At 39.4% G+C, this 55,681-nt stretch overlaps 3 protein-coding genes across 3 annotated transcripts in view; 2 read left to right on the top strand and 1 right to left on the bottom strand.

The window, feature by feature from the left end:
- LOC123983540 (major histocompatibility complex class I-related gene protein-like) overlaps positions 1 to 1,961 on the top strand; it is a 16,202-nt gene extending 14,241 nt beyond the window's left edge. The window contains exons 8-10 of the mRNA XM_046069796.1: positions 584 to 713; positions 861 to 965; positions 1,918 to 1,961. Of these exons, the coding sequence (XP_045925752.1) occupies positions 584 to 713; positions 861 to 965; positions 1,918 to 1,961 (279 nt within the window). The remainder of the gene's footprint in view (positions 1 to 583; positions 714 to 860; positions 966 to 1,917) is intronic.
- Positions 1,962 to 5,469: 3,508 nt separating this feature from the next.
- LOC123982446 (testis-expressed protein 47) lies at positions 5,470 to 11,280 on the top strand. The gene is made up of 9 exons (XM_046067964.1): positions 5,470 to 5,655; positions 6,926 to 6,998; positions 7,532 to 7,635; positions 7,730 to 7,794; positions 9,036 to 9,114; positions 9,357 to 9,491; positions 9,635 to 9,782; positions 9,992 to 10,051; positions 10,788 to 11,280. The coding sequence occupies exons 1-8, from the start codon at positions 5,542 to 5,544 to the stop codon at positions 10,027 to 10,029; spliced, it is 756 nt and encodes a 251-aa protein (XP_045923920.1). The 5' UTR covers positions 5,470 to 5,541; the 3' UTR covers positions 10,030 to 10,051; positions 10,788 to 11,280.
- Positions 11,281 to 13,557: 2,277 nt separating this feature from the next.
- LOC123983569 (rho GTPase-activating protein 44-like) lies at positions 13,558 to 51,905 on the bottom strand. The gene is made up of 23 exons (XM_046069826.1): positions 51,844 to 51,905; positions 47,987 to 48,026; positions 47,048 to 47,167; positions 46,561 to 46,637; positions 43,802 to 43,913; positions 42,776 to 42,852; positions 40,301 to 40,418; positions 38,921 to 38,989; positions 38,743 to 38,824; positions 37,275 to 37,402; positions 36,524 to 36,635; positions 33,418 to 33,499; positions 33,238 to 33,318; positions 30,853 to 30,966; positions 29,140 to 29,231; positions 28,803 to 28,986; positions 28,545 to 28,547; positions 25,661 to 25,678; positions 23,811 to 24,002; positions 22,391 to 22,915; positions 21,360 to 21,475; positions 19,181 to 19,564; positions 13,558 to 16,725 (listed from the first exon to the last, which is right to left on the bottom strand). The coding sequence occupies exons 1-23, from the start codon at positions 51,903 to 51,905 to the stop codon at positions 16,568 to 16,570; spliced, it is 2,946 nt and encodes a 981-aa protein (XP_045925782.1). The 3' UTR covers positions 13,558 to 16,567.
- Positions 51,906 to 55,681: the final 3,776 nt, after the last annotated feature.

Raw genomic sequence — 55,681 nt, 5'->3', positions numbered from 1 at the left:
TGCATTTCTCAATTCTAAATGATCATCAGTTGCAGCTTGGTATCCTGTCCATCAGTATCACAAACAAGAGAAGTTAAAGTGCATCATCTAACATGTTTAGGTTGCTGTCCTCATACTACGCATAACTGACTTTCAGTCAGGAATGAAAACATCTCTTGATCATTTTTAAATGGAATAAATGGCTCACAGCAATGACCTACACCTCCATTCCTGCCGCAACTCAGAAAACCCACTAATAAGAGCTATTTTAGCAAATTCACAGGATCATTTAATGACATTGAGAGTAAGAAAGCTTGTCCACTTTGTCCCGCAAAGGATGGAATCAGAAGTTCAATAGTAGGGGACGCGTCCTGTCAAGGTTCTTGAAGGAATGTGATTGACAGCTGATAGTTAGAACAAAGTTCTGTATACAGACTAGGAACAAATTAAAGGAAAAACATGAATAAAAGAGTGAAGGATCATCAAATGCCAATGCTCCCATGCAGCAGGGCTCACTGAATGGTTTAGTGTGTGTGAAAATGAAGTGACTACAGCCATGCAGTTACCAGATCTCAGATGGGTATTGACCTGAATCTTTCATCAGTTACACCTGAAGACTGGAGGAGGTTCGACTGTGTTTCAGTTGTCTGGCATGAAGGACGACATCATTACCAAACTGGACAAAGCAAAGATCAGGACCAACTGGGGTAAGAATGAGATTAGACTTGAAAAAGGTGAGAAACACGTTTAATTTAATTTTTTTTATGCTGAATGGTACTCCATTCACTACCCCTCAGAAAACCAATATCTGGATCTAGCCTACATCTTGTAATCTTCATCTGCACATGTTGTGACCACGTTTTGTTGTTTTTTTTGCTTAGTAACGAAGCTCAGTAACATTCCCATCCCGATAACTGCTGCAGTGGTTGTTCTTGCTGTCGTCCTCATTGCTGCTATTGTATTTTTTGTTTACAAAAAGAAGAAAGGTGAGACCTTTTATCCAGACTGTGCCTTACACTACTACTTTTTGTTGCTTCAGATGTGATGCAATATTAAAAGTTTCTTCATTTTTGCTGAGTATGATATAACCCTACAGAATAATACAAAGATCTAAAAAGAAAATGAAAGATGAAGCTTCTCGGTCATCCAGGTCGTACTTAACACAATTGACAATCACACCACCCTGCACACAGTGACGTCATGTGGGACAGCATTTATTACTCTTAAGTATTTAACCTCCTTTCAAAGTCGCTGCCTTAAGTGAAAATTTCTGAGATTGTTTTGCGATTAACTGTAAAATGTATGCGTCACCTTACAGCTGTAAAGAAAATATCTATAGATGTATTGCTATGCTCAACGATACATAGAGAAAAGCTGTATATGATGATAAGTGAGGTTAGGAAGAGGGAAAAAAAACAGCCTGTTTTTTTGAATATCTGAGTCATTTCCACTGCCTTTTCATTCCTTTTGTACATTTTGGTTTTCCTTCAAAGGTGCTGGCTCTTCATATAAAGTGATAGTTCACCATCTGTGTCTGTAGTTTGTAATATGAATATTGCCTGAGTATTCAATATTGACAGACTAAATGAATGTTGCTCCAAAGTGTGGAACTATAAAGGAAAGAAGAAATCAGCCATGCAAATCTGGTATAATACACAAGGAGGGAGATATTCCCTGCAAATGTAGCACAGCTGGGGCTACAGCTCCAAAGGAAAGTACTTGCCACTCATACACACAAGGTGCGATCCTGCTTCAGGTCTCTCCACAGGAACCGCAGAAGTGGTCGATCTCTTGGGCTAATCGGTGATAATAATGATGTGCTTTATGTCTTGAGCTGGGCCTTGTAGATGTCATACTGTGGGCGTGTCTGTTCTGCCTTGTTCATTTAGTTCTCTGTCAGTCCTGTTATTTGTAGTCCTTTCTGTATCTGTTATCTAGTCATGTTGGAGTCTGGGGTTTTGTTCCATGTCTTTGTCAACTGAGTGCCATCCTCCTCCGACGGTTGTCTACTACTGAGGAGATGCCTAGAAGCAGAACCAGGAGACTTGATGATCCCCATCAACATGGGATTCTGTCAAGTGTCCCTGCCCCAACTGTTTGCTAGATACAGCAAAATATAAAACAAAAAGTAATACGGCTGGTTTTGAAATGTGGTAATCACGTCAGAGAGGTGATATATTTAATCTCCACAGCAGCGATACGAAGCTAAGAGTAAAGTCTGAACTGTCAACTGTCAATAATCAGTCAACACACCTCTGGACACACCTCGTCTTTCTTCTTGTATATACTTATTTTTAATGACAAAATTATCCATTTGTGATACAGGTTGTAGTTTTAGTAGTATATAATAACAATAAACAAGTGTTATACCACATTTGGATGTCATTATTGGAGACATGAGACATACATGTAGTTGCATGATTGTTTACGCAGCAAGTGTAAAGAAAAGGCATTTATCATTTTCAATGTTTTATTTAAAAAAGAATGAAAATATTATCCAGAACAGGGAAAAATCTTTGTGTTTTCTCTGCCCTCCTGGGAATAAAACAATATACAGGTATTCATCCACACAGTGGATGGAATTATTTGTATAGCACTGTGTCAGTTAGTGACATTACATCTTACACCCTGCTAGGATTAAACCTCTGTATTGTCCTAATGGATTAGGACAACAGTTGCATATCTTCCAGAAACAGCAACTCAGTATCACAACTCTAAGTGCTCCACACTGCCACACTACAAATTGTCTGTATGCTGCCTGACTGAACTGTCTGTTACTCTTACCTGGGTCTGGAAGATCAGCCATGTGTGGTGCATGGAAATACTGTAGTCTGGATGTTAACTACAGAGCTGTAGTTAGCTGTTGTAATCAGTAAACAATAATAAAAAAGTAATAACAATAGTGTTGGATTACATTTATATAGCACTTTATTTTTGACACCCAAAGGGCTTATGGGGAAACACCAGAGAAACTTTGAGACAAGCACACTGGGAAATAATGTATTAATATAAAAAAATATATATATAAATAAGCTACCTGTTCATATGCCGTTGTTAGTGTGACGCAGGTCCTAAAATTTGTGCTCCTTGGCATGCATCTGGTCCTCCCCGTCCTGCCTCTTCTTCCTCGGACCCCGGCTGCCCTCCCTCCTCTCCTCGACCCCGGTCCTGTCCCGGTCTGTGCTTGGCTCTGGGGTGCAGTCCTCATCAGAGACAATAATGCTGTCACCATGGAAGCTCTAACATGAAAAACAACGTACATGTTATGAGTCACAAAATTCACGTTCGTATAGTGTAACTGATGGAAAAGGGAAAATGTGTATCAGCCTGTTTTTAGCTTTGCCCAATGTTACTGCAGCTGTTAGCACAGCTACCTGATGCTAACAGCTAGCCAACTCCTTACTAAATCAAACTCAGTCTTTTTAAACCTATCCAATAATAACATACTAGCTTGATAGTGAGTACTAACAGCCGGGTTAGTTGTTAATTTTCATAACGATAAAGTTAGATGTTTTCTTACCCCTGATGTGAGCCGCTGCTCTCTGCTTGTCACACTGTGCTCGTCCTCCAGCAGAGTCGGCAACGCACGTTCACGTTTTTTGGGGGCGTGGCTTTGAAAGGATCCCAGAAGGGAGGGGTCTGTTGGATACTTAGTTTAGATACTTAATAGTTTCTCAAACTTACCTACCCTGCCTTTAAGTTTACATTTTCATTTATTTAAAAATGAACTTATTCAACACGTTCTCACCTTTTTATATACGGTCTATGGTTCTCACTCCTGTCTCATCACATATTGTCGCTTGGTCAAGGCCTTTTGGCGTCGCCTTTTAATGACCTGGGAGTCCTTTTGCGTCATTTATTGACGTTTAGGGCTCTTTGGTCAAGTTTGCAATGCTTAGCAATGACAAAATATACTTCTGGTAAAGTTAGCAATAATAAATAAAACGTCTGGTTAGACTTTCAAAATAAAACGCTAGCCATTTGAGCATTTGAGAAGGCGCATAATGTTGCTTTCAGACCAAACGCGAATTTTCGCCTCGCAACGCTTTCCTCGCGTGAGTACATCATAGACTGTATATAAAAAGTGTTCACACACAACGTGAGAAGTCGATTTTAACCCGTTAATGTGAATAAACAACTTGCCATTGCTACAGCTGTATGAACCCAAAGTAAACATTTTGTTGTGATTGTTGTAAATAGAAATAAACGGATCAAACTGATGCCGAAATAACTACAATATAATGCAGTTTTGTTAAACATATGATTTCATGCTTTGCCAGGTCTGTCAGCAAGACAGCAGGACAACAACTTCTAAAATGTTTGTTTTCTGAATGGAGTTCGGATCAATCAGGGCTATGCTATGCTAACTTGGTCACAATAAAGTACAACGATAGCTGGAATACAGTTACAAACACATGTTTTCTGAACTCACCAGGTAGTTCAACCTCCTCGCTTTCTTTGCTCCCAGCAATGTCCAGTTTTGTCCGTTTTTTATATAAATATGAAGTCGTGCCAAACGACGCTAACAACACTGGAACCGAATGTGCTGAGAAGCTCGAGTGAAGATAAATCAACGTTGTAATCCTAAAAACTAAAGTAAAAAGCTAATTTAATAAAAGCAGTTTACTCCGAGCTCCTCCCTCGAGCAAACGGCGAAGTTGCCAGCAAAGTCCAGTCCGACCACGGGTGTTTATTTGTCCGAAGCCTCAGCGCTGCTCCCTGCTCCTCTAGCCCAAGTTTAGCAGCTCTCAGCCGGCCTGCAGATTTGTATGTAAACCAGTCTATGATGTAAACTCACGGCCTCGAACGCTAACTTCGCTTTTGGTCTGAAAGCACCATTAGTCTCAGATCCAACTTAAAAGCTGGCTGTCATGTGAAAAGAGAAAATTAAACATAGCAGATACCTAAAAAATATTTGTTTGCCCTGGACAAAATTATGTCTTACTATGTCTAAAGTAAAGACATAGTAAGTTCAAATAAATATATAGTAAGAGTAATTTTGAGATAAAAGTTAGAAATGTTATCATTTGGTGGATTTTTTTTAAACTTCCAGTAACCTTTAATTTATTAATTTTTTTCATGGTGGAAATGGTGACCTGCCATAGATTGGCGACCTGGCCGGGGTGTACCCCGCCTGTAGACTGTATATAAAAAGCTCTGTATGCAGGATAAACGGTTGATGATGGATGGATAGAAATTGTGATAGGTGCTCAACCTGCTGCTTGTTGATAAATTTATTGTGTGTACCCATAGTATGTAGGCTACCAGTATTTTATTTTTAGTTAAACTGTCGGTAGGCTGTAGGCCTCTATAGGAGTCTGTAAGTATCGTGATTATAACTGGGTTATCTTTTTATTTTTTTATTTTTTTATACGTAGCCTATTTCTTGCAAATGTTACTCGGTTGAATTCTTATATAAAGTGAATAAAGTTTTGTTGTTATAACCACCCGCCACCTGGTCACCCAGTCGGAAACGTCAAACGCGTCTTGACGTGCCTCGTTGCCATGGTAATCAACAGAGACCCCCCTCTAAACATCAGACGGTGACTTAAAAGCTGAACAATGGCTGCTTTGCAAAAATTCAGAGGCTTTTCGTCAAAGTTATGGGGAAACTCCGAGCAGGAAGAAAACAACACCCTGACAATGTTTGATGTGTTTCACGGGAGAATGAGAGAGGTTTGTACCGGAGCGCTTTGATGGCGGAATTATTAAGTTTTTATGTGGAATAACCAACAACTGACTCCAACAAATGAAGGGGAAAACTTAAAATAAGACGAAGGGACAACTGCAAACAATCATTTAACAAGGCACATAGTGTATATAATTCCTCTTTTATGAAATGTCGTGACAGGGTTGTAACGTTAAATGGACTGCACTATATGACCATATCTCAGATATAGTAGCCTATATTCACTGGTGGAAGAAATAATCAATAAACTGTTATTCAGAGATGTTACAGAGTAGCAGTAGCCTATTACAGTTTGCAAATAGTATATCACATTCACCTGTAGACTTCACATGTGCACATAACAGGCCTACTCATTTATTCAGGCATCCTTTGCACTCTGCTCCATTGTAGTGTCTGTGTATATATATATCTATATAGATATATATGTGTGTGTGTGTGTGTGTATTCAACGTTATATAGGCCTCTTTACACATACATTTACATATTTAGCTGACGCTCCTAATAGAAAATTCCCATTCGGAGTGCTGAAATGTTAAGATGATGATGAAAAACGCATGGAATGAATGGAGGATAACTAAACCAAAAGAAACATTTAGTTTCCATCCCTTGAGCCCAGCCTCATTAGCACACATCAATTCTCTTATCATGGGAAGTGACCAGCAGAAAGGCAGCAAACAGTTTTTGACCACATTTACTTTATCATCTGACTGCCTTGTTCCCTGCACTACTGGCCCTCTATACCTGAAATACAAGGCGGTCCTGACCTGGGATTGGCTCACGTGTTTATCGTGATTATCTGTAACTGCGTCAGAGTGCAGCAGGCTTCGTTTAACAGGATCATCTGGAGAACAATAGGTTTCTAGGATATACGCTTTTATAAACACTGAGGGCGCGCAGCTCGCTAAGGCTTCACTCACTCGGGGCTTGAATTGGACATAGAGAAAGTCAGAAGGAGAAGATGGAGGAAAAGAAAGCACAGGAAAACAAAGAGGATGAAACTGGGACTAGTTTGTTTCACCAGCTTATGGCACAGAGGAAGGATCAAAAAGAAGATGTGGTTTGTATTAAATTACAGATAAGAGGAAGTTTTAGTAATCTAAATGTTATTTATATATACATATATATGCATGTAATAATGATCTTCCCTTTGCAGGTGTGTGTGCCTACCTGTATGTGACAAAGCGCTCTGCAGGTGTTTAGGACTTTTATGTTGTCGCTCTGCAGGTTTTCTAATACCTTTCTTCATTGTCTCTGCAGAAGATCGTGCTACAGCGGCTGATAGTGATTGCTCGGCTCCCCCACCATCTTGCTGACAGGACAGAGCTGGGAGGTCAGCTAAGCAATTACCGTAGAGCTTGATAATAAGGCATTTGTATTCCACTGACAAGATCCCTTCATTCTAATCAATGACCTAATCACCGTACGCCAATTTAATCCAGTTTTCCTTGAGGGGAAATGGAGGGGGATGGTAATCTCATTGATAACTCAAATGCATACACCTACACTGTTTGTTATACAGTAGATTTATGAGCAATTATACAGAGAAACATCTGAATTTGACCAATTTTCCAACTCTTAAATCCACAAAAACATGTTGCAGTTTCTGTCAGAGCAATGAAAGTCTGTCTTGTTTCCCCTTGTTTGAGTGTTTTTATAGCTTTCACACCTCTGTATGAGAATGAGCCTGCAGGGCATCCTTGTAAGAGCTTTTTGTGGTTGCTGCTCAAGGAATTCTTTGACACAAATTTGAATAGAAAGCCCACAATAAAAGCCTCAAGAAAACCTGGAACTACAACAGAGCTGGGCCTTCACGTTGTCAAGCTGCTCTCAACTCTCTTCTCTCTTCTGCTTGCTTCCATACAGCTCATTATGAAAAGCTCAACTTCCAGTTAAGCAAACAGTATATATGGGATCATATGACGGGCCTGCTGTTAATTTATCCATCCTGTCTGCTGCATATCATTGAAGTAAGTTTTACTGCAAATAAAAATTCACATCATCCACCTATGATGAAGGTTTGTGATGTGAGATGTTAAACTTTTCTGTGTGGCTATCTTCCAGTCATCCAGGGAGGTTCTGGTTTCTGTTTTGAAAGACCTTGAAGACATGCAACAGCAGCCAGACTGGTAATGATGCTTTCTTGTTCTACATGTTGTGATATAATGCATAGTACTATTGCCCTAACAGGATAACATATGTTGTTCCCCTGAGTAAAGTATTTAAACCCGAGCCCTCATGCTTTTAAGTCTGCACCATTCCACCAAATGGAAATTAAACTTAAATTAAAAATTAAAGAATTAAACTGCTCGGCATGAGTTAGTAGGCTTTGGGAAGATAAAGTTTGCTACGTGGAAACGTATCTCAGCCAGTTTAGCAATCAAATATGCATCACACAAGTCTGTTGTATGTAAATTATGACAACAACGTATGTGTACACATTAGTGCTGGGCAGTGATTAAAAAATGTTACCGCGATTAATCGCATAGTTATGCGCAAAATATAATATAATATGAATAATGAATTCTAAAGTGGTGGATTGCCCACTTAACCACAATAACATGTGGTTTGCAAACAAATAATGTGCTTTTTACCAGCAGTATTCCCTTTGAGGACTCAGGGGATGTTGATGTCAAGGGGGAACGGAGAAATACTGGAACAGCGGGACTTTATACCGCTGGAAACCAATAGCAACCATAACAACCTTAACAAAATAAAGGGAAAAACTTGATGAAAGTTAAAACTTTGCCCCTTTCTCTTTTTTCCTTCACCTTCTGCACAGATGTAATAATAATAATAATAATAATAATAATAACTCTATTTGTATAGCATTTTTCTATTTCAAGTTGTTTTACAGGAAAAAGAAAAAAGAAAACAATAAAAGCAAAGGCATGTGAAAGACAAATTTAGCTGTTGTGATCATAACCTGCCACTTTTAAAGAAGATATATGTGGCTACTTCAAGACCATGTATTTTTTGGTTATCATTATATATTAGTTTTTCCTATTTTTGAAATTGATCGAAACAGATTAATTAAACAGTACGATGGGATTAATCCAAGCATTGTCACTCACTTAACAAAACAGCTACTGTTACATAGCTATTTAATATTCACCTGTTTGTGTGTTCATTTGTATATTTATTTTTACTTTTCTTCTTTATTGTATTATATTTTCCCCAAGTTGGATTTCAATTACTGGTCAGCAAGTATCGCTTTCAACTTACTTTGCTTCCGTTTTCTTACATGTGTAAATATGTCAGGTCATACATCTTCATGGGGTCATTGTAGTATAGAAAGTCTAAAAACCCCTTACATTCAGCTGGTTTCTGTCACACTGTTTTACACATTATTTTTTACATCCCATTTAAGGACCGTGCTGGAAGCTCCCAAGGTTGTGTTCATGGCACACAACCCTCAAAGCAGGCTGTTCCAACAGTGGAGCTACAAGGTTTGCTTTTTATCTTTACTTCTGGTCTTTGATCGTTCCATTAAAATGAGGCAAATACAGAAATATAGCGTCTCAGTAAGGTGTTGTTCCACCACGAGCTTTCAGAAAAGTTTCATCAAGATCATTTTTAATAATTTCATCAGCATCCACTCGTTTATTCATGTTTTTCTTCCAATTAGTCACTCATCTGTGCCTTTTCCTTATGAATTACATGAATCTGAGTGTTGTCTTTTTGACCGAAGGTGCTCGATGTAGAACAGGGGGAAAGGGACATCAGGGCTAAGAGACTAGAGGAAGAGGAAGAGAGCACAGAGACGCTGGTTTGCACTGTCCTATCAGAACTGCAGAACCTTGGTGAACACCTTAAAATATCTAAGGTGTGTTTGCTGTGGTGTGTTTATTTCCTTTTTCGGGATAGATTTCACCTGTTTTCTTCTGTATTAAAAATAAAATAACCATGTCACTGTCAGAGGAAGTTCATGAATAAGATGTTCTCTCACTGTGTGACTGTACTCTTAAGGCTCTTCCTGGGTCAGTGCTGGACGAGATCCCGGAGCTGATCGTCTCTCAGGAGGTTGTACACAAGCTTTTGGCTCGAGATGAGCTCCAGACTCCGCAACAACACCTAAAGATGTACAACTCACCGCTAAACATCAGCATGGACTTCGGTAAGAGGCATCCTTCAGTGTATTTGGGATTTATGATGAATATGCTTCCTCAGAAAGCACCTCAGCTGAGTTATCAGTCTTAGGAGAAAGACGAGTGACTTGATGATGATTGTGTTAATTTCTGCAATGAATCAAGTAATTGATAAGAAAGAGGTAAAGGCAAGAAGGCTGCACATTTTGCTATGTTGTATATTCTGATTACTTAACAGGACAAGTTATTCGAAGCAGCTTCCTCACCACAGTTTAACTTTTAGGACAAAAGGTCAAAGGTAAGGGCTCATCGTGCATGTTTCATCTACATCCCGTATAAGACATCAAACCGCTATTATTTAAAGGGTCAGTTTGCTCAAATTACAAAAATAAAATGTATAGCTATTTAGCCAGATAGTCTTGGTTTTGAGAAATATGTATGATAGTTATGCCCCATCACAATTTAAGGAAAGAAAATGTGTTTGTGGTGCCCACAGCACTGAAAAATGAGATTTAAAAAATGAAGTGTCCACTGGATAATCCAGAGAACATCCTCAAATACAAACTGATGGCAGCGAAGTCTCTGAGAAACAGGAACATTGTTACTGGAAAGAAACGTTGCTGTTGGACTTTTAGCCACGCTAGCAGTTGACATTTGTGGGTCTCTGTTTTCTTTATAACCATAAAACAGACGAAGCTACTAGGTCGACTGTCGACTTTCATCGCTGTAAGCTCCACAAACACATTTTTTCATTCATGTCCTCTCTCTACATGACTAGATACCTCTAGAGGTGAGAGAGAAAGTGTGTTTTTGTAATTTGGAGGACCCTAATCCTGTGTGTCATATTTTGCATAAAGTTTACATGAAGCACAGCATGTTTTGTGACCATGACCACTATGTGTCGGAGGGTGATTTACAGTAGTTTCTCTCACAGCATGGCTGTCTGTATTCCAGGGGCATTTCAGTGCTGTCACTTTAAACTTTGATTTACCTTGCAATTCAACAATATAACCAAACGTTTTCTGCCCCTGCAGAATGTGTTTGGCCTTCACTAAAGTACCTTGGATGTGACTGAAGCCTTACAAGCTGAGAGAAATCTCGGCCATCTTATTTTACAACAACAATGAACTGTTGCATTCACTGTGACACTTTTCTGGGTTTTCATTTTTTTGTTTTTTTGATTTTTCCTGTTTGGTCCCAATAAGCTTCTTTCTGTTCCAAATTATTTTATATAAAATGATATAAAAAAATTGTTTGAGTGAAATAACATTGAACATCATTTACAACAACAACAAAAAAAACACAGAAAATCCAAGTAATATAAAAACATTTTTAATAGTTTGAACATTCGGATGAAGTTAATTTTTTTTTATTTATTTATTTATTTTTACTGTACACTGTGTTCCACTCGGTGACCGGGAGATAGCATGTCCGCGAAAAAGGCATTTCCTCTTTACTCCAAACTTTAAAGAGTTCACAGCGTCACCACAGGTTGACACAAAGATCTATAAAGATTCCTTGATCACTCTTGTGTTCCCTTTTTATTTTGCCTCCATTCCTTGGAATTTAAACTTAAGCAAAAAGAAAAACAAGCACGTTTTTTCTTGCTTGCATGATTCCCATGTAAAGTCATAGGAACTTTTCAGGAGATCTAAACGCACATTATTCTGGGCACAAACAGTCTTCTCTCCCACCATGTTAGCTGAAGGTTTTTAATTTCCGGACAGTGTGGCCGGATGTGCTTTCTTTATTTGCTATAGGTAAAAAGGATGGTACGTACTGCATTAATGGAACACAGATGGTGAAAACAAACTGTAAATCATAATTGTTTCAAACTGTTGGCAAAATTGATGGAGAGTTTGACAAAAAAAGGTCGAGGGCAGCACTTATTAGTCTTTTATAAAGTTCGGTCTATTCACTTATAAAAAATAAATACAAGCACATTTATTTAGGACCAAAGATGAGACATATTTCATAGGCATGGGTAAAAAGCATGCTGCTGAGTTTCACACAGGACAATGTCAAATCAAACTTCCCCTCCCCTAGCCTCCCAAAGTTGGTCATAACACACTTTTTATCAAATACCCCACCACCCTCTTTTACTTGAAACTATCTCCACAACACACACAACCCGCCTTCATCACGATATATGAGGTGAACATCATCTATCACCAGTACATTCCACCTATTCATGTAAAAAAAAGGCCTTCGTATTGTAGTGCTCAAAGGGCATGCTTGCAAAAGCTGTAATACTGGAATCCCTCGCCCTCTGTCTCTGCTCGTAAGGGTTACTGTTAATAAAGTTGTGTGTGATGAATACTGTATGTACAAGCCTTAATCTGGAACCCTTTAGTACAAAAACGAAGAGCAGCACATTGTAACACAGAAATCAAGACAAAGACAGGACGGACCATTCACCTCAGCACAGCCACATCGCAACAATAACGTCTTTTTAGAAACTGTTTTGTGGTCAGCATTAAGCTTTTCTTTAAATATTAAAATTATAAATACTGGTGATGGCATTTCATGCTGTATTGATTTAGACTGAAGGATCTGATTGATTCATCAATCATCAATGTTGTTTTTAAAGCAAAAATGCCCAAACATTTTCTTACAGCTTCTATACTGTGAGGATTTACTGCTTTTCTTCAGTTTTCTTCGAGAGTAAACCACAACTACAAAACAAGCTCTTTGATGATCATTTTGGACTTCAGGAAATTGCAGTGCTGATTTTCCTATATTTTCGGGCATTTTATAGACCAAACAATTAAGAAAATATTCTGCAAATTAACTGATTATGAAAATTATCATTAGTTGCAGCCATAGACTCTATATAAGAAGGTTGCAGCACTAAAAATTTTTTATTATTTTTTCTTTTTGCATTCTGCTTTTCATTCTGTAGTTTCTCTGCATGTGAAAACAGTTTTTGCATGTTCTAAATTTAAAATTACAACAATCTTAAACATCTATATCTTATGTATAACATCGGGAACATAATGAAGGTCTTTGTCTTTTATGTCGTGGAACTGAGGATATTTGTTTTCTGGTGTTGAATAGTCAAACTAAAAGACAGCAATGCAGTGGTTTCATTGCAGAACCTCTTTTAACCTCTTAAACCCTGCTGGATCCTACCATTGATCCATCATTACAGCTGCAGGTTGTGCAAACAGAAATCATTTAAAATTTCATCCCAACATTTTCAGAACTATTAAATACACCAGGTTAAACTGTGAGAAAATGTATAAACTGATGAAGACCCATTTAATTGTCTATTATATAGCAAACATGTAGCTGCAATGACTTGTTGGAATAAGCAAATAGAGAATAAAAGTGCAATATTATTAAACATTGTGGACTTTTTTTCTAACTAATAAAGCTAAAATCAGGGTTCAAGAGGTTAATTCTTAGTCTGCAACACAAGCACAATCAGCAGTTTTTATTTTAGAAATCTACAAACTAGATTTAACCTTGAGCCTACGTCAGTGCCACAAGAGCTACTGTACCATATAAAGTTTTAACTGTGTGAAGTCTACTTGATGTTATTTTATGTGAATGTGGCAATATTGTGCCAGAACCAGCAACATTATAATATTATATGTACAGTATAATATGTTTATCATCATTTATATTTTTCCATACCATATTTGTTTATCTCTTTATATATATATATATATATATATGTATATAGTTAAATTTCTCCTCCGTCAGTATATACAGAACATGTATGTACAGAGGCTCCAGTTATTTACAAAAGTCCTGTGAATAATATCGCACTTCAAAAGAAAGGATGGTGGAGCAGCACAGTGACTTTGAGGCCATGTATAGTGGACGCTCTCACGACAAACGGAAAGTCTTACAAATCTGGATAGGTCACAGCAAAACCCATCACAAGGCAAATAACAACCTGCTGCTGTCGTATGCAAACCTTGTTACTCCAGTTTTATTGATTTTCAAGTTTTCTCTTAAACTTAACCTCTTAGATTCCTGAAAAGGTTTTGATGCGACAGCAGGGAAATTCTGGTCCCGTGTTTGAATGCTTTATTTTAATCCTCGGATGAAAGTCATGTGTAGTGGAAACAATCACAACTCTTCAGACCTGTTAAAAAGTATTCAGAAATATATCTGTATAAATACTCTCATCAATATAAACACATATACACATTTCTTTGCACTTGCCTCTGGTTCACTAATATAGACCCAAAAATATCAGCATCATCAGACAGAGTTCCTTTAAACTGCAATGGGAAGGTGGCTGACACCGAAACTGCACTGGCAGAAGAAAAGAGTGCTTGTTTTGCCACTGGGGCTGCAGCGTTTTAAATTTTTTTTACAACAATAGCACCTTTTTTTCTGGGAGTGTGACTGTTTTCAGTTCTTTGTTATGTGATATGATCGGATGTTATAAATACCTCAGGGCAGGTGTACAAAATCTCGTGCCTACGCTCTCTCCCTACACGGCCTTGACAGGTATGATTCTCAAGATATAAGTATAACAGGAGCCTGAAGTGTGCCATCAGAGTAATTATGGAGTTTTAGTTTTATCTGTTTAAATATTATCATTTAATAAATTGATAAATATGAATTGTTATTAAATTATACATTATAAAACTTAAAGCAGCTGTTTTCAGAGAAATAGCTCTGAAAAACAGCTGTACACGACCTGCTGAGCAGCAAACAACCACAGTTAGAAACTAGCTGGTAAACACAGTGGAGCATTTAGCTGCTGAAGAGGCAGAAATTTCCCTCAGGAGTCGGTGGAGACCAAAAGCAGAGGTAAAAGAAAACTAAAATCAACTTAGATTTATCAGGTGGACACGAACACGATTCTAAATATAAACGATAATGGACGTGTAAAAAGGCAACTGTCTGCCATATCAACTTTAAAAGATCAGTGAATCATTTTATTTCCTGGATTTGTGTGTGGAATTTATAATAAAATTTTAAAATGGAATCACAAAACTAATCCTAAAAAGGAATTTTTAATTTTACTTACCATTTACCATTAACTTTGCCTTCTTTCTTTGACATTTGTAATTTTCCTGTTTTGATTGCTCAGTTTAAGGATGGCACTCTTTAATTGTCATGTGAGCACAATAACACCCAGACATTAAAAGGTACCCTGTGGAAGTGTTGACCACTAGTAGCGCTACTGAGTAATGTTTTTATTAAAGGCCCCCGTTTTGTTTGCGTGAGGATGAACACAAGTCATGCAATCCTGCCACCGATTTTATGCTATTCTGCTGATCCACAGTTGGTGGCAGTAATGCACAAGGAAGCAAATAAGTGAGCCCACAGAAGCAGAGAAGTAGAAAACTGCAAGCCAGCAAACGTGGATGTAAACAATGCACAAATCAAATAAAATTGGCTTAGCAAAAGGAAATAAAAGCATTTAACATGTTTGTTAGAGCTCAAGGATTCACACAATGTGTTTTGGTGAGAAACACTGAATGTAAACATTACTTTTGTTTGTTAAAACTCCACAGGCCTCCCTTAAATGACAGGTGACACACCTGCCAAAACATAACAGCTGCTGTTAACAGATCTCCTGCTGCTGCTCTGTGAGTTGGACTATTTAATTATTAATTTAAGTAAACAATGTCGTGGCACACTCCAGGCACCATAGTACCAAACCCCCATATTGTAAATCCCACTGGGCTTTGCTTGCTGCCAAAATAATTGTGTGTAAAATATTTTCATTCCCCAGCTTACTAGACTTGTTGCTTTTGCAAAAGCCATTTCAACAATTTAATTTTAAACTTTTCATAAACTACAGTATGCATCTCATTTATTTAGTAGCTCCCTGACAACATCAATTATAATCTATCTGGAGGAAATGGTAACTTTATAGCTCTTCTGTAGATAGAAAATATGATTTATAATGGTAATTGTATCATATACTCTGAAAATGTACAGTATAAACAATAAATATTCAGTGATTGATCCTGATCGAATGTGATGTAAATACAGAGAAAAGTGTGATTGGGCATTTAACCTCTTTGAAAACCAGGTAGTTATTTTCCTAAATGTCTAAAACATGCATTCCTGTTTATGCTCCACGACACCAACAACAGTGCAACATCATATAGTACGATTACCAAACACATACAAACACGCACACACTTCCCAAAACGACATACTGGCACACTCACAGTGAACGCTCAGGTGGGACATTTGTCGTTGCCACCACATGCCAGAGCGAGGCATTTCAACTGACACCCCTGAGGAATGAAGGAGGAACTTGAGATGGGAGATAAAATGGTGAGAGAAAGAGGAAGAAAGTGTTGGCAGGACAGATGTACAGTACTGTGTCGTCCTTCAAAAAATCACTCATGAGAAGCAGCAGCAGCAGAGAGCATTCATTCCTCCCAGCAGCCTGTTTCCAGTCTTGTGTGTGAAGTTAAAGGCAATATTGGAAGTGACTCAAATAAGGCAAAACAAAACATTGAATAAAAAAGAAAAACATGTTTACAGCCAACATTAAAATGTGTGTGTTTTTGTGTGTCTGATTCAAAAGTCCCCCTGACAGCATTGTCGCTAACGCCTCATGATTGTTGTGAGTGTGGAGGTTTCTTTTAGGTGTGGTCACCGTATTTGTTGATATTTTCTAGAAGAGCTTGTTGGGTTTTTTTTACAAGTTGACCACTCTGGATCGAGAACAGGTGAGGTGTGGCGATGACATCCAGAGTGAGGCTGAAGTAATCCATCTGGAGAGGCGAAAGGTCACTGAATGAGCGTGGGTGTTTTATTATGAGCGGGACTGTGCAGCAGTAGCGTTGTGTTTCATTTAATCAGTCGTCTGGGGAACTCAGTGGCGTCATAGCACTGTGCTCTCAGACTCCTCCTCCGACTCCGCTCTTTTATTGGTCGACTGGAGCAGCGGCAATGAGTTCCTGAAGGAGGAGATGTGGGGCAAGTCAAAAATACCGTCCAGTTCCATGTCAATGATGGGGATGTCCAAGTTGCAGAGAGAATCTGGCAGAGCAGAAACACAGACAGGATGCAGAGAGAGTAAATTAAATTAAAATACTGTTAATTTTGGTAAAAAGAGAGGTTGTAGAGTAAAACAGATCCTTCCAGATGTGGTTTCATTGATGCTGGACGATCAGCATCATACATTTAAGTATGAATAAATAAAATAAATGCGAATAGAGGTGCACGATATACAAGACAACTTATTATTTTGGACAATAATGATAAAGCTTAAAATTTGACAAACTGCATGGCAAAAGTGGATAGCAAAGCATTGTTTAACATATCTATTCAAAACCATGGGCGTTAATCTGCTATGACACCTTCCACTCTTAAGGTTTCAGTCTTTCCGCCAGATGTTGAACCGGGCTGCAGGGATTTGCTCCCATTCAGACACAAGAGCATCAGTGAGGTGCAACACAGATGTTGGGCGATCAGATCTGGCTCACAGCCGGCGATCCAGTCCATCCCAGAGGTGTTGGATAGGGTTGAGGTCAGAGCTCTGTACAGGCCAGTCACGTTCTTCCCCACCAAACTGGGAAAACCTAATCAACATCCTTGCATGTTGCATTAAGATTTACTTAATCCAAGATGAAACTTGGCCCCAGTTTGTGTCTCTCGTGTATCCAGGAGTAACACTGAAACTAGATACATGGTGGTGCATCAGTGTCAATATCGTGCATCCCTATTGCTTACACCTGATTCAGAATTGATCAATGGGCATAAAAAGACCAGTCAATTCAGTAAACAACCCCAAACCATAAGATCAATGTAGTTAGTTATACTCGTGTATAAACTAATATATTGACCTCCGTTTGATGCAAATAACAGCTGTCTTTGCTGGAGAATAATGACGTCCACAGTGTAACATGAGTGATGAACAACTGGACACTGCACAGACAGGAAGTGTGCTGACTGAGGAACAGTGGTGGGCAGTGAGGCACAACATTGTGGAGTGAAGTGGGAGTGTAGGGTGGGTGACTGTCAAAGCCAGGGGAGGGGGGCAGCTGGAGCAGGGCATTATGGGTGGGAATCTTAAGGTCAAAAAAAAAAAAAAAGGTTGGAAGTTTTTGCCATGGTGTGTTTAGGCTGCAGGGTCCGTTAGACACGCCCATGTAAGCCATGCATCATATCAGTCTCAGCCACCATGCAAAGGCCAACAAAATGCATTAGAGCTGGACTGAACAGCCGTTTGTTGGTGTATAATGAGATGTCATGTATAGGTACATAAGGAGTGGCTCTAGAGTGAGGGTGCCATAGAGCGGTGAATCTGCATCTACTGGCAACCTCACCCTACTTCGAGCCTGCTCCATGTTTGGCCAAGATGGCAGAGGGATTGGAGAGGTGGGGAGGTGAGGCTTTAGCACAGGAACTCCTGCTTACCCTAAAAGTCCCTCTCACACACAGAATCACACTGAGCCTCTCGACTCATACCGCTGTAAGTGAGACAATAAGAGCAGTCGACAACAGGGGAAAATTAGATGAAAGCATAATCAGAACCTCTTACTGATGTTGAGATACATAAATAGATAAATAGAGTATTAAATCCAGAAACAGCCAACATAAAATAAACATGTTTTAGTGCAGATTTATTTTCATACTTTATATTTGTCTTATTGTCAACAAATCCCATGAAAAAGACTTTACTACCCTGTTCGTGACTGTTACAATGAGCCTGTTACCACTGAAGATGTAAATGTTTAAAAAACGGGTCACACGGATTTTTTAAAGGCTCAGTAATTTCCTAAAACAGCTTGTCACTGTAGTTTTTAACGAAACGTCACTCAAACAGGAGGAAATCGTGCATTTGTTGGGGACCATTTTCAGCTTATATTTATATATACTGTATATATAAAAATCTTAAATAAAATATATGATATACAGTACATAAATACTATTTAAATTTGTATTTTTATATTGCCTTGTGTTTCTTTTATATTTTGTTTCTACACAAATAAACTTTGCCTGTGGTACAGAGGAATGAGATCTCTTCATGGTATTTGTTAATAACTAAAATCATGTACAATATCAGCAGTCATCTCATTTAATTAGTGTGCAACAAAGTTTAGTTATTTAAAATGTATAATATATAATGTGTTACCTCCACTTGATCCATAAAACATACAGTAATATGTTGTATTACATTTTATATTATAACCCTTTATTTATTTAATATCTGTTGAATATAAACCTGGAGTCCAGCTTGGTCTCAATCTGATATATTATTTAGCATAAAAGTTCAATTAACACATCATGTAAATCCTGTGTTCTTCATGAGCCAGCAGTGGTGTGTAAATTAGAAAAAGTTGTTACCTTGACATGTAAATACTCGTACAATGACAAAGTAGAAGTACATAGGAAAATATAGCTAAGTTTAGTAACAGCTGCTCAAAGCTATCCTTAAATACAACAGTCAAAGAGTACCAGATAGTGATGTAATCTGTTTTATACACCTTACCTGTGGACATGCTTTCACCAGGAGACAAACCGTCCAGGAGACCTGACGAATGGTCCAGAGGCTGGGGACTGCTGCCGGGCGTGGTGGGGGGCTGAGGAGGAGGTAAGTTGGGCCTCTGACGGGGCGGCTTGGGGGTCGGCCTGGCCTTAGTGAGCGTCCCAGCCAGCGAGGGTGGAGAGGAGAGAGACGGGGTGGTGGCCATCTGGATCTGCCCCGGGGAGCCGATGGTGCTGTATCCCTGCGGATAGCTGAAGCCGTACGGGGAGGGGGTGCTGGGAGGAGTGGGCGACAGGCTGACTGGAGATGGCTGACCTGTCGACTGGTCAGACATGGCTCCTGTCTGGCAGTAAGGGCCTTTAGGTGGGATCGGTGCCAGCTTCTTTGCTGCATAGAGACCAACAAGAACAACGGATTTCCATTATCTAAATATTATTCAGCTGCAATGATTACTTGCACCAGTTATGCAGATTGGAGCAGTGTGAGTTAAAACAGATTGAACATATTGATACCATATATCAAGGATTAAAGGACTTATGTCTCAGCAGGACCTGGAAAAACATATCCAGGCATTTATCTTCAGTCGACTCGACTACTGTAACGGTGTCCTTACAGGGCTCCCTAAGAAATCCATCATACAGCTGCAGCTGATTTAAAACGCTGCTGCTCGAGTCCTCACTAAGACCAAAAAGGTGGATCACATCACTCCAGTTCTGAGGTTTTTACATTGGCTTCCTGTCTGTCAAAGAATTGATTTCAAAATCCTGCTGTTAGTTTATAAAGCACTAAATGGTTTAGGGCCAAAATACATTTCTGATCTTCTGCTTTGTTATGAAGCATCCAGACCTCTCAGGTCGTCTGGGATCAGGTCTGCTTTCTGTCCCCAGAGTCAAAACTAAACAAGGAGAAGCAGCGTTCAGTTTTTAAGCTCCGTATATTTGGAACAAACTCCCAGAAAACGGCAGGTCTGCTGAAACTGTCAGTTCTTTTAAATCAAGACTTTTCTTTTTACCACAGCCTTTAATTAGATCAGATGTAAGGTTGTGGATTAATGTCGTGCACTGCACTGTTTCTATTTCCAATTCAACTCTTTAAAATGTATTTTATCCTGTTTTATTTTCTATTTCACCCTTTTAAAAATTATATTTTATTGTAGGTTTTTTTATTTCCCTTTGCTGCTTTTATGGTTTACATGAAGCACTTTGAATTGCCTTGTTGTTGAAATGTGCTATACAAATAAACTTCCCTTGCCTTGATATAAAGCAAGCAGAATGTTCTCAGTTCTCTCACAGGCCACATAAGTGATGGATTTTAAAACTTATTTGTGAGATGAATGACTGCTCCTCTCTGTGCTTTAATTAAACGTGTACTGCAGAGATTGGTTTGTACTTCAGTTAAGTTGGGAGGCTTGCAAGAGACAAAACAATTCATCAAAACCAAAGCAGCAGAGGTGTCTTTCATTAGACCTGCCCTGCCTGTAAACTGCCTGAAACTCTCAAAAATTCTCTTAGGCTGAGTAGCACTAACTATGATGGCTAAACTGATTTTTATGTGTAAAATCAGGTGGTGGCTTTTTAATGATCATCATGAAAGCTATCACTCAGGTCCACTTCTTACTAATCAACCATACAGATTCCCAAACAAATGTATTCATCAAGTTTATCATTAAAAAAGTAGAATAAATATTTCTGCTGCCTATTATTTAGGCTACAATCTGCCAAGCAGAGTTACAAAATGTTAGGTTGTGACTCATTTAACTCTTTTTTGCTCACATTTTTAAGGTGTTGGTGTGAATGAAAACTGCAAATTTAAGCAGACTAATGGTCCAAAGGACCTAAGACCTCCTCTTCAGTTAAACTTAAAATGGACTCATTCACAGTATTGAATAATAAATCAGTTTTTAAAACGTATTTTATTTGTGCGTAAAAGATAAAAACTGAAATATATTTCACTGAATTGGCAGCATATTTATGGGGTGCATGTCTCCAGGGCTTTTAAACGTGGAAAAGCCATTTCTTTAACAGAAAGATGAAGCCAGTAAAGTTTACCAAAAAAAAAATCAATGACTAAAAGGGTTAACGTGAAAATAAACAGTTTTCAGTTAGAAAATTACATGTTCAGTTCAGACCAAAGCCAAGGCAGCCCTGTCACCACAGTGGGTGAAACCACGCAGCCTTCTTACCTCTCCTCAGGCTGTGTGGGCTGTGCTCAGAGTGCTGAGACTGTCCACTAGAGGTCATTGTTCCCTGGATTCCCTTCTGTCCTATCACTGGAGACAGCTCCTTGTTCTTTAAAGTACTGCGAAGGAGAATAACACACAGGAATCACAAGCTGCCCCATGCATCTTTCTTCTCAGTAATAATATGTCAACCATGTAAATGTCTAGGCATATTAAAAAAAAAAACAACAGCACCCATAGTTCAATGTCAAATTGCAAGAGTGACCACTTCTGCAGTCTATACTGCGGTGCAGACGAAGCAGTTAAAAAATCCCAAATAAACCCTAATGGCTTAATGGATTTTCCTTACTTTTACAGCGCAGTGCAGCCAGAATGCCAATGGGAAGAGGGCCTGAAGGTCACAACGTAACCAGTTTATACTCTGACTGTCAGTCCGCTCTCACTCTCGGCACATGAGGCATGAATGGATGATTGAAGCTGCTGGGATTTAAAGTCCGAGTGGAGCAATGCACATGAGTATCTCTGGGCTTTCTACCAATGTCAAACATAATCATGAGGATGAACCGATGTTGCTTTGTTTTACTTCAGCATACATCAGTGTGTTGTTTTTGTTCATTTTCAAGGTCTGCTCTTGCAGTCTACCACTCAGGGCTGACTGGGCCCACTGGTATGACTCATTAACGCCCACTTTTATAATGGTATGCGTTGAAAGCTTTGAATTTCCTTTGTTGCCTCGCAACCGGCTCCTGAATATCCTGGCAACATGGAAAGTTATGGATTGCATTCATGGCTATTAAATTAAAGATGGATCTGATAAAGAGCATTGATTTCCATGACTGACGGATACACAACCAGGGGAAAATATTAGACGGAGAATAGAGTGGAGCTGTTGGGAGAATCTTAATCTCACCCATCCTCATTTTATTCCTCATATCATCCCTCTCTCATGCTTCAGTGAGCCTGCGGGGCCTCTCTTCATTTGTGTGTGAGTTGTGTTGGAAGTACGAACGAGTTAAGCAGGGTTCTGTATTTACCTAGTCAGCTTGGCTCTCTCCCGGCTACAGGCACAGGCTGCCCATGGAGGGGGAGCAGATAGGGGGGTGTTGGGGGGTTTGGGGGAGCCCAGGAACAATTCATGACGAGTAAGAACGAGCGGGGGTTTGATGTAAAGGGTGGAGCCATTCGTTTCGGGCAGGGCCGCATGCGAAGCGTCAGACAGGGAGGCCTGTTTGGGCAGGTGCAAGGAATTGGGTTTGGGGTTGGAGTTGACGTCAAGCTGCTGAGGAGACGGGCAAAGGGAGTGTGGGAGAGGGGGTGGGCTGTAGCCAGAGAGGCGGAGGGGAGGGGACGGGCCGGGAGGCACGGATTCGGGACTGGGAGCGACGGGACGCATACCCGGAGGTGCTCGGGTGTAGAAATGGTGGTGAGGGAGCGAGTAGGAAGAGCAAGAGGAGGAGGAGGAAGATGAGGAAGAGGGGTAAGGGGGAGGCAGCCTCTCCTCCTCAGGGGAGGGGTAGTTGTAACAGGAGTCCGACCAATTGGAGGATGCATCATCCGAGCTGCAATGATAAACATATCAATGTCTCATGGGGAACTGAGCCGGTCTCCAGAGGCTGAAATGCTGTTAAAGGTGACATAGTCATTAGTATCTAAAGAAGGTGAAGAAAAGTTGGGGGTATTGATTTGTTTTAAGTTTGGTCCATCACGAGGCAGGAAATCAGGCGAATATTAATTATTGTGTCAGGAAGGAGAAGTAAGGGCTCCAGGGGGAACAGCACAGAGGAAATAAAGAATAGGTGCTAATGAAAACCTCAATGGTTTTCAAATTACAAAAATGAAATAAACAGAAAAGTCAGTCACCTCATCCATTGCAGGGCCTTGCGACAATGGACTGTTATGCTGTTAATGATGCTTGGACTAATGACAAAAACAAAACACATAAATAATTCATGCACATGCAGCAATGAACCATTTCTACTGAACTATGGATGAACTTTGCTCAGCTTTTTCCACACGTCATTACGTAAAACCCCAGCCTAAAGAGAAGTGAAAATCTTCACTTGCGCCACATGATATATACAGTATCACCACTCAAGCAGAAAATTAATTCTGAACGACTCCACACATGGCTCTACTAATTCAAGATTGAGAAAGTTTAAAGGAAAAAAGAAACATTAAGAACTTAAAGGGCAATCGCAAAGTTTAAAAACGACATGCTTCTTCATCAGAGGTGAGACACTGGGGTTCACACACACAGGTGAGAGGATGAACATTTTGTGGGGGGAAAAACAGCGACAGACAAGAAAACGTGGGTACGAGCAGACAGCGCTGTTCTGGTGTCAGTTGCAGGACGCAGCAGCACACGCGGCGGGGAGGCAGCAGCAGGTGGGAGGTGTGTGAGGTGGGGGAGGGGGAGTAAAACAGGAGGACAGCAGGGGGGCACGACAGCCTTACCTGGCTCGGTCGCTGCTAGTGGGAGGAGGGGTGGGGGAGGGGGAGGCAGCAAATTCCCCAGGCTGCTCGGGGAGGAGAGCGTCGGTGGACAGGGCAGGGGGGTGCACGCTCGGTGGCGTGGACGAGCATTTACGCGTAGAAGACGAGCCCCTGCGCGACACCCAAGTAGTGTCCATCACCCTGACACCCATGCTGCAGTGGGACAAAGATGCACAGCCAATCAAATCAAGGGAGGCCGTGTGTGTGGTTCACGGGGTCAGGTTTCCTGAACAGATCGTCAGGGGTGAAGTTGCCAGGGATAAGTTTCCCTGCCCGTCATCTATACCATTAGTGCTTTGAAAAGGCCGGACCCTGGATCAGCCTCTAGGGACACTGTACTTCCACCCACACAGCCTTGTATGGGTGTACTTTCGATCCTCAGCATGGAAGAACAAAAAACAACATTTTATCTACACAGTGTCCTGCTTCAATGTATAATTCCCTTTTTTATGATGATGATGATTTATGAGTAAAGTGTCTTTTGACTGCAACTTAAGAGCAGTTTGGATGGATTTAAGAATGAGATGATTGTTATGGTCCCGTTGGCATTATAAAAAGGTTAAAAAGAAATACAGATAATAGTTTGACATTCTGGGAAACGACCTTATGTGCTTTCCTGAGATAGATGAGAAGATTGATACCACTCTCATGACCGTCCATTCAAAATTAAGCTAGCAGGCGGTTTTCTTAGCTTAGCATAAAGACAGGGAAACAGCGAGTCTGGCTTTGTCCAAAGGTAACAAGACCCACCTACCAGCACCTCTAAAGCTCACTAATTAACACATTATATCTAATTTGTTTAATCTGTATAAAAACTGACATGTAAAAACGACAAGCTTATGGTTATGGGTGTTACATGCCAGACTATTTCTTGGACAGAAGCTGTGACTTCTCTGGGTTTCTGCTTATCGCTGTAGGAAACTCAAGTGAAAAGTCTCAGTCGGTCCTGATTGGTTCACACAGCCTAGTATCGATTTCTCAAAGCTGGGGACACACATCGATGATTTCAACACCATATGCGCTGCAGATATCAGATTAAAAAATACTGTAGGCGCAAAGTTACCAAACCAAATGGCAAATGCTCCGATGCTTCACTTCTCAGAAGGATGATGCAGGTTATCAAGTTATTAACATTTGCTTTTGTCACAAACGATCACCAAAAATGAAATGAAGAACTGGACTGCGTATCCAAAATCAGCCACCACGATGACTCTTTGTTTTGGATAAAGAAATAAAAACACAAGCACCAACACATTCTGACCATTAAGTATGATTATTATAACAGTAAGGTGAGAAGTGGGAGAACTGATCTAATTTGTCAGACTGCCGTAGAGGAGAGTGTTTTCTTCCAACTCTGCAGTCCTCAACACTAAAAGGTATTTTGTAAAACTGCTCAGATATTTGCCGAAATGCAGGTGAAAGGTGATTACAAGCAGCAGACATCCACCTAGACAACCAAATATATTACCAGTTCCAACATAGACAGGAAGTTAAAAGACAAAACAACAGTCAGTGATTTTCCTTGTTGCCGAAACACATAAGGTTAATAATATAATATGTGCTTTAAAGGTGCTGGTGGGCTGTTTTTAGCTGCAAAGGTGCTACTCATGTAAACAAAGAAAGAAAGGCCGGCTTTTTCCGTGTCACCCCACTCTGTTGGAGACATTGAACTACAGGAGTTCAAGCAGACCTGACTGGAGCATTAAACACACATGACAAATGACAGTTCCTGTCAACAGGAAGCTCAGACGAACAGACATGATGAACAGGCCGATGAGAGGATGATTGGATTAAAATGATCTATACTGTACCTTTGTATCTTCCTAATGCTGCATAGTTAAAACAGAGACAAACACAATGAGGACAGGAGTAAAGATCGTGGAGTCTCACTGGGCTCATTAACAGCATCGTTATCAGAGCAGCAGAGGAACTTTGGCAGGATAAACTTTTAAAGACAAGAGCCAAGATGGAGGAGCGAATGGGGAGGCTGGCCTGGCAGGGGGCTGCAAGGGATGAGATTCACGCTGGGTGTAATGAGGAGAGCGATTTGAGGGGTGAAATGTGCTCTCCCTGAAGTGCTTCAACCACGTCAAAACCCAGAGAGAAAATTATCTTTCTGTTTAGCCCTAATTAGGTCAAACTTTCCCGAACGGATACAAGAAAATTAGCCAAAGATAAACGACAAATGTGAGCGGTTTCTTGCAACTGCAGTTAGTTTGCAATGGTGACGAGACACAAAGCCAGGTCCTGCACAGAGCCTTGACCTTAACCCCATCCTTCACCTTTGGGATAAACTGGAACAAGCCCCTCAATAGTGCTGGGCTGTGTGGCGAATTTGATGTAGTCTGAATTGCAGGTCAAGTGGTGCACATTGGTCCAAGACGTTTTTTTCTATACACAATCATTACTGCTGTAAAACAATTAATAGTTTTTGTGTTTGGGGAGCCTGTCGAAGCCCTTTCCCTTTCTTGCCATGCTTTAAATTTAATACTACTCTCTTGTCTGTCCAGTAATTATGAAGCTGCAGCTAGCAGGCAGTTAGCTTAGCATAGCACATCACAGCATAAAGACTGGAAATGAGGAAACAAGACAAAAAGAGCTGCCTAACGTTACCAGCACCTCTTGGCCATGAGAGGTGACTTGCTGGACTCATGGTGGTGACAAGGCTCCAGGAAGTCACTGCTCCTGGCCAAGAAGTAGTTGGGGAGCAATGGTGGGAGCTTTAGACTGATTTTGTTACCTTTGTGCAGTCAGGCTCTGTATTTCCAGTCTTTTTGCTATGCTAAGCTAGCTTTATTTTTTACCATACAGAGTTGAGAGTGGTATTAATTTCTCTCCCTGACTCTCAGAAAGTGAAAAAGTGTATTTCCCTAAATATCGTACCAGACTACAGTTTTAAAGTAAGATGTTTAACAACAACATATTCAATTCAATTTTATTTATGTAGCACCAATTCATAACATCTAATTTCATAGAACATGTATAGACAGTACTCTAGCATGCATTTGGCACATTCATGTGTCTGCATACTAGCATATTTTCCACTGCTGTCTTTTAGCTGCTATCTATCTCTATTGAAGGCTTGAAATTATGTTTTAATACCTAATTTGTTAGCGCACCAAAGATGCTGCGGGCAAACTATTTTTCTCTGATTAAAAAAATCTCTAAAAATTAAATATGACACTATACAGTCTTTACATCCATTTATATACGGACCTACATCTAAAATCATTTGCACATAAAAACTAAGACAGCCTCTCGTTTCAAAAGGAGTAGTTTCTTTGTGCTGACTGGTTCTGAAGAGTGTTCTTTGTGTTTCTATTGAGAGCTGAGCGCTATTGATCAGACCCAACACACACTCGGTCCAGGTTTAATTAGCTGGGCTACTTGTGGTCCCAGGGTTGCCGAGCTCAGACTCCCCGCAGGGTCTGATAAGACCAAGGGTGTATTAAAGCATTAAAGAAAGAGACACAGAGACAGACAGAGAAAGGGAAAGAAAGCGACTGACTGGTTTTCAGCTAATCCTCCTCTAAAGCTTGAGGATTGGCAGATTCCTCATTTCACAGACTAAATGTCATCTCTCTCACTTTACTTTTTTCTCACTTGCTTACCCCTCTCACTGGGCTACATAAAAAACCTGAAAGCAGCTACTGCAGCTGAAGTGTGATAAAATATTATTTCTGCCCACTTCATTGTGAAACTGAGTCTTTCACCGAGTTCACTTCTCACATGAAACTTGTGTAATCGGTAGGGAATTCTCTTTGTCTCGCTTCCTGTGTCTGACCCTGTCGAAAGGCAGTCATGCAGGAACTTTACGGGCCTCTGCGTGGCCTTGTCTTGAAGAAAAATGTAAAGTTCAGCTGTCAGTTAGGATCCACCCTGAACGACGCTGTAAGGACACCGGAGGTAGAGGAGACTGCTGACTGATTCAGAGGCAGAGTGACATGATTGTGTGTGTAATCACTGGGAGGTTTTAGATGAGTGGGCCTGTTTGAGACCAGTTTCCTCTGACTTGTAGAAAGAGGATTGTTGAAGCAGTTTTTCCTCACGGTTTTGGTTTATTACGTCAGCTCATTTAGATTTGAATTTAATGGTACGGTTTAATTATTGCACTACTGTCTTTTTTTCAGTGCCTCTGCTGATGCCAGAACTTTTCATCTAGCTCCGTCATCATGTCATATTTTTAATTTGTGCAGTACTTAGTTAAGCTTAGTTAAATAAGATAAACATGGTTAACAAATAAACCTGCTAAACATCAGCATGTTAGCTTTGCAATTCTCCTCTCTCTCTCTCTCTCTCTCTCTCTCTCTCTCTCTCTCTCTTGCTGCTTACAAACAAGAAAAATGGTGTATACAGAAAATCAATAACAAATGAACGCATCAATAAATGTTCACTTTCAGTCAATTGTCAATAAATATAGGTATTTATATGCATTCGGAAATTAATTTCAAGCTGCAGCGACGCAACCTTGCTCATTTTTAGACATACACTCATTTGCTTTTTTTGCAGAGTTAAATGAGAAGATTGATACCACTCTCTCAAATCTGTGAATTAAGTATCATGCTAGAACCAGAGAGTGATTTTTTTTAACCTCCTCCTGGCTTCAGCTCCATACGCACATACATGAGTGAAATCAATCTTCCCATCTAACTCTCAGCAAAATAAGCGCATGTCCTAAAAAGCTATTTTTTAAACCTTCTCCAGTGACGATGTTTTAGAAGTCCGCTGCTAAAACTGATTAATACATGTTTTTGTTGTTAGTGCAGAATAATCTGAATCTATCTATGACCGCTCTAAATGACTATTTACCTCGTTTATTGTCTGTTACTCAGTTCTATTAATGACTCTTTCTGTTCCTGTTATTTTGTTTTAGCCATCACAATCCTCAGTTACTAAAAACTCCTAAATGTGTTTTAAAAGAACATAATCCCAGTAGAGACAGAGGGGTCGTACCCGTCCTTCTTATAGAACTCCAGCATCATGTTGTCTGTGGCGACGCTGAGCGGCCGTCGACTCTGGTCGTTCTGCCTACGATCGATCGATTGATCCATGTCCGGAGACGGCATCGAGCTGTAGTTGGCATTGTGGTTGGTGTGGACGGGGCTCCCGTAGTTACCTGTGACGTTGAACTCGATTTCTAAGAAAGACAGAAGGAAAGGACAAGATACAGAAACAATTAAGTCTTTTATTTTGTGATGACGTCAATCACCCCACTGCGGAAACAAAAAATAGATCTTCAAATAAGACTTCCAAATAAAAATCTATTTCCTCTTCTATTATCCATCCTCACCTCCGGGGAAGAACCAGTCTGCGTGCTGGATGATTGGCTCGATGATGCCGACGATCTGCAGGGAAACGGTGGTCATCATCTCTGTGATGTTACTGTAGCAGACAGAGAGGAGACAGAGACAGTTTTATGGCGGGAGGTCGAGGAAACTTAGCTGTCCGGATCATAAAAATTTACACTCAGGCAGCGATTTAACACATTTTCATGATATTAGAGAAGCAATAAAATGAGAAAATTAAAACCATTTTGGAAATGTTGGCTAATAAAATACTAATTAAAAGTAAGAGGGGGATAAAGAGTTTGTATGATTTACACAGAGATATAAAGTGAGGTGCCCTTCACCATTTTCCAAATGCTTAGTCATCCTCATCATGAATATACTTTATGATAAAACATCTCCTGGAGATGTTAAAGCCTTGAGCCTATTGGCCATTTTGTTATCAATACTCGTAGCACTTTGAGCTCTAAACAGCATCATGATTTTCAGCAGCTCAAATTTTCAAGTCCTTCTGTTCTGGCTGTCTTCACATTTTGTTAGTAGTTTGAGCTAAAAACAAATGTTTCAAGACTTCAGCAGCTGTAGAAATTAAAACATTTTAGCTTTAACTTGGTTTACTTTCAGCAGAATCTACCATAACATAGATTAGTAGATTAGAAAATTAAAGTACAGTCTTATGTCCTCACATAACTTACTAGGATAAGGAGGTTAAGGCTGGCGATATCCTATATTATGTTCCACAAGAAGACCAAAAACGACATGTCAATCCATCTAAATGCTTTCTGAATCCGTGTATGTTTCGTTCTTAGATTTTTTTGTTTCAAAACCAAAAAGTCGTTCTTTGGTTTACAAACTGAGCCTCCTGTTTTTCTAATTAAACCTCACCTACATTTAATCAGGCACCGCCCTCGTCCAAGTGTATTTGCTGTAGGTTTATAATGTTTAATCAAAGCTACAATAATCAGGCACATTAAATATCAAAAATATTTTTCCGTTTTTTGTTTTAAAAAAAAAACAAAAAAACGATGACTGTTTTTTTGTTTTGGTTTTAAAACGGACGAACCATACACATTGTGCATGGTTTCATTCTTTGATTATTTCGTTTCAAAACCAAATCAGAAAAACCCAAAAACAAAGTCGTTTTTTTTGTTTTTTTCTGTTTTAGAAAAATATTGAAATACGGAAAAATATTGATTTCGATATTTAATCAGTCCGATTTGAGTAGCTTTGTGTGTTACACTTGATAAACCTGCAGCAGATACACTTGGGTGATGGCGGTGCCTGATTACATGTAATTAAGATGAGCTTGAAGATCAAAATAGCTGCAGTACCGGAGGCTACAGCTATATAATATTGGCTCAACGTTCAGTTTGTAACTCACTCGAAACTGGAACAGGAAGCTTTCCTGAGAATCCTCAAGGTTTTTAAGATTTCTTCTGTATCAAATTAATTCAGTGATCGTTGTCAGTACATCCAATGGTACACAGCAAACATGAACTGTTATTAGTTAAAAAGGTTTGGGTAATTTTCGTTCAGCTTTCCAACAGGACAGGCTTTGGATACACACACAATACTTGTTAGATTTAGTAGTAAAAGTAAAAGTAAAAGTAAAATTTAGAATATAACCTCATTCTTTAAGTACCACATGTGTAAGCTGTATTTTATACTACTATTACAGATATATAAACTACTGTAACTGTGTATCTCTGCTTTCTTACCCTTCGTTGTGCATCCACAGCAGGTTCGGTCCAAGGACAATAGCAATGTTTCCAGGCGTCATTTTGTTCACATCCTGGTCCTCAGTCAGTTTGGAGAGGAATTTGATCAAATACCTGTTTATACAGATAGAAAAAACAGGTCAGAAAACATTACTTATAAAAAAATTACGTTAATTTAGCTGAAACGTTTGTCCAAAGCAGCTTACAATATATAAGTTCAACCTATTTAAGAAGAAAAACAACATAATGTTTGGTGACACAGTACTTTGAGAGATGATCTGATTGTTTCATCTGTATCTTAATATCCTCCCCTCACTAGTGTATTTAGTTTGTACAAGGTACAACAAGGTACAAGGTTGTTTATTTGTCATTATACAGCACAAGGCTGCATAACAAAATGAAATTTGTAGTCCCTTTGTGCTACAAGCACAACATAATAATTAAGTGTAGGCCTATTAAAATATGGTAACATTTAAAATAAAATAAAACAATACAGTTATTTATATACATATATACAGACATGTAAACATCCTGAGCCTTCCACAGTGCATTTTTGAATTTGCATTTGGGGTGAATGTAAACAGCAGCAAACAGATGATAATATGAAAGTTTCATCTTCACAATAAACGATAAGTCGATCTTGACTGCTTTTGTGCACCAAGCATCATCGATTTAAAACACAGTCCACCTCCTCTCATCTTGCCAGAGTCTTGCGCTGGAACATGGACCACCTGCCGATGTTTATGGGGCAGGTCTCCGTAACGATGTTGTACGTTCCCTTGTCTCAGCGTTCGTCCCTGTGTTATCTTTTCCTGGCACTCCTAGTGTTTTGTTCTGTGTTTTTTTTTATTTTACTTCCCTAGTTCTTGTGGTTCATTTGGATTCCATACGTTACCTGCTTCCTATTGAATTCGTTTGCCTGTTTGAATTGCCTTTCTCTAATTTTGATCTCTGCCTGGTAATGAGCTGTACTCGTTAATCCAGGTCCAAGTTTCCCACCCTGATTCTCTTAGGTTAAAATAAAAGGTAAATTTCCAAGACTTATACTGTATGTAGGTGTCGTGGTCATGGTTAGAACTGGAAGACCGTACTGAGCAAAGCTTATTATTACAGCAAACTATCATTACTATATTTCAGTCTCTTTGTGGATTTCCTAAGATACAAAAATGGGCCAGTGTGTTTCTGTGGCTCTCCGAGAGCAGCTGAGCTGAATGACTCATCCTGAGCTCCTACAGTTGAATGAACATCAGGCAGCTCATTCCAGCGAGCAGCAATCATCTGGACAGGTCTGACAGGTCTTCTCAGAGGAGGACTGTCTAAAAATACGCCTTATTTGTGCGATTTGATGATGACACTGACAAGTGCTGCAGTATCTTGCTCTTTCAATTTCTCTCCCATCCCTTTCCCTCTCCCTCGTCGTGCCTCTCCTCCTCTTTCCTTTTGATCACGAGACAAGCCCTTCTGCAGATATCCACGGCTCGTCTTAATCAGGCAGCATATACAGCAACACCTCAGCCAAAAGGCCTCTTTCTCAGCACCATTTCACACAGAGGTCAGTGTTTTTTTCTGTCAGGTGTCGATTAGAAGCACACGACGAACCAGCCTCATGGAAGCATGGAGGGATTTTTCTTCAGTTCACTGAAACTCTTGATTTGAGGAAACAAACTGATGGGCGAAAGGTTTCACTAAAGAGTGAAGAGAAAGTCTGAGGGAAGGAAGAGGGAGAACAGGGCCACGTTCTACAAACGTTTATATGATTGATGATTTGACACAAACCTTTATTTTTTTCTGGAGACTCTAAATTATGAATTAGTATTAAGAATCAACTGACGGAAAACCTCAAATCTGTTGGGTAAAAATCCTACCAGCGGTCAATACACTTCAGCCTGATCCTCTGTGATCCAACATAAGGATTCAAACTAAGTTTCTAAAGTTAGCCACCCTACCCGCAGGCTAAGTTGCAGTGGTTCAACTGCAAGTTAGGTGGTGCAAGGGAGTTCATTTAGTGAACTGAGATTAGATTTTGTGCTACTGTTAGTGTTTTGTCTTGTTAGACTCTTTGCTGAGTGTTGAATTCTTCCAGAATGCAAATATTTTCTGCTGGAGTGAACTGGGCTGAGCAGTTTGACGTGGTTGCTGAGTCAGCAATGTTTTTTAATTTGAAAAAAAGGCTTTATTCACCCAGAACCCACAGCACATTAGTCCTACTTACAGTACGATAGTCAAGAACCAGACAGCTTTGTGCAAAGCGAGAGCTGTCTGAAGACTGAACTAATCATTTTAGCTGGCTCACTTCGATGGTGGCCTGGATAAATGAAGCCACATTTGAAGAAACAGGGCCCAGGAGAGGACCACAAGGAGTGAAACATGGAAACACTGACTCACTTAAAGTTGCTGTTGTTGGCTGGGGGTAGTTTCTCACAGGCGTTGAGGAGAGCCTGCAGTCTCTTGTCTTGATCTTGAATGCTGCAGGACAAAAAGAGGTTGAACATGTAAAAACTTGAAGTTCTAAAGAAAGGCAGATCATCACAAACAACAACAACATGATACTGAAAAGATACGGACTTGGAGGCCTGGATCCAGTCGTTGTAGAGTTCGTATGTCATTAAAGGCTCAGGGAGCTCCCGCAGGTAGGACTTCAAAGCTCCTGGAGAGAACAAAATAATGAGATAAATGCATTTGTCCACATACAATGCATATATAATGTGGATATTCCTGGGCATTCCTATGGAAGCCCGGTGTTAAATGACCCATCTCTGGGCTCTGCAGTGGGTATCAGTCTGCATTGTCATAAATGAACTGGGCCTTCTGACATGCAAAGCCATTCTCTCGCCCCTCCGTAACTTCCCTTAAGCTGCCTTTAAATCCTACTTTCATCCAAGCAAAGAGCATATACTTAAGGTATAACTCGGCCACCGTTATCTGAATGCTATGGCCCGCTCAGTTGTCACATCACCATCACTGTTTATCTACTTCCACTAGTCTTGGCATGAGGATGGAAAATATAAAACACACAAATACAATTAAATGATTCTTTGCATGATGGTAATTTCTGGTAATATATAGTTATGTGCTTGCAAAAAAATCTTTCTCCCATGACTCACTCGGAAATGAGACACCATTATAACTCCCCACCTACACAAGTACAACAAGCACTTTAAAATAAACAAAAACTATTTCCGAACACTATTTGATCAGAACTAGTGGGTGAAATTTTCCAGTGCTGACGAGGAAGGCGACGGCTGACTGAGCTTCTCTCTGACTCGTCTTCTTCTCTCTCTGGTCTGCTGCGCTCATTTCCCCCGGGGATGCGTGGGATGGATGACAAACAACAGAGTCAGGGCGTCCCTCACTGGGAGACAGATTGGAGGCTGTGTGTCTGTGTGTCTGGTTCAGTGTATATACAGGCATGTTGTTGGTGGTTGGTGCTAAATAAACACATTACATGCAGGGAATTATGTTGAAACTACAGTAGACGCTCCTCTAGTTTGCTATATTTACAAAAAAAAACCCTGCTGGTCTTCATTGAGGCTGATGTGAGATGAACCGCTGGCCACCACCCCCAATGGGACAGGCTCACAAATTAGATTTGCTGTTAGAGCTAACCCAGTTTAATTTGGGATCAACTAAGATCCATCTCTCTCCTACTCCACATGCTCCAGTAGACAGCTGACATTTACATTTATTGATTCAGCTGATGCTTTTATCCAAAGCGACTTACAATTGCTATACATGTCAGAGGTCGCACGCCTCTGGAGCAACTAGGGGTTAAGTGTCTTACTCAGGGACACAATGGTGGGATGTCTCACAGTGGGAATCTCCCACACCAAAGGCAAGCATCTTATCTATGCGCCATCTCCAGCTTTAGTGGTTTTCATGCACATTTGCACTCACATGTAGAGGAGCAGGAGTACTGTATGTGGAGTCGGCTTGTTCTTTTTTTAAATTACCAGTTTCAACTTTTACCAGCGTTCAAATAGAAACTGTCATGCATTCATTCAGGATGCAAAATCTAAATGTAAATCACTTGTTTTACCCTGATGAATTCCACCTCTTCATGAGGAAGTGCTCGTTCATAAGGTTTGATCATTAGCATGATTGGCGACCCTAAAATTGCCACGTAAAGCTTCCTGTTCTGTTTGTGAGAAAGTTTCATTCACAAAAAATGCTACCAAAGAGTTAAAATAAGGAAACTTCACAGCGCTGAGCTTTAAGTTAGTTAAAGTTAAACTGCCGGGTGCAACAGAGGACGATACTTGACAGATACCTGTATAAAGGGTCTTTATAATTTTCTACAACTGAAATGTAGAAGTTGCTATTCTGAAATATACCAATAAAATCATAAAATCTCTGTAAACTGGCAAGCCATGATAATAATGATAATACAGACGGGTTTTTTGTCTGAGAAAAGCCGACTATCTCGTAGTACAACAGACGCAAATTTTGTTTGTGCCTACTGTAACAGAAAACTAAGTACGAGTAAACTGATGAATGCCAAATTTTCTAAAATACGTGCTACTTAAGAATGAATCTGTTCATGCATGAAGCCCAATAATTGTCGTTCAGAAATATCTTCCACAAAACTTAAATAAATGTTTAACAAAAAGGTTTTCTTCACTGAAATCTGGATATACTGTCGCATCAAGTTTGATGGTCTCTCTGGTAGAGTGTGCGGCCCCCACCTCTAATAAATGGTTAAACCCGTTCCAAACCCTTAATTCTTAATAAACAATCATTGCTTTTTATTGGGTTTTGTGTTTAGAGAATCCTTTTCTTTTTGTGCGTCCTATGTATAGACAATTACTCTAGTAACAGTACAAGACAATAAACCACAAAGGTGTTACAGTTGGTAAAATGTATCTGGTTGTTTTGCTTTTTAAATCGGGAAATACTCCTGTTGTAATAACATTAGAGCAATAATTACAATGGAGCAGCTTAAAGGTCCCCGAGGGCTTCTTTAGTGAGGTAAAAATTATTATTATTATTATTATAGCTCCTTAAAAGTTGTTATTTTGGAGATACAAGTGTGTCATCTGAGAACAGCATTATGCAGCAGTCAGCTGCAGTAAACAAGCTCCAACCTTATATAAATAAAAAAATAAAATAAGAGAGAGATCAATAACGGCATCATAAAAGCTTGAAAGCTTTTCCTTCTTTTGTAGTCTTGTCATGGTTCTGGTTTAAAAGAAAATCAGTGACAGCAGCAAAAAGACGCCACGAAAAGAGATCTTGTTTTTGGTGCAGCCTCCGCAGAAGATGAAGAATGTGTCTGACACTAATCCCGGTTAGATTTGGAATTTAGCACTAGACATTTTTGTGATTGTTTATTGAACACCTCTAATAAAACAGCAGATATACAGAAGAAATGGACAAACACAGTTTTGTTTTTCTTGCAGCCGAGAAGTGAACTGAATCCTAATCAGGTCTAAAGTGATCTTTTAACTCATGTGTGGCCCTTTGATAAGAATTCACTGCTGAGGTTTCGAATGACAACAGCAGAATCAGCGATATGTGCAAGAGAAATAAACATAAAATATAAATATATATAAAATATGTACATATAAAGTGTTAGGGATTTCTTTGATGAAGGCGACCAGCGGCTTTATTATGATGTCCATTCCCACAACAATTTTCCCCTTACTCTGTGAGGAAGTGAAGGTAGATAGCTTACCTGCGATGGCATGTGGGTCTGCCGAGTACTCCTGAACATCTAGCACCCCACAGTCCAAAGACGCCTTCAACTTCTTCAGTTTGGAGGCCGAAGGAGCAACTCTGAACAAACCCTGGGACACAAAATGTGTCAGCATGAGTTAGACTTCACTTTACTCCCACAGTCATGAAATGATATACACGGGTCTAATTCCTACTGGGAACAGGGGGGGGACATGTCAGTGTAGGCAGCCCTAACCGTGTTTGACGCTGTATGCAGCCTAAAAGAATAACAACTACTACACTGCTACAGTATCTCCTTCCCAGTGGTGAGTAGAGTATTGTAAATCTTTACTCAAGTAAAAGTAAAAATTACCATGACAAACCTACTGAAGTATAAATTACAGTACTTGGTCATTAACTACTGCTACTACTAATAATAAATATGTCACATTCAACCACCCAAGTAGTTTAAAATAGCTCCACCTCAACCAGCTACAAGATCATACTGCTTACACGGTAATGCATTAACAATTATAATGCATTAATAATAAAGTACTACAATTATGTAATGTTTTCCAGTATATAATTTTACAGTCTGAAAGGGGCCATTCTGCATAATGAGTACTTCATTTGATCATCAGCTTCAGATGAAATTCTCTGCAGCCATACCAAAACATTATCTATGACGTTCAACAAACATCTAATTACTGTCTAATTACTGTAATGTAATGTAGATGGACGGATGCAGTGTGTTTGTTGTGCAGTCTGACCTCCTCCTGCATGCCACATTCCAGCAGCATGGTGACACAGGCCTCGATGGGAAAGGCAATATCTCTCCCGCTGAGCGCTAAGTGCTCCTCTAATGGTTTCCCGTAGCACGGCTTCTCCACCCAGGTCTCTGTCAAACACACACACAGTTACACAAACATGCACAAAACACAGCACCAACTCTACTTTTGTGATGCGGTTAAATTTCACTGAATAATTAGCTGCAGATGCTTATTCTATATATTTTCTGGCTAAGCTTAAAAAAGGGACCAAAAACCTATTTTCTTATTCAGATGCTTTCAATACTGGTTCTTCTGCATGAGAGATTTATGTATTTGTGGGGGTTTTGGCGGTGCTCTTCTCACTAGTTCGAAGGGGGCGGGGCTCTGTTGGAAAAAGGTGCTGTCACATATTTATACGGACCAATCAGATCTTTTTGGCCTTTATTTCAGATAGTGGAGATAGGATTGAGAGAGGGTAGATGCAACGCAGCAAAGGGCCACAAGCTGAACTCGAACCCGGGCCGTTGTGATAAGGACTCAGCCCTGGACAAACTCTACCAACTCGTAAATTTCTGACTTCCAACTAGAAAAAGTACCATGAAACAACGGTTGAAGTCGGAGTTCCTACTTGTGAACTCAGATAAAAAATATTTACCCCTAACTTTAGAATGAAGCAGCTGAACGACGTCACGGCAGCTACCATTAAAGCACACATTAGTAAATCGTAAACCACAAACTGAAAGGCAACATAATTTCTATTTGCCTGTATTTAATTAAAATAATACACAGCCTACTATCATATAGTAAAACCCGTTCTGCATAAATTGCTACACATTTGTGCACATTATCACCATATTTTTTGCTTCTTCTACTAAGTGTAATAAGTAATGACTAAACATTCATGAAATATCTACTTCGAATCATTTAAACCATTGATGAACCCCACAAAGAAGATATTGTTTTCAAACAGTACTTTGAGGTGCATACAATTCTCGCCGGGCATATAGAACTGAGCACAGCCCTGCACCTGCACAGGTAGCCTACAAGAACAAAGGATCCACAGTCCTGATGTGATAAAATAAGCTGCTGTGATAAAATAACTTTGTTGCTTATTTAGTCACAAATATTTAATGCTATAGACAAAAACTTCAGATCTGAAACCAAGTTTTTAGGTGCTTTAACCTAAAAAAAACCCCAACATGTTGGCTGAGGAAGTACAGACAAGGTCCACCTTTCACTTGCATTGACCGTATTTATTCTATTGCTGAGAACCTAGTAAATTCCAACAACAGGAACACAAATAGTTTCCAAGCAATCATAAACACATGCAAATGCATTTGGACAGGTTCTCATTGTGATGTGAACTGCAGCAGAGCCAAAGGATGCAGTAAGAGAAGGAAAACAATAACACTCAAAAAAAGACTGCATCATGAGTGTTCGTCTCTTTGTCTGCTGGTCTCAAACTCACCCTGATGAGCTTTGATCTGAGGCAGAACACTTTGAAGCAGCTCTAATGACTTCCTGTGGTACTCCGCCTGGACTTCTATCAGCTAGACGAGACAGAAAGAGATCAGAGAGTCTGCTGATGGACAAGCAAAATATTATTGTTCCTTCATTAATGCCACAGTCTGGAGAGATGTACTTACTGTCTGGAAGTAGCTTGCATAGTCAATTTCTTTGGCCACAAAACTGTACATGTCTGCTGATAACTGATCCTGGGGAAAAATAACATTTATAACATTTAAACATGAGCAATGAGGAAGGCAGAATACTATTATACAAACATAAAACATGTGCTTTAAGGACCCTTTTCAATGCAGACATTTTTTTATAGTAGGAAATGCACAGGTGAAATTAATTACACTAATGATAGCCGCAGGCTCTTGGGTCCTGGATTGTGCATGCTAGCTCACTAGGACACTTAATAGAGCTGAGTCTTCAAAAATGTTTTTTGTTACACCTGTGTGAGTAAGTGAGTGAGTTTCCTGCTACCGTATGAAAGGTCAAACTGTTATCAATTAAATGTGTCACCTCCATCATGGCATGTTTATCTGTATTTGGATGTGAAACAAAATTAACAAGATTTTGATTTTTGCATAATATCTAAATCCTGTGAATAATAGGGCTTAGCACAAGGATGACCTGTCCAAAATTTAAATGTATAGTCTTTCTGAGAGGCAGGATTGCTCAGAGTTGACAGGTGCATGTGTCGTCTAAATGCAGTTGCAATTCCATTATGTGTTAAAGAGTTATAGTAACGCATGGGAAACAGGCCGCACCTACAGGGATTTGGCAAACATTCATAGGAAAACGGTGTGGAATAAAAATATATAGCCTAACAGCTGTGCCCACTGCAGGTCCTGGAGAGCCCCAGCGCTTCATATTTTCCATCTCTCCTTACTCTGACCACACCTGTTTATCTGAGTTGGGCGTGTTTAGCCAAACAAGAGCTGTTTAGGTGTAGGGCAGAGAAGTTAAAGATGGAAAACGCTCAAAGAAAGCAAAACTAATTATGGGCAAATGGTGCTTTATTTCCTTTAATGTCTAAACCTTCCAAGAAATTTAATTGAAATCCATTTTATGTAGGTTTTGAGAATCATGAAAGTGCACATTGATGTTGTTTTAGCTCTGTCTTTGGTCTCCACAAATCATGAGAAATAATCTGGCTCCTTAGCTGGTAAATGCTCCACTATGTTCACCAGCTAGTCTCTAACTGTGTCTGTCAGCTGCTGCAGGGAACAACGGTGAGAGCGTCCCAAAACAGTTAAGTTGGGACAACAAAGTAAAACCAATAAGCTGAAAGATGCTAATACGCTACGTAGAGCTGAAGAGAACCACCGAGTATAAAAAATAAAGCCACTTCTTTCACATTACAAATAGTAATTTGAACCATTGATAAGAGATCAAGATTAGAGCAGTTCTAACCAAATGGATCCCCGACATTTAAGATTACCTGAAAGAAAAGCCATTTAATTTATAGCATAATGGAAATAAACAGTGAAGTTATTGTGAAGGCGATCACTGACTCGACAGATCTCCATGCGGTTGGCTGCCTCCTCCATCTCTTCCCTGAGGTGGTCGGCCTTGGCTCCTCCTGGCTGCAGGTTGCTGGACAGTCCTGAAGACTTGGTGGATTGATAAAACCTGGCAGCAAAACATTGTTTTTTTGTTAGAACATTGTTAGAATAAGCAGACATCCTGAAAGTTTGCCTAACTGATAAACACAGCATGTTAAACCACACAGACATTTTTTAATTCTCCTTCAGCAGCTTAAAACCTTTGTTCCTCAGAGTGATAATCACTGACAACAAAATCTGACAGCTACTCATGGCAAATTCTGAAAAACTCTAGACTATATATCCTCATTCATTCAATTTAAGCTATTTTCTGTCTCTCCTGTTCCCTGTCTGTTTGAGACTTTCTGTCTGAGTTGTGTCTCTCGGCGTGGAGATAATATGTCGCGCTGCCAGAGGAGCTCAGCAGCATGATGGGAAAAATTGTCTCAGATTTGGGTCACCCAAAAAAAAAACAAAAAAAAAAAACAGACTGACTGGACTGCAGTGAGGAAAATCACATTTCTCCATGTCCCTGACATTAAAATGACAGTGAAGCAGCACAAAGAAAGTGTGGCGAAGAAAGTGTACGTTTCAGCGAATTAGAAAACTTCCCGATTGGAAGGGAGCAAAATCTGCAGTGACATGATGATTCCAGCGAAGTCAAGGATTTCACACCTGTCCTAAAGAAGTTTAAACATATTCAACACTGAAATATGTTGAGCTGCAGAAGGTTTTGCAGCTTTTGAGCCAGAAAGACAACAAAAACATTATATCATCTTTAATAGTCTACAGTTATCATTGTTCTTTACTTAAACACACCCTGTGGAGTTTTCTTTTAAATAAACAAAAGCTTACATTCAGTGTTTCCCACCAAAACAGTTTGTGTGAATTCTGGAGCTCTAACAAATGTGTTCATCATAAAAAATGTTGTTTAGGTATTTTAAATCACGGATTGTTTTACATGTTTGCTAGCATCTTCTTTGCTGTATTTTCTGGCACATTACTGAATTTCTTTGCGTCTTTCTTTAACTGTATTTTTTTTGCTTTTATCTTGTTAACCGTTTTATATGTGTTATTGTATTTTCACTTGTGAAAGCACTGTAAATAAAGATTTTTATTATTACTATTACCCGTGGCCGTACCAGCTTAGTGTTGTTAGAGGTCAAAAACTCCACGGGGAACTTTTAATCTTTATTATTTGCAGAATTAAATTCACCTTAAAAAACATGATATTATTAAAGAGGATCATTTAAAGTAATCTAGTCATGAGGAGAACTACTCGGCCTGTAAAAAAACCCAGACTAGGCATGGAGGCTACACATTTGTAGCCATGCTAGCAGCTCTATCGATGGCAATGTGGGTCCATATTATATATATATATGCAGCAGCTATTAGTTGGGTTACAAATTTAAATTTGACCAAATGCCTCCAAAAGCAGTACTTGTGAACATGGTAAACATTAAACTGGTTGAACATCAGCCTGTTAGCTTTGTCTTTGTGAGCATGTTGACATTAGCATGGCTGTAGACTCTCAGAAAACCTGATTTACAAACTTGGAAGTGGAGTTTTAGAGACATCTGGGCATTTTCCAGGCAGGGAGGGTCCAATAAAAAGACATTAAGCAGTGTTTTTTTCTTCTTCTCGCTTCCAGATTTCAAAACATCAACTTACCAACAAAGCTATCCAGGAATCAATGATATAATTGTTGCCTTTGTACTGGAAATACACATAAATGTTAAAATAATTATTTAGGCCTTGAGGGGTCATTAACAAGAAATCAGCACAGATTGATCTACTAACAAGTATTGTAAGCAAGATCCTCTGTGCCGCAGAGCTCCATTGTTGTCCAAAAACTAATTAAAACAAATCAATGAGCCTCACTGTTGCACTGGGTGACATGTTCCTTCATCACTATAAACACACACACTGCAGTTTATTTTGACTCAGTCCCACACACACCGTCCTGCTGCCCCAAATACTCACTAGAGCACGACATGTAGATTCATCCGCCGCTGAAAATAGCCCTCAAGAAATGCACTATTTCCTCCTGTTTGTTTGATAAAATCTACAGTGACCAGCTGTGAGAGTGTATGTAATGTTTGTGCTCCCTTTTTTAAGGTTTATATGTTGATATGTTCCACTGAGAGTAGGCGTACTGTTGTCAATGTATCACGAGCCTTTCAGCCAAAACTTTAAGCCAAAAAAGTTCCAATGAAACTGGCATTAAGTAAGGTTTTCACACTCTGACAGCAGACTGTAGTGTGAGGAGTGCTGGCTAGTCCAGACACACGGTGGTTACAACTTCACTGTGTGCAATCAAATCTCAATTATATTCACTGGGAAGCTTCAGGACCAGTCAATTCACAGGGGGATGGAGTTTCTCAGATCACATCCAAGTCTCTCTCTCACAACACAAAATAAAGTCACACGTAGTAACAGACTCACCGTGTGCGTGCAGAGTCCATGTCCAGGACCAGTTTTGCTAAATGTTTCCTTTGTTTCTGGATATTTGGGATTTCCACCTGAGAGGACAGAGAGTTTTTCCTTCAGTCTGTTGTTTGTTGATGTGAAAGAGGACGAGAGACAGACTCAGTATTGTCAGAGGCTTTGCATCTGTTCCTTGGTCTCATGAAGATTCGTTTACTGGATAATTACAGAGCAATCAGAATGAGTCTATTGTACAGTGCATCCTGTATAAGGCTCATGTAGGTGTGCTGCCATGCTGAAAAGCCATGCTTTTCAACAGAGAGATTAAAGTGCAGGTTTGCCTTATTCCTTTTAATGGGTTAAAAACAACTATTTCTCTTGTTTTGCCCCCATGTTTTAAAATGGTCAGACTCATGTGTTGTATTTTTTTTTTAATATACAAAAAACCAAAGAGGGTGTTTTGAAGGTATTCAGGTTCTCAATTGTGGCCCCGAGACTGTGAAATGAATTGCCTCTTCATGTCAGGCTGGCCCCCAGCACACTAAAAAGTCACCTTTACTCCTTGGCGTTTAACCCAGTTTGAGAGTTGTATGTTGTTGTTATTTTATGGTCATATTTGTTATTTATTTATTAATGGATGGATTCATGTCAATGTACAGCACTTTGGTCAACCTGGGTGTTTTTAAATGTGCTTTATACATAAAGTGGGATTGGAGCAGTTGAACTTAAAAAAAATGGGACTCGTGGATGATAATTACTGTCAGGTACTTTTCTTCATTTTATTGTGGGAACGTTCTCTTGTTTTCCTTTTTCGTTATCACAACAAGAAGTGAATATTCCAACTATTCTAATACTGAAAATGTGTTACCCCGTGTATTTATGTGTTATTTTATTTATACTTTGTGCCCCTTTCTCAGTTTATTGTCTTGTTTTACTTGTACTAACTACTTTTTGTTTCTGTTCTTCATTGAGTTACCGAAATGTGTTGTCTTTGAGTGCATTGTGTTTTTTATTCTCTGTCATCACACAGTGTCGTTTCTGTACCTCTGCAAGGTCGTAGAGAGGCTCGATGACGTCTCTCTCGATGGTGAGCTCGAACAAAATGAGCTCCTGAGCGAGTTTGTCCTGCGTGTCGCCGCAGAGCTTCAGCATCTTCCTGCAACAGACAACAGGACCAGGAAACATCCATGAACAGTTGGGGGTGATCAAACAATGAGCATGCGTCACAATGTGAAATGTGGGTCTCTGAGGTTGTCACTACCACAGCTCTCCTGAATAATGCAATGTCTTTTACATGTTTTGTTTTCTGAATATATCTATGTACTTTCTTTTAAAACTCTGTAATAAACAACAGTGATGTCTTTACATTTACTGTATGCATTAAAGCAGCAAGGTGATGTAGTACAGTCTAATTCACTACAGTGGTGGATATAAACATAGCTTGACATCAACATGAGCACATAAGACATTTTTACTTCCTGTATTTTTCTCTTTCAGAAATAAAAACAGAGATGAATTTATTCCATAGACTTTTTTTAATTGTCATCCAGACGTCACCTGTATTTGACCTGGTGGCTCTGAGAGCTCAACACACTGCAACTTAAGAACTCATGAAAACTAGACAAAACACAAGGAAATAAAATTTTAAAAAAAGTTAAGAAAACAGCTTCCTCAGTTCGACATAAGCGGTTAGAGAAAGTGCAGCATAGTGAGAAAACACAACCAAATACTGAAATGCTACAAGCCACACAAAACACAATGGAAATCAGTTACAAACTGTTTAATTAATTTGTGAATGGAAATGAGCGAACAATGCAAGTAACATGATTTTTACACTGCGTTCCAAATTATTATGCAAATTATATTTTACACTGATTTTCCTAATTAGTCAATACAAATGACAGTCAAGTCATACAGTTTGGGTATAACTCGAAATTTCATTTAACAAATCACCCAATGGTTTGTTTTATTTTTTCAAAAATAAAAACTCAAAATGCACTGTTCCAAATTATTATGCACAACAGAGTTGCAAAAACATTTTATAGGTTGTAAAGAACTGAAAATAGTAATTTGTTGAACTTGCAGCATTAGGTGGTAATTTTTACTGAAATCAAAAGCTATTTCAATCAAACACATCTTAACAGGGCAAGTTACATGTTAAAATAGGACATCTTTGATATCACCTTCGCAATTCTTGCATCCATTGAACTTGTGAGTTTATGCAGAGTTTCTGCTTGAATGTCTTTGCTCCCAGAGCTGCTGTGCTGCGAACTGCCTCCCACCCTCATAGATCTTTTGCTTGAAGATGCTCTAAAGGTTTTCAATAGGGTTGAGGTCAGGGGAGGATGTGGGCCACACCATGAACTTCTCTCCAGCAGCTAATGACACAAAGATATTCTTTGCAGCATGAGATGGTGCATTGTCATTCATCAAGATGATTTTGCTAAGGAAGGCACGGTTCTTCTTTTTGTACCATGGAAGAAAGCGGTCAGTCAGAAACTCTATATACTTTGCTGAGGTCATTTTCACACCTTCAGGGACCCTAAAGGGGCCTACCTGCTCTCTCCCCATGATTCAGGCCCAAAACATGACTCCACCACCTCCTTGCTGACGTCGCAGCCTTATTGGGATATGGTGGCCATCCACTTCTCCATCCATCCATCCACTACTCCATCCATCTGGACCATCCAGGGTTGCACGGCACTCATCAGTAAACAGGACTGTTTGAAAATTAGTCTTCATGTATTTCTGGGCCCACTGCAACCGTTTCTGCTTCTGAGCATTGGTAAGGGATGGCCGAATATTAGGTTTATGCACAACTGCAAGCCTCTGGAGGATCCTACGCCTTGAGGTTCGCAAGACTCCAGAGGCACCGGCAGCTTCAAATACCTGTTCGCTGCTTTGTAATGGCAGTTTAGCAGCTGCTCTCTTAAGCCGATGATTTTGTCTGGCAGCATCCTTCCTCATTATGCCTTTACCTGCACAAACCCGTCTCAGCTCTGAATCAGCCACAAATCAGTACGATGATCACACTTAAGTTTTCGTGAAATATCTAATATTTTCGATTGTGCTCACCTGGCAAACTAACAATCGCAGGTGTCTGAGATTGATTTCAGTGACAAAGACCCGGAGACAAAATAATCCATGAGTTTGATTCAAAAACTAAATATTTAATGTTTATGACACATGTTTTGCTGGTTATTAGCATCCCAATTAAAATAATGGCACATAATATCTGAATCATGCAATGATAATGTTAAAGCTTACATTGTTAGCTCATTTCATTTAGTGAATCAAAGTATTTTGTAACTCTTGTGTGTGCAGCGTGTTTCTGTATTTGGTTGTGTTTTCCCACTTTGCAAAGATTTTTTTTCCTTAAAGCTGTGTCATCAAGTTAATTAACATGCTTTCTACATTGAAATCAGAAATCAGAAATACTTTATTGATCCCCGAAGGAAAATTATTTTGTGACAGTTGCAAACGTTGCTAATCAACGTATTAAAGAAATTTGCTTGTGTTTTGTTTACTTGAATGTGTTTTCTTAAGTTGCAGTGCATTGAGCTCTCAGGGCCACCTTATAATGAGGCTTCCCTGGTTATTTAAAGGTCACACTAAGTAGAAAAAAAATGGAACACTTCGCAGTTTGTCCTCATCTGACTGTCTTCTGGAAAATCAGTTCAGGGTCACTGGGTCATGAAAACATCCCTTTCCATGCCAGCGCTTAGAAAGGGAAAACACAGCCAATGTTACTGATAATCAATGATAATGTAAATTACTGTGTGTGTGTGTGTGTGTGCACTCACCCTAGTAGAGACTCGTCGCCGAGCACAGCCGCCCCCTCCACCATACATTGTGCTAGTGTTGTGAGAGGAAGCTTCTTCTGCACAGAAACAGGAACAAATATCACAATCGATGAATCACCCATCGCAGTCTGCTGAATGTGTCATTCAACACTAAAAACAAAACTGCAATTAACAAATGAAATGAATCGTGCACAAACAGCCATGCTGCAGCACACACACACACACACACAAAGACACACACAATCTGTACACATACACATGAAGGAGTTGAAGGAAAAATCTGTCCTTTTATTCTCTCAAACTGTTAGATATTCTCCATTAGTTTAATGAATTGTGAAGAAATTGTGATGAAGGAGATATGTAAATAAGAGATTTGCATGGTGTTCTCACTTCTCCTGAGCCTCATATACTCCCGGCACTTCAGTAATATTATTATTAACATGTTCTTGGATTGATTCTTCCCCCCTGAGTCTGGGTTGCTTCTCACCGAGGGTGACCTGACAGACTTCTTTTCCACATCCACGCCCTGCTGGCCCTGCAGACAGGCGGTCAACTTCTTGTGTGTGCTGTGGGAAACCTGCTTGACCAGCTCCAGACGTTTCTCCACCTGACAAGAAAGAAAAGACACGGGACAGGCCTCGGTGAGTGGTGGATAACAGACACACACACACACTTACTCTGCAAATGCACATTCCACTCGCCTTACACACAGATTGCGTCAGTTTTGGGAGATCCCCATTGGCAGTTACAGACATGCACATGCAGGCACTTAAAGCCCCGACCTAGTATAAAGTCTAATGAAAAATAGAACAGCTCTGCAGCTGTCTCTAAAAATATTTGGCATTGTGGTTAACCATAAGTTTAAATTGGACCTGTGGACTGACAAACTGTACTTTTATAGTTTTCATTTGTTCTACAAGCCATTAAGATCTTAAAAAGGTAATGCACTTGCACCTTATCCCCTTGCATGTGTGCATGTAAAAGTACGTGTATGTCTAGCGGTGACTTCTGTGATGCTTTGTGATTGTGCTGCAAACCTTTTTCCCCACGGGGACAAATATCTATACATAATTATTGGCATCAAAACAAAGTTCTTTTGAGTCGAAGACCATTGCATGTCAGGTTTAAACGCCTCTCATTTCATTATTAAACCAACTCAGTGGAACTGATGTCGCTGCCACTGAGGGTGGAATTAATCAGATCAATTACGGTGCTGCACCCGGAGTCAGTCAGTGGGGACGTTCAGCCTTTTTCTCACAAAGAGGTTTAATTTCAGCGCTCATTAATGTTGCCTGAAGTAATTTGAAAAAGTAATTTAATGCACACTGAATGCTTTGCACCAATGATATTGTTTCCTGTGAGAGGCAGCAAACATCCTCCATGAAGATACTGAGGAATGGCATGCACACAAACACTTGATTCATACCTGTAGAAGGTCATCACTTAGTACTTCTGTTTTTTCAGCCCTGGAAGAGAGAAGAAGAAAAAAAAGGAGGCTGTTAGAGTCGAGGGGGAAATTGCTAAATCACAAAACTTGTTATCGTGGGAACTGGGGCAACATACACATATACCGCTCAATCAATGTAATTACTTGCTGAATTTCTGTGCATGTAATAAATAATATTGCCGTTGCAGCCTGGAGCTAATCATTTCACAGGAATGTTGATTTTTCTCAACGGTTTCACGGGGCTCATGCTGATACAGAGGAAAAGTATAACTAGAATGTCTCAGGTTGGAAACATGACAGAAAACACAGTCACACAGGATGATTTTTGGATGTAGAGATGGACAAGCCACTGTCCTCATCTTTTCCTCTGCCTGAGCTTTCTCCCTTTTGTTCATTGTTAAAGATGCTTTTTTTGTGTCACTTGTGATACAATTGCCTTGACTTGGAATTTTAGTAACAGTGAGGGAACATAAATCAAGATAGTTAAGGGTTAAATAATCTCACTATGCACTACGATACAGAGCCATGACCGGCTGATAGATTAACTGCCATTTGCTTAAATATTACAAAACCTCACTCTATTAGATGAAAATACGAGAAAGATAGTTGATTCATTTCCAGACAATCTAAATAAAACATTTCTTATGACACAAACCCAAAAGCCTTCGGTGTCATTTATTAGATTATCAGTTCCTTTAGGCTATCTTCTGGAAAATTGACTGTGAGTCGTGTCCAGACATTAAGGCGCGTTACAGCATCGTTGATCGACTCTGTCGCTGCCTTCAGCAACGATGGACATTGACAGCTTGACGGTACAAGATGTACTCTGGAGAAAAATGTTGCCTGGAGTGTTGTGGCCTTCAGAGAATATTACAGTAATACTTGGATCCAACGTGGTGCAAAAGCATCAAGCACTCATCGTGTATTGTGCTTCTCTAATAGCCAACACTTTTAGAAATGTCTATCTTTTCTTATTTCCTTTTCCTATTAACATTTACAGGAAAAACACACATTTTTCTATATATCTTTCAACAAACTTCATATTTTCCCTACCAAAGTACATCCTGTAGCTCATTCATTAAAACTTTACTCCACCTATTAGCGTATATAAACCTTAATGGTTTATAACACACTATAATGTAGTTTTACGCAGCTATAATCATCATTATAGGTATTTATTAACGTACAGTATTTATGAACAGGATTGTCGGTTCTAAAGGAACGTTGGCGTTTTAAACTGCTGAAACCTTTTATTCTCTATAGTCAATTTTACTGTATTTATATACAGGGCTACAGACTACAAAGCCCTTCGAGGGGTCATGTGATACAGTTTTTTCTTATCTGTGCGAAAGGATTAATAAGCTAAGAGCACGGATTGATAAATTGTGCTTTATTAAAACAGCCCCATGGGATGTAAACCACGAGGGGCACAATCTATCTTCAGTGATTTCTCCTAAGAAAATAGCTGACGATAATGTACATGTTGATAATAAATAATAAAACTATCAAATGATAAATTAGTGCACCCTCCTCGTAGCTTGCATCTGAAAGGGCTGAAGTCATGAAGTTGAACCCACAGGCATGGTTTGCCAATCTGTGCATCTGGTTAATAATCTACTTGCACGGATTTTTCCATCAATATTTTTTATATTGATATTCATATCTACCATATCTGGGAGGTTCCATACATCACTTTTATGTGATTGTACAACATTCAGCACCCTCTATCTTTAGAAACGTGATTGGAAAAAGGAAAAATGGAGGAAAGAGCAAACAGAGGAGGGATCCTTCCTCTTGTTCCAGGACAGGTATATAATATACACAGTAAACAGAAGTAGAAGTAGTATAATTTCAATATGAAGAAACATAAACTCAGTATTAAGTAATTAAAGTACAATTACAGAGGTTGATATGAAGTAAATATATATATAAGTTTGAGTTTCAGGCAAAAAGATAAACCCCTGTAATGTGTTAAAAATGACAGCCTGGTGATATACTTCAATGGGATTATTTAATCAATTCATTGTTTTGTCAATAAAATGTCATAAATTGTGAAACATGCTCGCTATATTTCCAACAGCCCGAGGCGATGCATTCAAATTGCTTACTTTATTTGACCAATAGTGCAAAAGCTAAAGATACGTAGTTTGCTTTCACTTATGACACAGATGAAATCCTCACATTTAAGAAGGTGAAAACAACAAATGTTTGGTGCTTTTGCTCGAAAATCCATTCTAAATAATAAAAATAGTTGTCGATTAATTTAGTTAATTTACTAATTGATTAAATCGACTAATCGTTGCAGCTCTAAACTTAATCTCTAGTGTGGTCACTGCTCAACTTTAGTCCAAGCACAGCAGATGAAAAACAGCGTCTTCTCTCCCAGTCAAGATGCATTACAGTAGTTGTAGCAGCAGCAGGTTAAACAATTAACAACACAGACATTCAGAGTAGGACAATGACATAGCTCAGCAGAGAACAAAAACCAGAGCCAGCAACATTAAAACTAAAAACACAAAGCTACAGAAAAGGCTCTGTTCACACTGATTAAACATCAGAATGCAATCTGGCCTCGCTTTCCCTAAATGCATCTAAGCGTTAAGATTCTCTTTATTGCCATTTGTCTTCAGAGTCAAAAGACACAAGCAAACTCTGGTTTCAGACACAGAAATCAACCAGGTTATTGGGCGTAAAATTAGAGCATATGGCAACAAAATATGTGGTGTATCATTTTCAACCACTGATTTCAGAGATTAATATACATGTGCAGTGATTTATCATCTTTTCTCACCCTAAACAGCTGACACTAACAAGGCAGAGCATTTCTGGAAGTCATGCTCTTAGACCAAAAGTCACTAACACTGTTTCATCCCTGAAACTTCTGATTGTCTGTGCACAACAAAAAAACTATAATTTTTTGTCTCTCTCCTGTCAACAGCTTAATAAACACCAGGCACAAGTGTGGATCACCTGGACTTCTTCTTGAGCCCTGGAGGTACAAACGTCTCGTTAAACAGGTAGAAGAAGTTCTGAATAGAGAGGAAGTGTTCTGTTTCTAATTGTGCAATGCAATAAACAGTAAGAAAAACAAAGGTATGATTTTCTAATAAGCTACCCTTTGCAAAGATTTTAATGCCTTCATTAAAGGTCCTTCCAGTCACTGATTGATGGACTTACCCTAAATAAAATAATAATCCTGAAGAGCATCTGGAGAAATAATGCTGCAGAGCATCTGGAGCATCTTTATTTTACCAGTCTGTGATTACCTAATCATTTTCAAGGTACTTTCCCGGGAAAGAAAAAATACACAGTTAATGTAATCAAGAGTATAAGGGGGCAACTAATGATTATTTTTATAATCAATTCATCGTTTTTTTCTGATTAATCTATTAAATGTTAGTAAAACTGAGCTCAATGTGACGTCTTAAAAGATCTTGTTTTTTGACAAACAGTCAAAAACCCAAAGATATTCAGTTTACAATGAAATATCACAAACAGATGAACATTAAAAATGTGAAATTTGTCTGCAGGAACATAAAATAATTATATCATACTTTCCTTATAATTACTACAAAAGTATGTAGTTTGGTGACACTTTAAGTCCCCACATTTAGGATTTTTAAATATAAAATGAATGGTTTATAATAATATTAAGAATAAGTATTTATCAACAGCCAACAAACCCCAAACCAACATAGTCTGCCTTACCTCACTCCCTGAACAACACAGACAACTCATCCCCTCAGATTGTATCCTCACACAAACCAGACTTTACTATAATTTAGTCAAAATACAAACACCATTGAAGGCGCCCCGCAGAGGCTATGTGGACTTACAGAGCCGTGCTGTTCCTGCGTGAGGCTCTAGTCCTGCTAATCTGCAGCTTTCTCCTCCACATGCCCCCTGCTGACAGGAGGAATCCCCCCTGTTTTCAGGCAGGAGCCGAGTGACAATAAGGGGAGAAAGCGGAGTGACAGAAGGAGGGTGAGGGAGGGAAGGAGGGAGGGAAGGAGGGAGGGAGGGAGGGAGGGAAGGAGGGAGGGAGGGAGGGCAGTCTAAAGAATGAGACCTGACTATCTGGTCCTTTCACTCTTTCTCTCATCACTCACCAATCTCTCCATCTCTCTGAGTCCTTTTCTCTGTTTTATTTTCTCTGATGTCAACAGTTTGGATTGCAGAAAAACAGACTTATAGATTGTATGGTTATATGATTGACAGCACACACACACACTAACTGCAGAAAAGTGGATGATAGAAAGATATAAAAGACACTGATCCTGACCTTTAAAACCCTGTAACCCTTTCACTTCCTCCCTCCTCTCACTAAACACACCTTTTATCTCATGGCTTGGCTGGATTATTGTTCTTCTGGTTGAATTCGGACAACAAAGCAGGAGGGCAAAAAGAAAGCTCGTCTTTCGTTCCTTCATCTCCTCGGCTGCTGTCTGTTCTGCTGTAAGCCTCAACATGTAGCTGCCCGACAGGCTCTCTTGCACTTTTCCATGCACTCCAGCTTTTAGCTTGTGCAACTACTTAAGCAAGTGTTTATGTGCTAATTTAAAGGAAAACTCCATCAAAAAAATGTATTTTGAGCTTCAAACACCATCTGTTGGCTTGTGGCTTGACGTTCTAGAGATGACAGTAGCTGTAGTCAGCCTGGATTCATTTTATAATCATCTTTTGAAAACAATCAAATAAATTATGTATTTCCAGTTTTAGTTTTATATATGTGTCATGGATTTTCCTGTGCAGGGTCACGTCATCATTGCAATTTTTTCCCTCAAAGCAATGTGAGGCTAATGCAGCAAAATCTGGACCTACTACATTATTGTGCATGCTAAAAGCCCACAGACATACAAAGTGCATTGTGTTTAAAACTCTTGACAGCTGAAAGTAAATTCATTATGAGGGGAAAATGAATGTCGGAACCAGATTTCACGACAATCCATCAAATAGCTGTTGAGATGTTTGACTAAAAAACACAAAACATGTTGCTGGCAATTTATTTATTTAATTTCAATTTTTGATATATTTTGATTTTTTTAACACACACACACACACACACACACACGTTTACTGTTTTATTTATTTATTTGAATTAAATGTTTAATATATTTTGATTTTTTTAACACACACATACTTTACTGTTTTATTTATTTATTTTATTTTAATTTTTAATATTTTTGTATTTTTTTAACACACAAACATGCTTACTGTTTTATTTATTTATTTTATTAGAATTTTTTATATATTTTAATTTTTCTAACACACACAAACACACATACGCTTTAATTACTTTACGCTTTAATTACTTTACGCTTTAATTACTTGTTTAAGGAAATGTATGGGGTTGAATGTTCTTATGTAGTTTGTATGATGCTTTGGCAATATTGTTGTTATATATTCATGCCAATAAAGCTAATTTGAATTTGACTGTATATAAAGATAGCTGATGCAACATTTTAGCATTGGTGACATCATTTGGAGACAAAGTCTGCGCAGTAGGAATCGGGGTTGGAGCTATCAATCTTGACTTTAACCCTAACACTTGGGGAGCTGTAAAGTCATCTTTCTTTATAAACAGTCAATTATCCGTACAAAATATTGAGCCAATCCATCAAATATTTGTTGAGACATTTAAGTCTGGACAAATTAAGTAGCGGACCAACGTTAGCATGGAGTCTACAGCCACACTGGAGGCTCTGTGAGGCTGTACTTTGGCACAGTGGTGCTTTGAGCTACATGCTAACATGAGCATACTAACATGCTAATGCTAACAACGTTGTTCCTTTTTCCCGGATTTGGTTATTAATCAAAGCATTGCATTTATTTAAATTTTGACCTGATGATGGGATCACCACATCAGTCAGTGCATTAGACTGATAGAAGGGGATAAATCATGTCTAGATCTGTATGCACGGTGTGGCTTTATGACTGTTTGTATAGCTTTAGCAGAATGACAGAGTTCCTCTTGGCACAGTCACTGTGTCTCTGTATGTTGACTTAACCTAATTTATTTCTGACACACTGTGTACAAATCCTGGATCTTTCCTGAGGTTTGAAGAGGAGTAAATCACTGACTGTCCCGCTCTCCCTCCGGATTCATTTTCCTCGCTGACAACAAGGAAATGTAAGCAAGATTTACTGGCTCAGTGAATATAACCGCAGAATAATGATCCTCACACACACTAATGAGCAGGTTAGCGGTTAGTCAACACCTGGAAGAAGCTGCTCTTTCACACACTCAGACAAACACATGTAATTCAAACACACTCACAAATGCAAAAGACTATTCCTCATTTTCATTCCTCCCTGACAGGTGTTTGGATTACACACACACACCTCATCTTTTTTCTGGCATAGTCTGATAAATACAAGGCTTTAACACAAGCAAAACAAACTGCGGTCAGCTGCTAAAGTGAGACAGACAATGAAAAGTGACAGAATTCTTGTTGCCTTTCTCTTGACCTCACAGTCCTGCATGTATTACAGGTGCTGGTTATATAATTAGAATATCATCAAAAAGTTGATTTATTTCAGTAATTCCATTCAAAAAGTGAAACTTGGATATTATATTCATTCATTACACACAGACTGATATATTTCAAATGTTTATTGCATTTAATTGTGATAATTAAAACAGAAAACTAATGAAAATCCCAAATTCAGTATCTCAGAAAATTAGAATATTACTTAAGACCAATATAAAAAAAGGATTTTTAGAAATGTTGGCCAACTGAAAAGTATGAACATGAAAAGTATGAGCATGAAAAGTATGAGCATGTACAGCACTCAATATTTGGTTGGGGCTCCTTTTGCCTGAATTACTGCAGCAATGCGGCGTGGCATGGAGTCGATCAGTCTGTGGCACTGCTCAGGTGTTATGAGAGCCCAGGTTGCTCTGATAGTGGCCTTCAGCTCTTCTGCATTGTTGGGTCTGGCGTATCGCATCTTCCTCTTCACAATACCCCATAGATTTTCTATAGGGTTAAGGTCAGGCGAGTTTGCTGGCCAATTAAGAACAGGGATACCACGGTCCTTAAACCAGGTACTGGTAGCTTTGACACTGTGTGCAGGTGCCAAGTCCTGTTGGAAAATGAAATCTGCATCTCCATAAAGTTGGTCAGCAGCAGGAAGCATGAAGTGCTCTAAAACTTCCTGGTAGACGGCTGCGTTGACCTTGGACCTCAGAAAACACAGTGGACCAACACCAGACATGGCACCCCAAACCATCACTGACTGTGGAAACTTTACACTGGACTTCTATCAACGTGGATTCCGTGCCTCTCCTCCCTTCCTCCAGACTCTGGGACCTTGATTTCCAAAGGAAATGCAAAATTTCCTTTCATCTGAGAACATAACTTTGGACCACTCAGCAGCAGTCCAGTCCTTTTTTGTCTTTAGCCCAGGGGAGACGCTTCTGGCGCTGTGTCTTGTTCAAGAGTGTCTTGACACAAGGAATGCGACAGCTGAAACCCATGTCTTGCGTACGTCTGTGCGTGGTGGTTCTTGAAGCACTGACAGTCCACTCTTTATGAATCTCCCCCACATTTTTTAATGGGTTTTGTTTCACAATCCTCTCCAGGGTGCGGTTATCCCTATTGCTTGTACACTTTTTTCTACCACATCTTTTCCTTCCCTTCGCCTCTCTATTAATGTGTTTGGACACAGAGC

Source organism: Micropterus dolomieu, linkage group LG14 (assembly GCF_021292245.1).
Source record: "Micropterus dolomieu isolate WLL.071019.BEF.003 ecotype Adirondacks linkage group LG14, ASM2129224v1, whole genome shotgun sequence".
Lineage (NCBI taxonomy): Eukaryota > Metazoa > Chordata > Actinopteri > Centrarchiformes > Centrarchidae > Micropterus > Micropterus dolomieu.
The sequence above is the reverse complement of the archived record's forward strand: the minus strand, read 5'-3'. Positions and strand labels throughout refer to the sequence as shown.

Coding starts and splice junctions, on each gene's coding strand:
- LOC123982446 (XM_046067964.1), top strand. CDS start 5,542: ATGGCTGCTTTGCAAAAATTCAGAGGCTTTTCGTCAAAGTTATGGGGA. Junction 7,795..9,035: donor ATGCAACAGCAGCCAGACTG/GTAATGATGCTT, acceptor ATCCCATTTAAG/GACCGTGCTGGAAGCTCCCA. Junction 9,115..9,356: donor TCCAACAGTGGAGCTACAAG/GTTTGCTTTTTA, acceptor TTTTGACCGAAG/GTGCTCGATGTAGAACAGGG.
- LOC123983569 (XM_046069826.1), bottom strand. CDS start 51,905: ATGTGGAGGAGAAAGCTGCAGATTAGCAGGACTAGAGCCTCACGCAGG. Junction 38,990..40,300: donor ACCGCATGGAGATCTGTCGA/GTCAGTGATCGC, acceptor ATTTTTCCCCAG/GATCAGTTATCAGCAGACAT. Junction 33,319..33,417: donor GACTGGATCCAGGCCTCCAA/GTCCGTATCTTT, acceptor TTTGTCCTGCAG/CATTCAAGATCAAGACAAGA.